The sequence below is a fragment of the Diabrotica undecimpunctata genome, chromosome 7 (assembly GCF_040954645.1).
Source record: "Diabrotica undecimpunctata isolate CICGRU chromosome 7, icDiaUnde3, whole genome shotgun sequence".
NCBI classification, from domain to species: domain Eukaryota; kingdom Metazoa; phylum Arthropoda; class Insecta; order Coleoptera; family Chrysomelidae; genus Diabrotica; species Diabrotica undecimpunctata.
In genome coordinates this window covers 140,229,748-140,301,836 of record NC_092809.1, presented here as the reverse complement: position 1 = coordinate 140,301,836, position 72,089 = coordinate 140,229,748, and the positions used below count along the sequence as shown (strand labels likewise).

Sequence of the window (72,089 nt, the reverse complement as noted above, 5' to 3'; positions counted from 1 at the left end):
GAACGAGTTTTTCTCAATAGGCTTCATAAAAAATACTGGCCAACACAATGCTAAATCCATTTCATATAATATGACCTATTTGTCACCTTCTAACCTATACTTTTTTACTTAAAATATTACTTCATTCTACTTATATTATACTTTTATTGTATATTATTGTAATATGTATAATATGTTAATCTTACGCTATATTATATTTAATAATAATCAATAAATATATAATAATAATAAACTAATAAATAAATATAATAATTAATAGAATAAAATGGTTTTATTAAAAATTGGATTTTATTTATATTGATATTGATGTTCTTCCGATAGTACCTTCTAATTTTGATCATATTGATATCGAGTCGAATGAAGTATCGCAAAGTAAAGTGCATTGTAAATGTAACTTTGTAACCTATTGGATTAAAAAAACCGAAAACCGGTTTTTGGAAAAACCGGTTTTTGTGGCCGGTTATAACCGCTAGGTTAAACCGTAAGCAGAAAAAAAACCGGTATAACCGAAAACCGGTGTTTTGTCAAAAACCGCCATCCCTACTAAAGATACAAGTACATGCAGCAATGTAAAAAAATGTCAACAATAATCAAATTAAATAATTCGTTTTTTTTTTTTAAATTCTATTGGTTTATACGACATAGATAGATACACCACTGGCCAGCTGAAGTATGATATACTCGATCCGTAATACATATTATATTTAAATAAATACAATGAAAATAAACAAATGACTCATGTGTAATTTGTACTTGTAGGAAAATGCCTCAGTGTAAAAAATCTAAAACTAAAAAATATTTAAATAGGACAACTAATTAATCGTCTGACCTTTATTAATCTCTTTAACTACATTGTTTATGTTTTTAGGAAACAATTTCACAATAGGAAATCTGCTAATCGCCGCGATAATATCTTTCATATTTATAAAAACTATACAGTTTTGGTAATTATTTGATTTCGTAAAGGTTGTTGCCACAGCAGTAAATGCCTATTGTTTTCGTAGTCATTGTGTCTGTTTCAAAGTCTTATTCAAATATATACGAATGTGAATCTCCCTAGAAATTAGTAAATCTGAAATACAGAGAAAAGTGAAAAACAATAATAAAGCATAAAGACTATATCCGTTATTAATTTACTTCAAACTTAATTTAATCAAATAGCCAATGGAAAGACGAGTTGGAATTCAAAACTATAAACGGTGATAGATCACACATGAAAACTGCCGCTCTTTAACACTTCTTAAGTATGTTCTGAACAAATTTCTCAATAAAATATTAACCACTAGCCCGACTGTAATAATTGATGGATATATGTGAAGATAATTAGCTGTTTAAAGAAATATTATTAGCCAGAATTTGTTAATCATTTGTTACTAAGTGCATTATACAAAATAGTGGAACTGAGTATAGATATAAAATTATACAAATCTTATAGGTATGGAGTACATTGTATACATATAATATGTATAAATATCGCAACTATATAAATGAAGAGAACATATTTAGGCAACCAACAATAATAGTCGGTGTATATGCAATTAATGATAATGCGATCATTAAAATGAAAAAACATTTTTTTAATACACTAATCGGACAATGCAAATTGATTGGGGATTGACAATCGAAGTAGACTGCTACAAATATTCCGGGAATACGATATGATCACAACTAACACAATATTCTAACACAAAAATATACATTAGATACACATGGGAAGAACTCAGTAGAAACCAAAGATCGATTATTGATGTAATATTAGTGAAAAGAAGTAATAAAGCCATAACACAAGATCTCAGAGTAAATAGACAGGCAGAATGTGCAAGTAATCATCGTTTGCTATTGGTAAAATTTGTATAAACGTGAAAACACCAAAAAGGCAATATCCAAAGTGATAAAAAATTGGAAAGCCTGATAAATATGACATTTAAAGTAGACTTTCTATTAGTACTAGGAAAATTCATATACACGGGAAGACAACAAAAAAACAATTTCCAGAGAGATCAGGAGATGCAAAAAATCGCAAATACGAGGCATATAGTAGAACTTCTACAACAATTTAGTATTTAAACGAACGTAATAAACGAATGATGGACCCCACAGAAATGTATCAACACCTAAAGCAAAAATAAAAAAAGCGGCAAACGAACTGCTAGATATTGAACAACATAAGAACAAATATTTGAAGAAATACAGTAACGACCTAGAAGAGATGACTAAAAGAAAAAAAAGTACGTTTTATAAATGGCTAAAAGACAGAAGCCCAGGAACACAAGCAAAATATGCTACCCTCAGACAACAAGTGAAGCAAAGAATAAGGCTGGAGAAGAACGAATACTTGGAGAACATGTACAGAGACATAGACAATACGATAGGATATAACAGATCAACGAAAGCAAAAATTAAAAAACATCTGAACTAATAAACGAAATTATTATACAGATAATTACAACAAAGAAGTGAATAGCGCATTACACAAAGTTATTGCAGAAGAATAGACCGGAGCATATCTCACAAAACTATGTAACAACAATAACAGAGGAAGCCGAAATCACAGAGGAAGGTATAACTAAAGCACCAAAGAAAGCCAAAAACAACAAAGCGCCAGAACCAGGGAACATAAATATAATATTTGTAAAGATATTGAACAACATACGAGTGTTGTCCAATAAAATCGAAGCAGGAGAGGAGATTCCACAGGAGTGGAATCTATCATATATGTTCTCCATTTTTAAAAAAGGTGACAAAGAGTCACCAAATAACTATAGAGGGATCAGTGTAATGCCTTCAATAGCAACAATCTCTTCCACAGTAATAAAAGAAAAAATAGAACAACACATGGAACATTATGGCGAAGAACAAGCAGGATTCTGGAAAGTCAGATCGTGTCTAGACAATATATTTATCATGAGACAGGTGATAGAAAAGAACAAAGAGAAAAACATTATATGACCTTTCAGAGCATGGTGATGAATATTACGCTATATGCAGCGGAAATATGGCCAATGACAATATCAATACAAAATAAAATAAGAACAGTTGAACTGGAGTTTATGAAGATGTCTACAAATTGCCAGAGCAGATAAAATAAGAACAGAGGAAATATGGAACAGAATGGAAGTAGACTACTCAATTACAAAAAAGTTGGAAAACGGACCACTGCAGTCGGAAACAGGAATCTGTAACTAAAGTGGCAGAAGGAGCACTTGGTATGGAACAACATAAATGTCTGGAGAAATATAGTGAAGACTTAGAAGAGATGATCAAAAGGAAAAAAAGGATGTAATAATGTGAGCGATTGAAGAATAAAATCTCCAAGAACACGAGATAAATACATTACCCGTAGGCAATAAGTGAAGCAAACCGTAGAACTGGAGAAAAACGAATACTGGGAGAAAATTTGTATATATATATCGGTTTCAAAACGTCTTGCGTCGTTGTCCGATGCCTAATTTCCACGAATTTGCACGACCAATTCTTTTTGGTCTTCCTCGTTTCTTACGATTTGGTGGTATCCATTTCATGGCGATTTTGGTAGTCTTGTTTCTGGCATTCTTTGAACATGGCCATACCATATAAGTTGTTTCCTTTCTATGTCTGTTGCCAGTGATCCATCTACCCCCATCCGATTCCTTATTTCATCGTTTCTAATTCTGTCTGCCCTAGATATTCGAAGTGATCGTCTAAATACATCCAATTCTGTTGCTTCGAGTTTTCTTTTATTGCTTTCTGTTAGTCTCCATGTCTCTGTACCATAGGTTAAGCTGGTTTTTATGAGAGATTCATATCAGAAAATTTGTAAAGACATAAATAACACGATTGGCTATAATAGTATTTATGTATAGTTTGCTTATATATTCATTACCAAAAGGCTGTTGCACAATATGAATAGTTTTCGCCTTTAAAACATTCGAGTTTTCAAGTTTAAAACAATACTTAATACATACACTTTGCGTTGATTAATGATGGAGACAAGTTACTGCGTTATACAGCAACTTGGGAAAGAGTTATTGATTACGCTCATACTCCACAGAAAACGCTGGAAGGTTTAGTGTGAAAATCGGATACGTCTGGGATATATCTCGTATATGTACCACAAAGATTCTTCTAATTTACCGAATAATTAAAAAATATACTACAACAATCGTTTGAGGTATTATAAGGACGAAATGTATAATATATACAAAAATGAATAAAATACTTACAGTTTTGAGAATTATTGTAGACGGAACTTACCTGTAAAAGAAAACAAAGAATTAATCATCTCAACATAACAAAGCGTTTTATTACTTGGGGCTTTATATCAAAAATACATAAAAGTTTAATTTGTTTCACGCTTGAATGACCAAGCGCAATAAAATGGATATACAATGCTTTAACAATAGGATACAAAAAGGCTATTGTATCCTTATACTTCCTTTTAATTGTGGATGACTATAAAATTATAAAAAGGTATAAATTTAGCATCCTCGGGCGCGTGTCTCTTGTGTTACTTTGAGGACGAAATAAACTAGCTTATAGTACAATTATTATTATATATCTTTATCTCAGTTATATTACAGTAGACATTGTGCCTTCTAAGGTAATGGAATACCTTCCATTTTGTTGTGTGACATTATCTGTAAAATTTTGCATAAAAAGTCTACGTTTCTTTATTTCTGCTACTTTCTTTCTTTCTTAAGACCAGAAATTGATTTTGTTAAATCCCCATAGTAAAATATTATTAGTAGATTATATTACGAGTCAATAATGTTCAATATATTTTTCAAGTTTCAATCTATTATTCTCCAGGAATATTGACGAATCGAGCCGCGTCAACAGCAAGGGAATATTATTCTGAGACAACAATAGTGATTTTTGCGAGCAATATAATCTACTCTACGACTCCATTTCTATGCAACTTTAATTGTTAAGATTAAAATTAGTAATATTAGAATTACTAAATTAAATTGGTCGTAAATAATCATTAACCGAGAGGTTTTAAATTCAAATATTTGGAATTTCGGTTGTTGTAGAAGAGAAACTTGCTTCATTTATCCGTTGAGCAACGGATTAGCTGTCTACGAGAAAGTATAACAAGATAGTAGATTTCTCTTAATATAGTGGCGCCATGGGGCGGTAAGGCTAAGTACTTATCGGATTGCATACGTACAAATACAGTACAGATCAATAATTTGTATAATATTTCTTAAATGTACAAGATATTTCTTGCATGGCCTTTTTAACCTAATTTGTTTAATTTACCCTTAACACCTGTTAGAATTTGAGAGAAAGAGGTAGAAGAAAACCGAGTAGAAGATAGAAGGACTGTCTGGCAGAGGACTTGAGAGAGAAAGGTTTAAATGAAGGAAAAAGAACGAATTTATTCCTAACACCAACAATCTGTGGAAGCCATATGCTACGAGTCATGTAGTTGGAATTAAGAGTAATCATATGAACCAGAACATAACAGATGATGTACAAAGGATAGCACCCATGAAGTGAAACAACGCGTAGCGAAAATTAATGAGGTTAGGTGGACTAAACATATAGTCGAACGATGTCCTAGAATTCATACATATATAAGTTCTGGTTGAATACCAAAACCATGGCCTCCAGTGGCGGCTGGTGTGGTAAAATTTTGTGTAGGCCAAGCCAGCAAATTACATATAGCTATGTGTAATCAGTGGCGCATCCAGAGGGATGGGTCACGGGATCATGACCCCCACCCCTAAAAATATTTGAAAACCCACTTATTCTATTAGTGGTAAGACTAAAAGTGACCTTGAATCAGAGAAAAGTAATCACCCTCAAGATCCATGACCTCCCCAAAAAAAAAATTCTGTAGCCGCCAGTGTGTGTAATACATTTTTTTTTTGTGTGAGAGTGGGAATCTTTTTTTTTTCGAATTTTACGATTTTTTTTAAATTTGTTTGGGCCAATGTGCACTTGTTTGCAATTGTGTTGTTTGTTTAAAAATATGTTGCAATTATAGATTATGTTACATATTTTTTTTATCATAATTTAAAAGAAAATTTATATTACAATTCGATAATTACGTTACAAGTGACAACAATGATCGGCGTAGGCCCGATCGTCTGGTGCCTAAACAGCAAGCATAAACACGACAATATAAATCGTTGTCTGGCAAGCTGAAACTTCAAACGCTTTTTGTACAGGGATCTTATGTGAGCTGGGTCGGCCCGTTTCGATCGAGCCTATTAATAATATTTAAAATGCCTGAATACGATTCGATGCTTTCTGTGGTAATATAATAACATAGTTGTTTTAACGGACGCTAATGTATTGAGTAATTTAGTACATTTAAAAGTTATTTACATGCATTAACATAATTTTTGAATATACGTTTTTCAATTTTAAAGCTCTTAAAATTATTGGGTAGGCCCGGCCTATCCTGCCTACCCCCAAAAGCCGCCACTGATGACCTCAGATCATTATGATACTGGCAATAAACTAAACTGAGAGCAGATAGTACTAGCCACGATGATGGGAATGTCTATATCATGACCACTACTAAAGGCTGCGTAATTTTGTGATGTTTTGTGAAATTTGTTATTATGTACATTAGATATTATATTCGGTATTTTATTTTCTCTTAATTTATTTCGATACAAACTTTCTTAACAACCTCTTCCGAGTTTTATCAAATTCACGTTCAGTTCAACTAACTATGATTTGAGTTGTCATCAAGCACCACCACAATCACCAACAATTGCTGCTGATTTTAATATTTTAAAAATGAAATAATTTGGTAGAGTCTTTTTAAAAAATTCCACAACGAACAAGTATTGTTTACATCCTCGACAACGAGTTTTTGTTGTAATACTCCAGTGAATGTATTTTCGTCACAGTCTCGTAAATTCTGAAAATCTTTTTTAACAAGCAAATTCTTTCCATTTTTAAGTGTAATACTACTCAATTTTAATCCGAAATTTCAACGAATTCACGATTAACCAAGTAGACTAAAAACAATACTAAAAAACTCCAAGAGCATTAAAAACTGATTTTACAATTACGCATTACAATGGTGAATTTTCAGGAAAATTTCATAATACCTGTTGGTAATTTTGGATGTTGAAACTCATGTACGTATGGAGTTGATTTCTGTTTTGATAGTTTTATTTTGAAGCGCAAATCAAAATATGCTGAAATTATTTACGTTCAGGATGTTTTCAGGAATAATATTGGAATAATCGGAACATGAAATACATTTTTATTCTTGGAATTGATAAAAGTATAGATATAGAAATATAATTCAAGCCAATTTGTTGTGCAGGGTGTTTCAATAGGAAATGAATATTATTTATTTGAATTAACTTTCTTTGTTTAGCTGTATTACCTGGAAATTAGACAATAATCCTTAATGCCGAAATAACTTTACGAGCATAAAGAAAAATCTTAATTTCCTATATCAGTCATCTGAATCTATAAGACTCCTTTCACTACATATACATAGTTCTTCTTCTTCTTCCTTTACCCTATCCGTTTCGGACGTTGGCTATTAACAAGGCTATTTTGACTTTGTTTACGGCACCTCTGAACAGTTCGGTCGATGTTAGTCCGAACCATTGTCGCAGGTTATGCATCCATGAGTGTCGTCTTCTTCCCGGTCCTCTCCTACTGTCGATTCTTCCTTGGACTATTAACTGTATATAGTTACATAGTTAAGATAACATACATAGTTAAGATAACAAAATTTACTTTATTGGAATTTTTATCTATTTTGCTTATCAGAGAAAAGTTAAAAAAATTAAATTTTATAAATTAATCTCTCAGGATTATTGGTGGTTCATATCTTACTTCTGTATTGCAGTTAGATTCATAGAATCCAATTGAAAATAAAACCCAATTATATAAAAAAACACAATTGATTGACATTTTATTGACAAAACACACAAAAATGACAAAAACAGAAATATGGAAAACACCAAAACCAAAAATTACACAACTTAAAGTAATGCTTTGTAAATGAAACAAGAAAAGAGAAACTTGCCCAAACCCGGGCCCTATTCCTAAAGGAGGCCGCTAGGTTGATATATATGGTGGAAAAGGGCACGATCGTGGACGTGACGGCCGCGGTACCGCAGGGATCTGTCTTGGGCACGACGCTATGGAACCTGGCATATGACGGGTTATGCACTGTGAATACGGAGAGTGGACAACCCCCTTCGCAATCGCGGATGACCTCGCTGTACTGGTAGTGGCCCGGGATGAGCCAGATCTCAAATACCTGGTTCGGATAGCAGGCCGCATCGTAAAGAAATGGATGACGCAGCATATACTGAAACTTGCGGCAGCGAAATTCGAAGCCATCATTCTGAAGGGGACAAGGAACAGGCAAAGTGTTGAATTAAAATGTGCATGAACATGTCTAACACTCAAGAAACAAGTAAAGTACCTAGGAGTGACATTGCACCAGAATGGAAAATGGGGGGAGCACGTGCAGGAGGTGGTCCGGAAGGCTGCGAATAGTGCGGCTGCGTTGGGGAGGGTGATGCTCAACATTGGGGGACTCAAATCCGAAAGGAGGAGGGTCTTACACGGTGTTGTACAGTCGATCGTCCTCTACGCGGCACCAGTCTGGAGCGAGGCGTTAGAGATAACGGTCTATAGGAGGCTCATGACACAAGTGGACAGAACAAGTCTGTTGCGAGTGGCATGCGCCTACAGGACTGTGTCTGCGGCAGCCTTGTGGACCATCACTGGATGTGTTCCGTTGCATGGTTCACAGACGTGGACACTCACCAAGTCCAATATGGATAAAATGAGCACAAAGAGCGATGGAAAGATCAATGCTCGGGGTGAGACTTATAGACAAAAAAACCAACAAATGGATTAGAAGCAAAACCAAAGTAAAAGACGCAGGAGAACATGCTGCAAAATTAAAATGGAGCTTCGCAGGACACAATGCCCGACTGAAGGATAAGAGATGGAACCACGAAATACAACAGTGGAGGTCATGGTTGGGAAAGAGAAGCAGAGGAAGACCACAAATGAGATGGACTGATGACATTAAGAAGATCGGAGGACACAACTGGAAGCAAGTGGCGCAAAATAGAAGACACTGGATTGATTTGGGGGAGGCCTATGTCCAAAGTTGGATTACTTAAGGCTGAAGAAGAAGAAGAAGAAAGATATTTTTTATCCAAGTTCTTGTTTCCTATTGAAATCCATGTTTCCTGTTTCTGTCAATATTTCAGTAAATTTCTCTATATACTATTTGTTAGATATGCTACTTCAAAGCTTTTATTTCCTCCAATGTGGTTACCCATATATTTAGCCCATATAATTTGGCCAAGCACTGTTCTTTTTTTGGAGTACTTCTTGTTTAACTCTTTATTTTTTTATTCATTTGCTTGTACTCTTCTATTGTTCACTTGTATCTGTTTTGAATTAACTCTTTGTATTTTTTTTTTGTATTGCTTAATCATTTCTTCAATGTTTTTGTCCGGCCAGTATGGTTTACCAACCTTTTTGTCTTTTCTTCGTAAGGCTTCTTCAGCTTCTTCTTTAATGCAGGTTTTTATGTGGTGATATTCTTCTTCGGTAGATATGTTTTCTTTAACAAGCTTTTGTTTTGTTTCATATACCAGGTATATTTGTTAATATCTTTATGTTAGAAAAAACCGTTCATTATTTTTAGTTTATATTATTCGCATATATCTACCAGTCTTTCTCCATTACTGTTTATAACGTTTTCTCAATGTTTTCCTACTACTTGACTGTTTATCTTTTTACCCAGTCTAGCATTAATGTCATCTCCAATTTTCAGCTCATGTGTATTTTGATTTCATCTAGCTCGTTCCTCAAGGCTTCTTTAAAATAATTCTTTTCCAGGATATTCGGCATAGTTACGGCGTATATACCAAGAATCGTCATATTTTTGCCTTTTAAACAAATTGTCGCTTTTATAAAGCGTTCATTACATATCTCTCAAGATTTTATATACTTCATAATATACATTTTGTGAAGTAAAATAGATATCGGCTTGAGCTCTTTGGTCTTTCTACTCCAGAGTAGAAAAGCACATAATGCTTAACATCTTTATTACCTTTTTTCTGTCCGTCTGTTACTTTCTGTCTGATTTTTTGTTGTTTTTTTCTAATAGCTTGTATGTTTCAAATACCATAACTCATAGTCCGTTTACTACATGTATGGATAAGTCGACAACGAGTGTATCAAAAAATGGTTCTACAAGATAAAGATTTTTCCAAATTTGTGCCTTCCCTGTATTATTAAAAAATCCGCATATAACTGGGAAAAGAAGGTTAAATCTTTTAGACAGACTTTATAACCCTATTTATAAATCTATTAAGGAAGAAATTTGTCATGGTATGTAACCAAAGTCAGTGAAACACACCAAATCGCATTTGCGCGTACCCCAAGATTGATTGATTCATACATAAACGCGTCAAGACACGCCGAAGAAAAAGCGTGTTCATAAACATTGCTTTGCTAGCTAATATATTACCGTATGTCACCTGGTGAGAGCGAGGATTAATATTTTTCTAAATATTCCAACAAAAATTTTGTGTAACTATTCCAGTTGAATGTAGTTATTCAGTTAATAATTTGTCTTCTCGTGGGAAAACAACTGCTATTTTTTCTTTCCATAGTAGTATTAATAATATGAAGTTATGAAAACCGTTATATGATTATGAAATAATGAATATTAAACCTTAGGAACAAGATATTGATATACAGAGTGTGACTGTTGACAGTCACACTCATAAACATCAACAAAATTTGTTTAATTTACCAATGTTTGTATTTTTAAAACGATTTCCGAAGTGGAAATTGAAACGTCAATAAACGTACTTTAACCTTTAATTGTGGCTTATTCCCATTTAACTAGTAATTAAAGAAATAATAATAAAAACAATCACTTATATAAAGTTATAGAATGGTGCCAGTCTAAAATAAACGCTTATGAAAACAAAAATGCAGGGTTAAGAAATCGCATTGACGTTTTGAAAGAAAAAATACCAGAAAAAGTGAGAAATAGATGCAAAGTTAAAATTAAAAGGTATCAACTGGAACAAAATAACGACTTCGTAAGACAATTTAAAAAACTTTCAGAAGAAAATAAAAAATTAATAGATTCTAAAACAGAAGTAAAGCCACATTCAAAAGATGAAGTAACGTTGAGATTTATTGGAAAGTACAAAAGAAATGAGGAAATTTATAAAACCACAGTTAATCAGTTAGAAGCAAACAATAGGCAGCTCGTTAGGGAAATTATTTTTATCATTCTTACACTTTTATATTTATACTATTCTTATTTTGGAGAAAAAGCGAAAATAAAAAAATAACATGTTTCTTTAATAATTTTTCCCAATGAGATTATTTGACCATATCATTTAAATATGCATCACACTAATGTTCTGGCATTAAACTCAACGACCGACCCCTAAAACATTTAAAAGCCATTGTACCAACAGTGACAATCGAAAATAACCCATCGACTTCCAGTATCATGAACGCAGTAACATTTCCTGGGAAAGCACATGGGTGGGCACGTTTATGCACCAAACTAATTCTTCATTCAGACGGCGTAAAGTTGACAAGTCAATTGATGAGTCATTATGTCGGGGTGTTAAAGATGAATATCAACGTCGAAAATACAAAATGATACGAAATGGAAATGATACGATATGAATAAACAAAGAATACACCAACATTTGCATACACGTTCACGAAATGTGGTCTATTGAATTTAAATTTTCGAGGCACATCCTTTGTTGATCGACGATAATAATATAATACCTGACCATAATTGCCAATATTACCATTTCAGTATTTAGTTATGAGAACTGTATCGTTTATATTCTGGGAAAATAAAGGCATCCATTATTATTCCACGTGTCAAGACGATTGCTATCAAAACATATATTTAAATTAAAATAACTTTGAAAACAATTCAATCGTTCTTATCTCCTTGAAATATTGGTTATGTGCGAAGTATATGAAGAAGACACTTAAGTTAATGATAGCACACTCTGTGGCAAAAATGTAAAACATCAGGACTGTCAACATTTGTATTATTTTATAAATTATATATTAAATACTGAAATTGAAAACCAATTTTCATAACAAAATTCTTCAAGTTAGCATTTATCAAAAACAGAAATATTGCAGATTTCATTCGTGAATCTTCCATTTAATACGTTTTAGGAACTATTTCGATTCTTAAATCTGCCAGAACTCTTCTGGGCATGCTCCAAACCTATATTTGTATGAAAAGTTGATCCAAAACTTCTATTATAACATCACAAAGATTAAAGTGTCTCCGGTGGGGTATCACGAAGATAATCTTACGTTAAAGACTTTCTGTTCGATCGGATTATAGTCTGCGAACGAAGAGACCACTCTATATGAGTCCTAGCGAAGTATTCCAGAGCTAAATTCACAATAATTGCTCGGGAAGCTCGAGAATTATCATCTACAAGAACGGTTACTACTACAGTCCAGTAACTATTCTTGTAAACGAAGCGTTTATCGAACGAAATACCAAGCATTCTACTAACCCCACTAATAGAAGACTGTCCAGTGAAAGACCAGATAATCTTCCTTAAATTCATTAACCTTAAATATGCAGATATTCAATTTTCTCGCACTTTATAATAAGTATACCATACTATATCTTCTTCTTCTTAAAGTGCCTATCCGTTCCGGATGTTGGCGATCATCACGGCTATCTTTACTTTGTTAATTGCAGCGCGGAACAGTTCAGTGGTAGTCGTGTTATACCACTTTCGTAAATTTTGAAGCCAGGAAATGCGTCTTCTTCCCGGTCCTCCCTTACCATTTACCTTCCTTTGGAGAATTAGCTGGAGAAGGCCGTAACGTTCTTGATTTCTCATTACATGTCCTAGATATTCCAACTTTTTAGTTTTGACGGTCATGAGAATTTCACATTCTTTGCCCATTCTACGCAGGACCTCCACATTAGTAACTCTGTCAACCCAGGATATACGTAAGATGCGCCTATAACACCACATTTCGAAAGCTTCGAGCCGATTCATAGATGCAACAGTCAGTGTCCACGCTTCCATTCCGTAGATCAGAACTGTGAATATGTAGCAGTTCAATAGACGGCATTTTGTTTTTAATGATATGTCTCGACTGTTGAAAATGGTTCTCATTCTAACGAATGCTGCTTTTGCTTCTATTATTCGCTGTTTAATTTCTGTTGAGTGGTCCCATTGGCTATTTAAATTGGTGCCTAGATATGTATATTGCTCGACTCTTTCGATATTCTGTTGGTTGATTGTAAGTTGAGCGTTTAGTATTGGTTTTTTACTAATTGTCATAAATTTGGTTTTCTTTATGTTAAGAGCTAGTCCGTATCTGTTGCTGACTTCTGTTATGCGATTTGTTTATATCTGTAAGTCATTCAGATTATCGGCAAAAACTATAGTGTCATCTGCATATCTAATGTTATTCAACCATTCACCGTTTATTAGTATTCCTTTCGCACAACTGTCTAAAGCTTCCTTAAATACCCATTCAGAATAAATATTGAACAACAATGGAGACAAAATACAGCCCTGTCGTACTCCACATCAGTTAACTGGTCTTTTATTTTGATTTTGGCCGTTTGATTGTAGTAAATTTTTCTGATAATTCTAAGATCTTTGTTGTCAATTCCAATTTCTTGCATTAGAGTCATTTAATTTGTCATGTTTTACTATGTCAAATGCCTTCTGGTAATCTATAAAGTATACGTATATGTCACAATTCTCATCCCTGCATCTCTGAAATAGCACCTGTACAGCAAAAAGGGCCTCCCGTGTTCCCAGAGCATCACGAAATCCGAATTGTGTTCTTGTTAGTTGTTCCTCACATTTTGTATATATTCTTTTGTGAATTGCCTTTAGAAATGTTTTCAGTAAATGGCTCATAAGGCTTATAATTCTATAGTCTTTGCACTTTCTCGCATTGGTTTTTTTTTTGGAAGATTTATAAAAGTTGACACTAACCATTTTTGGGGAATTATGCCTGTATCATATATATTGTTAAATATATTTGTCAACCATTTTATGCCATCATAGTCCATAAGTTTTAAGAATTCTAAGTGAAAATTATCAGGGCCTACTGCTTTATACCATACTATATACTGTCGCTAATAAGCTGTTGGTAGATGCGATACCTCATTTTTTTTAAACGAAACAAAAAAAATTACATTGCTATCACTATAGATCTTCCTCTCACTTTTTTTGGTAACAAGTTCAGCGTTTATTTTTTTATGGGCTTCCGACACTATGTGTAAAACCATTACTTACATGCTAGTATTTTGCTTTTCAAATAATTTTGTTTACAGAAATTATAGAACAACTTATGTATCTTATTTCAATTTTTCGTATAATATTTTTCATCCAATGACCTAGTGTTGCATATAGTCTGAAAGCAGTAAACGCATGCTTAGCCGAAGAAACCTTTGTGTGGACGTCGTTGTTTAGAATTTCCAAAACAAAATCTCATTATTTATCAGCCAAAAGGATCCATGCGAATCATTTAGTTATGGTGATTCCCTTTTAAGGTTTTCCCTATAAATTTCCGACCCGATGTGAAAGCTAAAACCCTTTCTTGTACAAGGAATATATTCTCTAAATACGAACGAATTTCTATTGCATCCTATTCTTTGTCTTCTCGCCCATTTCATTAAAAGGCATACCATAACTCTAAAACCAAATAAAAGCAGAGTCCCCCAAAAGTTTGGAAATTAAGAGAACAATGGCGGCTTAAAATGTTATAATTCAAGGAAGCTTAAGTACATTCCGTTTTAAATTGATATTACTGTTGTCGTTTTTAACGTTTAACTTTAATTATTGGGTATCTCGTTTACTTGTTTTACAGGCGACCGGGGGAAATCGGGAAAACTTTGTAATATAATGTAAACGTTTTAGTGAAAGGGGTTATTTGATGACAATAGTTAGTTCCTTATATTGTTCTGAAGTAGGTTTCTTGTGAAATCGTAGGTTTTCTACAATAACGATTAAGATACTTTATAATCGCGAAAGGCTTAAACTTTGATTTTACCCAAACATTTATTTTAAAATCCGAAATGGATTTGGTATGTAAATGAAAGGAAGTCATAATACAATTTAGAGAAGTATGGCCAGTATAATTAAAAATACTGAAATCTATACGATCAATTTTAAAACAGAGAAGGTGAAATAAAAATATACAGTGATGAGTGTCTTACCACCCGGCAAAATAGCGGAAAGGATAGAAAACAGACTAAGTTGTGAGATAGTACGAGCTAAAGCTAGTTCTTAGACGTGGCTATTTTACTTCAGTCATAATTATACGGATAACATCGAAAATATTTTATTTTAATAATTTCTAATGTTAGAATAAATGATTAAATATATTTTATAGTAAAAAACATTAATTAGTAGCGATTTTAAATTATAAATCTTTAAGTTTATTTAATAATAAAAATAACTCAACTGAAATATTTGACTAAACTAAAGGTAGGTATGTTCTGTCCGAAAACAATTATTGTATGAGGAATTGGTGTAATAGTTAGAGACGTGGTCTATTGACAAGAAGATTGGGGTTCAATTCACACCAAGGATAAAATTTTTGTTTTACTCAATTAAAAAATAATAGAAAGTATGATACATATTAGGTAACAAGTTTTCGAACAACTCATTATTTACAATTTATTCTTATTCCAATGTTATAAAATAGAAATACAAAATAATTCAAATTCAATTCCAGTTCTACAGTTTTCAGTTGTGAATGCAAAATAATCCGGTGAAGACTGTTTAATGTCAAATCCATAACTAAATTCTCAGTGTTAATATCAATTACTCTGTACAGGTCATGATTTTCAAAACAATTGACAACATTGAAATGGATGCGCGCGAACAGCTGCCTGCTTTACAGCCAACCAAATCATCAAGCCTTCAAGCTATCAAATATCACATATCGAAAAGTGTTTTTGCACGGTAAACAGAAACTTTTTATTGAAAAACCAATTCGTGAAAATGGTTTTAACGGTCGAGGAAAAAGTGCAAATTGTTGTCTGGCATGTGAATGGATTATCAGACAACATGATTAGACAACAATTTGCAAATATGTTTCCAAATAGGCCGGCTCCAGCACGATCAACAAGTCAGTCTATTATACGTAATTTTTTTACTTATGGATCCGTGTTCGCTCCAAGAGGAGTTCGTAGAGGAAGGGAGGTAAATGCAGATTTGGAACTAAGGGACACTTTGATTTATGCAGGTATTGAGCAAAATCCTAACCAATCAACATCTGGTCTCGGAGAACAATATAGAAATTCAAGACTTAGAGTAGGTAAAATTTTTAAAAGACATGGATACCGTCCCTATAAACTTCATAAATCCAACGAACAATTTCCTGGGGATCAATATAGACGTTTAGAATTTTGTCAAACTGCAATGGAAATGTCACAAATTGAACTCTGATTCATCTGACATTTATAATTCTTTAGTGACAGTTTTGCTTATTGTTCTGTTGTTCTGCTGCTAATGAAGGCTTATTTGAACATATTGTAAATACGTTTATTTACAATATTTTTTTTATTTTTGTAGAATTTTTACTTATTTAAACATTGTTTAAACGTTCTTTTAATTTTGAAGAATTTTTACTTTATTTTTGAAAGTACGACAATACTTTTTTTTTCAGTACGATATTATGTTTAACTTTAAACACTTCTAATACTAGTAACGACTGACATAAATGTTTAGTGATGCAAAGCAAAACGATCTGTGCATAATTTCAAATTATTAAAAAAAAAAGAAAACCACATGTGGGTTTTGAACTCTAATCGTCTGCTACGTCTGTGTCGCAGTGTCGAATTCTTACCACTAATCCACGAAGGATTGAAAATTATTCCGTGACAAGAGTGTATGAAACTCCTCAAATCATAATAGAAATTATTCTTGGTTAATAATTTAAAACTTTAGATTATTAATTAAATTATTTTATTCACATTTTTGCTTTATTGTGGTCAATCAGTTTTTACTTTATGCGAAATTAAAAAATGGAAATACGTCACACATACGACGTTACTCATAATAATTATGACCGAGGTGATTTAGCTCAAAGCTAACGTCTAAAGGTGTGAGAATATTGATAGTGGTAATATAATGTAATGTAAATTATAGGTTTCTATCGATTATTTCTCACCTCTACGAGTTTCATCTCTTTTTATTTCACAAGGTAACTGTGTTTTCTATCTCTTACGTTAAAAAGCCGGGTGGTAAGACACTCATCGCTGTATACAATAGCCAAACATAGAACAAAAAAGCAAAAGATTTTAATTAGATTAGTTGTGTCCGAGATAGTTTACGAAAAGACGTCAAAATGCGACGAAAAAACTACTTTGAGAGTTTATTAAATGAAAGTCACAAGAAAGAATAAACTAGGAATGAGTATATTGGGCGAAGTCTAGGGATGGCATCAATTATTGATACCAAACTGAGAGGGCATAATTAAGATGGTTTAGTTACGTTCAACGCCGAGACGTTAATCACCCAATATGAAGAACTGCGGATCTGCGGATTTCTGGAAGGAGTAGGAGTGATAGAGCCAATATAGGAATAAATGCAAAGAGCATGAGGATGATTTATTTTAAAATTAGTCAAAATTAATTAGTCTGAATGTGAATTAAAAAAAAAATGAAATTAAAATGATATAATACAGAAACGTCAGTCTAAGAACAAAAGTTACAAGCTCCAGTTACTGATTAAATAGGAATTATAAATCAAGGTCAGATTTGACTCCCTATATAACAAAATCAGAAACCACAGATTCTTTAAAGGTAAAACCATAATATTGGATATTCCAGTTGATGATCAAATATAAGCAGACTCAATAAAGCATCAAAAACAAAAGCTAATTGGATAACTAGAACTACTATGTAAGTACTGTCTTCACAACGCCAATCTTCCAACAGAATGGAATAACGTCATAATGATTTTAAAATCCACAAGGAAAATAAAATTCCTGTAGTTGGCTGTATACCATAAATCACAAAATTTTATTTAAAAATCCTAGTGCATTTAACAGGCATACATGAGTAAAGCCACTAAATATGTTGGTAAAAACCTTAAAAATGGTACAAAATTTAAAATAATACAACATGCAGTATTGAGAAGACTAAAAACGTATTTAAAAAAATGCACCAAAGACAACGAACACACCAGAACAAAACAGAACGATTCATCTGATATATTTAAGCACGTTATTCTTTAACATAAATAAGAAGCATCGCATTTATTAAAATGCCCCACTCACCCTTGAACATATTTTTGTATAAGATCACGTCTCTAATTATTAGACATTCTCCCACTCTTAAAAGGTCTTTCGATACTGTTTCACCCTTTCCAACGATACGATAATGATGGCGACAATGAAAACGCGTTAATTGATTCTTCCTGTACAAATATTTAGGTATGTTTAAACGATTTCCTTATTTGTTGACGGCTTATTTACTTTCAGGATTTGCCGCTGGCTATAAATCAAGTGAGTAGTGTCAACAAATGCCAATTAATTTAAAATCATAAATAAAATCGAGAGGAATTTAAGATTTGTCTAATTAGTTAATTGATACAGAATAAAATAAACGGTATCGTGAGTGGAGGTAATTTTGTGACAGCTTATAAAGGATTTCCCGAACGACAAATGAGAAGTGGCTTGTTGATCAAACTTCATAGTACCACATACTTCATTTCTTTTTTAACCATAGTACATAAAATTTTTTTGACCATTCCACTCGTACGCATGGTACAATGAATACACAAGGTATGATACATAATGATACATAGTGGTTCGCTTTCGCGCATGACGTAGTCAAGAACGCTTATTCCCGCAACATTTGAATGTAGTATAGGAAAGACTTTTAATTTTAAGTTTTTTATATAATTTGGCTAATTTAATTATAGTAATTATAAAGAGATGATAAAATTATGCTATTATAATATTTTAATCATAAATAAAATTTTGAAGAAGTTAATTTAAATTTATTGATTTTTGATACAGTTATTTTGTTAACATAGATATCCTTTATAAAACAAGTTTTAATTATCTTTTATTACACGTAGGTGCAGGTTAATTAACTTATACTCCAGAGTTCGATATTTCAGATGTTTAAAAAGATACAAAAAACTGGTAATGAAGGTACACAAAATTTGTACTTATATACCTACTGAACAAAACACAAAATCAAAATAAATAATGATAAAGTCAACTTTATTTAGATTGGATGAGCTAGCTGGTCATCGAATATTGTAGTGTAGTGAGGTCACACAATATTGCACAACATTTTAAATGACATCTTTTGTAATATTCAAACATAAAATTATCTTGATATTGTTTATAATAATGATAACATTATATATTTTAATAATGATAACATGATTTAACAAAGAAAAATATCTTATTCTGGAAGATGCTAAATTGATTTCTTCCGAAACAGTTCTTATTGCAAATTGCATAGCAGGCTGAGGCTAATTTCTTACTTAACAAATCGATATGAAAGAACCATTAAGGTTGCTGGCTAAAAAAATAACAACAATTTTGCAGTAACATGTTAGAAAGCTTTAAACTGATATATTCATATGAATTCTGGGTCTTCGTTAATCTATAAAATGAAAGATATTATAATGGAGTTTTTTCTAGTTGCATAACTATGCACATCACTCAGTTTATCCAAATGTTTTTAAAAGCACCTATTTTTAACAGCGATAGTTCATAAAGATGTGGAATATTCACTTGCGACGTGTATATATTTGTATAAAGAGACATATGTAAGCATATATCTAAATTATTTTTCTATTATAAAATAGATGACTCAGTCAGTATTGAGTTACTTTAAAATATATTTATTATCTTATAACTTGCAATTTGCAGATAACCGATATTATCGTCGAACTTTTGTTTTTATACAAGCCTTCTGTCTTGCCGGTGTAAAGTCGTCTGAAGTCGATATTTATTGTGTTTTGCGTTTGAACTTATTTGTGCCTTATTTTTATATTATTATATTGTTTGATAAGTAAATTTTACATATAATAATCGGTAGGTTATAGTAATGTGTATATTTTTTATTTTACTAAATTTCATTATAACTTATCTAAAATACCATATTGAATTGTAAAACAGATTTTTCTTTATTGTAATCTATTTTGTTTTTATTTCAGTAAAACTGCTGAGAAATGAGTGACAGTGAAACAGAATACGCAAATCTACTACTATTTCCCTATTCACAGTATTTCCTCTGCAGAAAATTTTTAAATTTTAAAGGATTTGTATACAGAAAAAAAGCTTATATTATTAGTATATGTATGAAAACAAAAATAAATATTTCGCCTGAATCCCTAGGAAAAGTAAAGGTTTTATGCTACTGAAAATATATTTTTTATTCAATTATAACCAAAACAAAACATTTAAAAAAAAATTGATCATTTTTTGACCATACTTCCAAATAGCTAGTACAAAATAGATAGTACGTTAAGCTGTAATAATGGGTTCGAGGTGGTTCGAGCGGTCTTGACTACGTCACACTCATGGGCCAGCTGTCAAATGTCATGCGCAATATCATACCTTCTGTATTCATTGTACCATGACTCGTACGTAATGGCGGCGGCGGTACAGTCACTCTAGGTGGGGATATGACATAGCGGGAGACGAGAGACGCATGTGCCGTAGAAGAATGATTGAAGTGTGAAGATATGAAGATGCAAATTCAATTTTGTTTTGTCTTTATTGTAATCATCTTGAATTACAAAAAAAGTTTTAAACATTATTCCACGATCGTTAAAATGGAACAAAATAAAAAAGTACTAGTGTAATAAGACGGAAATATGTAAATTTATAGGACTTTCTCTGTATATGTGGTGTAAAAGTGTCAATGCAATTGTAAATGGCAGAGACCAGAAATTTATTAACTTCCTTAAAAGTAAACCAGAATGCACTAGGATAGATCCTATGAAATTAATTGCTGATAGAAAATATGAAAGTAGGAGAAAACAATTTTGTAAGTACAGGTGATAAATGTAATTAAATTATTTCCAGTGTAAAACTGTACAATTTGTATGTTATAGTTCTCTTCAATCCATTTTGAAAAGCTTCATCGTTAATAATACCCTATGCTTTTTATTTTTATGTTTACAATCTGATATTTCCATATTGTTGTAAACAAATAAAATTGTGTTTTCTATTTACTGGGCTCATATGGAATCTTTAAAATTCTTTTGATTGTTTTACGTATATCTTCATCATCAAACATTTTCCATCTGCTCCTGAATGTAGGTCTCTCACAATTGCTTCTATCTGTATCTACCTTGTGTTGTTAAGTTTATAGAAGTGATGTTTATACCCTTGTTGTTCCATTGTAATTTCTTAAAAATGTCTTATAGAACAAGGGTGAACAGTTTGGGAGAAATGGTGTGTCCTTGTCTCATTCCCCATTGTAGTATATAGTTACATATTTCACTTTAATTAGACATAGTCACATATTTTCCTTTTATTGTACATAGTTACATATTTTATTTTATTTTACACATAAACATAGTTTATTTTTTATTTATATATGTTTGTGTATAAAATACATTAGATAAATAATAAAGCTCTAATATATACACACATGCGCACACTCACATGCGCACACACATACACACACACACACACACACACACACACACACACAGACATGAACACACACATACAAGTAGCATAGCAGGACTAAGCGCCTCATGCTGCTCTGCATTATTCAGTAAATATTTCATAAGAGGGTTTTTGTAAATGGGTTCCTCATATGGCAATCTTTTTGACAAAAGTAGCCTCCCATAGCACATCAGCGTGGAATAGGGAGGGGGTGGAGGAAAGCCTAGGAAGCATTGGGGCTCGAAGGAGTGGTCCCTAATTTACTAGGACAAACCCTTCTCACCTCAATGAATTGTATGCCTAAATGTCCATATGGGTATGCAAGTCTCCGCAGGTAGGGCTTACTTATTTTGGTTGCTTGCTTGGATGTAATTCCATATATCATTTTGTAGGTTGCAGTGAATAGATGGTTAAATTCAGAATGGAACCTAGTTTCGTGGACACAGATTCCTATACAGGGATACAGGTGAAGACCACAATGGCAGTAATGACTTAGATCTATATAATATATATTATACCTCTGTGATTCCTCAAATTTTATAAATTACAGAAATAAATAAATTTTTAAGAATATCTGTTTTTTATGTTGATGTTTTAATGTAATGGAAAACAGATATAGTCATAAAATAATAAATAAAAACTTATTATGTAACAAAACATATGTCTCTATCTGATATGTTATACATTTATGGTATATAAAATTGCATAAGTGTATACTATATTTTTGGACAGAGAATATATTTTGGCATATAATAAGTTTTTATTTATTATTTTATGACTATATTTGGCGGGTGTTGGGGAAAAGTGATATAAGTCGAAAAATGTAAAAAATGAGTTAAACATAGATACCACTTTCAAATGCATGTATCTTTGATAGGGTGAAGTGATATAAGTCAATTTAATAGGCAAGCAGGTGTTATTTGTTTGCGTTACATGATATAAGTATTTTTAATATCATTTAATATAGTGAAAAATGTTATAAATATTCTAGTACTATTTGTTTTGCCTCCATTTGCCAGACGGAAAAAAAAATTATAGAGAAAACTGAAATAAGTCTAGTTATAATAGTGTTCCCTATATAATTTTATGATTAATATTTGTGAATAGTGATACAAGTGCAAATATATCAAAAGTTATTGGTAAAATATGATTGTGAATAAAGGTATATGTAAAAATATATCACTATTCTCATTAAAAAATATGGGGAAAAACATTATATGTTGACATATCACAAATGTTTTAACTCCAAAATTGAAAACTGATGTTGAGATATATTAGTAGTTACGGCAATAGAAATTCAAACTGTGCAGTTTTAGGTCGACTTACCTCGCTTTTCCCATTATTAAAATAATGACCGCTTTGTTCCCGCTCAATCGACTTGTCTGTCATTTGTGGTTTAGTACTACACGTGTGTTACTGTTGGTTTTATCCACTTTTGTTTTGATCTTTTAAATGAGCTTTAAATATTCGAGAGAAATGTAATAAGTAGTGTAGTGATAGTATACCTCACCTAGTTGTAATATAACATCAATTCCTGTTCGAGATTATTTAGTAATAGCCGTGAGAAATAAAAATTAGAGGTTATGGCATCTCAAAGAAGCAAATTGATTTTTAAACTGTTGGAAGAAGATAATGTAATTACTGGAGACCTCCAAGGTAATAAGTGTTTATTTATCTGTACAATAATAATTAAAACAATAATATCATTATTTTTTATACGACATACTAGATTAACAACATTTATTTTTGCGTAAAAGTTTTCTAGATGCAACTCAACTATAACTTGGTGAATATGCCTATTGTTTTTGGTTAACTTTAACCAGTGGCGTTACTTTAATTTGTATCTCTAAAAATTTTAAAAATTAATGTATGTAAAAGTTGATGCTTAACTTACATACTCAATTCCAATTTCAGATTTCTTATCATTTTATACATAAAATAATATATTTTAGGTTTTCTCTAGAGGGGACCGAATTTCCATAAAAAGTAAAAACCAATTTTGGCGTGACAATTTCATTTTTCTGGAAAAAAAAATTACAAAATTTATTAGTTTTTCAAAAATTTGATATTAATCTGGGTTTTTAGATGAAAATTCCATGATGGGCAATGCGGTTGTTTTCCTTGAAGAACCTGTCTTAGCAGATGAAGATAATAGATCAAGTCCTGCACCTTCACTGTCCTTCTGTGAACCGAATGTTCGAAAGACTTTGGAAGAAGTTATTGATCAAGTATGTGGGATTGATGACGACAACAAAGGTTATCTGGAATATCCAGGTAATGAGGAGGATCAAGCTCAGGCTGATAACTCTATGGTCGGAACACACGCTCTTTTTTCTTTTTTTTAGGGACTCAAGTCCCGACTTAAAGTAGAGTAAAATTAATAGAGTCAGTAAAGTAAATAGGGAAAAAAGCCTAGATGTGGCTACCCCTACAGTTAGGTGGCATAACCACATTCACTAAAAACCGAGGATGTCCTATTACCCAGGACATCTTAAGTAAATTTCAGATCATAAGCCTCCTCATGTAAGTCACACGATGAGGAGGGGTGGTGGAAAAGCCTGGGGGTCAGATAGGTACCACTTCGACTAGCGAAGTGTGACCGGTTTGATCTTCAGACGTGTGGATCCCATTCTTACATTGGTATACACATGTTCCTAGGAGCAGGGTTGATCACTGCGTGTGTGTGTGTGTCGGAAGAGATCGAGCTCCTAACATTAAATTCACTGCAGTGTTGTGTGTGTGTGTGGAGAGAGAGAGAGAGAGAGAAATTACATTAGACAAAGAATATTTTTGCCACAGAAAATACTGCAGTGTCATCAAGTATTTTTGAAGCGAAGCGTGTACATTCTGGAATTAAAATGGAAAGTTCAGTGATAAGTAAATGTTCAGAATTCAAAGTACAAGAAATTATTTTTAATATGTTCAAATTTACTACAGAAGAAGCTAATTCAGATAGCTATTGATTTCGTTGGTCCACAAGAAGTAAACGAAGGGGAGTTGGAAGTTTTTGTCTAAATTATTAGGGTTTCTTTATTTCTGGTTTATCTCTTGTTATCTCTTGTTACAATAAAACATGCCGAACTGAAACTTTCCATGTCAGTGATTCATGAACACACTGAAACCAATTCCATGGTTTTCTATGACAACTTTAGGTGGAACCTCTGGAAAACAGTTCATCGATATATTCGTCATTAAATGAACCCGTATAAACTACAATCAAAGTTTATGGTAAAAACAACCATAGTTTACTGTAAGTAATTTTTATTTGTGTTCTTGGCTAAAGAAGATTATTATAGGATGAAATTTTCTTAATGTACCTTTCAAAACATCCAGGGATCAGTGAAGTGTTAAAAAGAACTACCAATGTATATTACCTGGTTATTTCTGTGTTTAATCGCTTCATCCAAATTGCCGTCATTGGTTATGTGTATGCCTAAATATTTCTACATTTTACAGTCATTTATTTGTTGGTATTGTTCTTCCAAAATTAGATTTTGTTGTTCTCCTCCTATACACATGTATTGTTTTTTGATATTTACTGTTAAGCCCTTTTTCTGATATTCCTAATATCCCTTCGTAGTCCTGAGCCAAGGCTATTAGATCATCTGCAAAGCACAGTGTGTAAAATGTGATGTCTTTTATTGATTCCGATACCACTACTTTTCCTTTTCCACCTCTTCAGCGCTTGCTATAAAAGATCTTAAAGACAGTCAGGGACAGACAGCATCCTTGTTTAAGTCCTTTGTATATTACAAACCATTTAGATATCTCTTGGGCTATTTTTTTTTTCTTTATTTTACTCGTGTTCTTTTTATAGAGTTCTTGCACTACCTTGATTAAAGTTATAATGCTGTTAGTTTTTTCTAAAGCTTCCTATAGTTTTGGTTGTAGTACACTGACGTAAGATTTTCGAAGATCTACATATAGTTGCTGTATTGCTTGGTTCCGTGCTGTTTTTTTTTCTATAAGTTAAGTAATTCTAAAGATATGATAAATAACCCATCTACCTGCTGTGAAGCCAAGCTATTCTTGGGCCTCCATATCACTGCATTCTCCTTTTATTTGTTTTATTAAGATTCCGTAAACTTACGAGATAGTACCTAATACAGCTATTCCTTGGTAGTTGTCACATATGTCTTTAAATCTCTTTTTATGTATGATTAATATAACCGAAGTTCTCCACTCGTCCGGTATATTCCCTCTATTTATGTATTTTTTATACATGCTGGTTAGCTGCCTGTATAGTTTGTCGGTGACGTAATTTAGTAGTTCTGGTATGATATTACCTGCATCTGATAATTTTCCGTTTTTAGACATTTAACATACTTATTTTACTGTCAACACTAAGAAGGATGCTATTGTATTTATTTGTACACAAGAGGAATTTACTTGTACATAAGTGTTTGTGGTTTCTATAGGTATTCTGTCCTTTCCTCCGTCAGTACCTTTCCAAAGTATTCATCCCATTCACGTAGGCTTATGGGAGAGATGATATCGTAAGTCTTTTCGTTTTAAAGTGCTTTAAGTACTAAACGATCATATTACGAATGATCATATGAATTATAAAAAAGACCATATTACAATTATTGTTGACGTTAATGCTTCAGAAAAAGATAAAAAGAAAGGAACAATACATCTACACAAATTATTTAAAAACATAAGAAGCAAATGCAATAAAACTGACCATGTGATTACAGGAGGTGAGGCCACATGCTAGGGTAGAAAAGCAATGAAGTTGATGAAGAAGAATTAAACATAAATACCTAGGATTACATCTTTAATGTTCTCACATCAGTACCTAATAATACTCATTATTAAAATTTCTAAAAGACAAAAAATATGGAATTTGTTTTAAAGCATTGATCATTTTAATTTACAATATAAGCCCTTGTTTTTTTCTGACATTTTCAATGTTACACAGTACATTAATACTTTCACTCTTTTTTTGGAATTTTTTTTTACTGATCCGTCAAAAATAACTGTGCCAACCAGGCGCACTACTGGAACGGAGCCAACTTTGACGTTTTGTTCCCGATTTTTGCACAGAATATGGAGAAAAGTACTAACCAGTCTTGTTGTTACACGAAGCACCTGGTATTTATGAAAACGCAAAGGTAATTATTCAGCAGCCGAAGAATTTCCGGATAAAGGACAAAATTCCAAGGAGCGGTGGCGAGAGAACGGTAACATATTACATTACAGGTCGTTGCATCCTGCGACATTTTCGCCTTTCACGATAAAGTATTATCGCGTGCTCCAGAAAGCGAGTTATGCCCTTTCGAACATTCACAATGCCACCCTTTGGGCCTGCGTACACATAGTCGAGTAGCTTGTTTAATCCGGTCGGTCTATGAGATCCCAGATAAATAGTTTTTTTTTAACCAGCAAGGCTTTTCTTTCTGAATTATTTTTAAATTATTAGAGAGCTGCACTTTACGGTTACGGTTTTTCAACATTCTTGAGTTTTCAGCTTAAATTTTGCATGGCTGAATTTTTACCGAAGGTAATGGCTGTATGTGATTGCAGCTTTTAAAGACCATTTATAAAGGGTGCTTAAACTCTAGAAAATCTTTTAACTGTACAATTTTTCTGCTTTAAAAATATATAATTTCTACGTAAATGCCATAAGAGAGTGTGAATTCTTTTTTTTTTGTCTTTTGACTCTTGGAAGACTATAGTGATATCACGTGTCGATCGCTCGGATAGTGGTTGTCCATGTTTCTCTGTGCCTGTGTACGATATTCGTATGACTTTTTTTTGTACGCTTAGTTCTGTATGTGGCAATATGTGGCTAAAAATTTGGTTTCAACGTTGCTCTATGTAAATATTTTCTTCTTCATTTTTTGATTTATAGTTCCAGATATAGTGCTCCAGAAACCGAGTTATGCTCTTTCGAACATTCACAATGCCACCCTTTGGGCCTGCGTACATATAGTCGAGTAGCTTGTTTAATCCGGTCGGTCTATGAAATCCCAGATAAATAGTTTTTTTTTTAACGAGCAAGGCTTTTCTTTCTGAATTATTTTTAAATTATTAGAGAGCTGCGCTTTAAAGTTACGGTTTTTCAATATTTTTGAGTTTTCAGCTAACGAATTTTGCATAGCTGAATGTTTACCGAAGGTAATGGCTGTATGTGATTGCAGCTTTTAAAGACCATTTATAAAGGGTGCTTAAACTCTAGAAAATCTTTTAACTGTACAATTTTTCTTCTTTAAAAATATATAATTTCTACGTAAATGCTATAAGAGAGTGTGTATTCTTTTTTTTTTGTCTTTTGACTCTTGGAAGACTATAGTGATATTACGTGTCGATCGCTCGGATAGTGGTTGTTAATGTTTCTCTGTGTCTGTAGATATTCGTATGAATTTTTTGTAAGCTTAGTTCTGTATGTGGCAATATGTAGCTAAAAATTGGGTTTCAACGTTGCTCTATGTAAATATTTTCTTCTTCATTTTTTGATTTATAGTTCGTTGGTATTTTCCTAAATAACTTTATTATTATTTATTTATTTCCGCTAGTTCTTCTTCTTCTGTGATCTGCTTAACGTGTTTGTTTTTATTATTAAATATTTTACTTGGAATGAAAATATATATAAAATATGTCATAGCAGGTAAAAAAGTATTAAAAATATAAAAAAATATGTTAATATTGTCCTGAAGCTACTGTCTTGTGGCATTTTAAAGTATATATATATATATATATATATATATATATATATACAGGCTATTAAATTACGAGACTGCGCGCGCATAAGGCGTCCTAGAGGGGAAGAGTGGGAAACGAATGCAGCATTGGATAGGTGGAAGTGCCTACTCTTTCAGTATCTTTTAGTACTAAAACACGTTTTTGTATTTTTTCTGTAGAGGTTAGAAAAGAACGTATTTTTTTGTGACGATTTTTTTATAATGTGTGACGAAAAACATGAGCAACAGATTAATGTGAAATTTCTCGTTAAATTAATAAAAACTCCCACTGAGTACTATAATTTGTTGAAAAAGGCCTATGGTGAGAATTCTCTATCTCGTGGGTGTGTTTTTGAATGGTATAAACGGTTTTCTGAAGGCCGAGAGAGCGCCGAAGATGACCAACGTCCAGGTCGACCTGTCTCTGTTTCAACTTCGCAAACAGTGACCAAAATAAATGAAATTGTGCGCGGAGATCGTCGTATAAGCATTAGGATGATTGCTAAAACTGTAAAAGCCGATAAAGAAACTGTCAGAAAAATTTTACATGACGAATTGAACATGAAGAAAGTCTGTGCGAAGTTGGTCCCAAAAATTTGACCCCTGACTACAAGCTCGTTCGTCAACCGATCTGCTCAGATTTTCTGAAGAGGTTGCATGAAGAGCCTAAATTAATAGCCTAAACATCATCACTTGTCATGAAACCCTCTATATTCAAATACGATGTTGAAACTAAGCGACAATCCATGCACTGGAAAACTCCTGCATCGCCAAGAATGAAAAAAGCAAAGATGTCGAAATCAAAATTTAAAGCCATGCTAATTTTTTTTTTCGACATTAACGGCATCATGATGACTGAATGGTTTCCAGAGGGTGAAACTGTAAACCAAACTTACTACTTGAAAGTTTTGGCAACGATGCGAGAGCGAGTTTGTAAGAAATGGCCGGAGTTGTGGAAAAACAAGCAGTGGATCTTGCACCAGGACAACGCACCTGCCCATAATGCGCTGTCTGTGAAGCGTTATTTAGCCGGTAGAGGCATTCCAGTGCTCTAACGCCCGCCGTACTCTCCTGATTTAGCACCCTTTGACTTTTTTCTGTTTCCGAATCAAGTCTGCCTTAAAAGAAATCCGGTTTGAGTCGATGGAAGAGGTGAAGCGAAAAACGGCGTAGCTCCTAAAAGCTTTAACAAAAGAAGACTTCCAGCATTGCTTTGACCAATGGAAAAAACGAATGGAACGGTGTGTGGTAAGGGAAGGGGAATATATTTAAGAAGAGCATTCGATTATAGAATAATTTTTAAAATAAACTTCTTTTTCATAAGCGGTCTCGTTATTTAGTAGCCAGACCTCGTATATATATATATATATATATATATATATATATATATATATATATATATATATATATGTGTGTATATACCAACCAAAGTTATATTTTGTATTTAGAATAATATCAAAACAATATTATCATTTTACTAGCCTATACATTTCATCACAGCATTACTTTGTAATTTATACTATTATCTATGCCGACAAAGCCTTTGTACCAGTAAGTTGAATTTTGCGCAAACAGCTTTTAAAATGGCATCTAGTTCCGAGTACACCGACACTCTCCTCAACGCCGCCTCAACCCTCCCGTATATGTTGAAAAACAAAAAGCTGCCTCACTAAAGGTGCCGTCCCTTTGCGTGTGTCCCACAGAAGCGTTTCCGCAATATTTCTCGGCGATCACGACACTTATCAGTTTTCTTATCAAGAAATCCGCCGGCTCTATCTGTTTCTTTCCGGCCATCCAAAGACGGTCGCCATCTTGGTAATATCACCCCCTTTCACGCGATATACTCGAATACATACATACACACAACACACACAAAACACGACGTGCATAATCTGGCTTTTTCTAGTCAAAATCTACGCCAGGAAATCAGAGCAAATCTGAGCCGGACTTACGTGTAAAGATAATCACGTAGGTATTTCTGATCTATTTATTCTATTTTAGTTTTAATTAAAGTGGATTTTTAAAGTTAAAATTTACTAACTTTTTAATCAGTTTCCTAAAAAAAAACAAATTTTATGATTATAAGAAACCATTATTGAGTTTAAGATAAGAAGTACTATGCATAGTGTAAACAGAAAATCTTTATTAAGAATCACCTTTTTAAGCAAGATATGAAAATTAAAAACAAAATATAGCAAAAAAAAAAAATTAAAAATAGCCAAAAAGTGGCAAAAAGAAAATTGACAAAAATATTCTTCTTCTTTAAGTACCGTCTCCTTTACGGAGGTTTGCCATTATCATGACCTTTTTAATTTTCGAAATAACTGTTCTAAAGAAATGCTAAAGAGTTTTAATCACATCTTAGGATTTTCATCCAAGACATTCGCCTTCTTCCAAGACTACTTTGCCTTCAATTTTATGAATTTTGTTTTTTTGTAATAATGGACAATGAAATGCAATCCTATGGCAGTTCGAATTGGGCTCTATACATTTCTATTTGCGTACGACTGGGTTGTTGTTATTTAAGATAAGGACGAAGCAAACTGGATGATAAGGAAATTAGTTTAAGAGTGATCAAAATGGGGTCTGAAAATTGATGCTAAGAAAACTGAGTATCTGAGGATGAAAAGAACAATCTAGATATATAAAACAAAATCTTCTTCTTCTTCTTCACGTGCCATCTCCGCGACAGAGGTTGGCAATCATCATGGCTATTCTGATCTTAGATGCTGCTGCTCTGAATAGTTCAATTGATGTGCATCAGTACCATTCCCTCAAGTTACGCAACCATGAGATTCTTCTTCTTCCTACACTTCTCTTGCCCTGGATTTTCCCTTGTATAATCAATTGAAGTAGGTTGTATCTTTCATTACGCATAACATGCCCCAGGTATTGCAGCTTTCGTGTCTTGATGGTTTCCAATACTTCCATTCTTTTGTTGATTCTTCTCATGACTTCGTTGTTTGTTACATGCTCGGTCCATGATATCTTCAGGATTCTTCTATACACCCACATTTCAAATGCTTCCAACTTTTTAGCAGTCGACGCGTTAAGTGTCCATGCTTCTATCCCATAAAGCAGAGTCGAGAAAATATAGCACCTTGCCAGCCTAACTCTCAAGTCCAATTTTAGTTCTCTTGCACAAAGTACCTTTCTCATTTTATTGAAGTTTGTACGTGCTTTCTCTATTCGAACTTTGATTTCTTTGGAGTAATCGTTTGTGTAATTAATTATTGTGCCAAGATAGTTGTAGTTTTCAACTTGTTCTGAAGCACTACCGTTAATTGTCAGGCTTTCACCATTATTTTGGGTTTTTGATATCCTCATAAATTTGGTTTTCTTGGTGTTTATTGATAGTCCATATTCCTCTCCATACTAACTATCTTGTTCATTAGCTTTTGGAGGTCTCGGAGGTTGTCTGTTATTATGATAGTATCGTTCGCATATCTAATGTTGTTAATTAGTGTTCCATTGACCTTGATTCCTGCTGTTTCTCCCTTAAGAGCTCTTTTCATAATTTCTTCAGAGTATGCATTGAATAGTAGTGGTGACAATACACACCCCTGTCGCACTCCTCTTTTAACTTCGAACTCTTCTGATGTGTGTTCATTAATGCGTACGTGTGCCTGCTGTTTATAATATAGATTTGTTATAATTCGAAGGTCATTGTGTTGTATTTGTTTTGCTTTGAGGATGTCCATTAGCTCTTTGTGGCGGACTTTGTCAAAAGCTTTGTTGTAGTCTATGAAACAGAGGTACATATCTTGGTTCACATCCAAGCATCTCTGGATTAGTACGTTGAATGCAAATAGAGCTTCACGGGTACCTACGCCATTACGGAATCCAAATTGAGTTTCTTCAATATCCACAAATAAAACAAAATAGGAAAGGTAAAGTTATAACAAGAAAGTTACATTTCCTACCATAGAATAAAAGTTTGTCAAATCTATAACTAAAAAACAATTGACTTCTGAGTCCTGTTGCTCGATGCGGAATAAGAACTTTAAATCAGCATGACCCAAAGCTACCTCTATGAAAAGTTTTAGCTAATTTACCTGAATCCACTTTTACTTAAGAAAAGTGCCGGGTCCTTTCTATATTTTCAAATTTAACTAATTGTTTGACAAGGATTAGATTCTGCTTTTTGTATTTATCTCTTATCTGCAAAAGCATAATATTAAGTTTCTTTTATTTATAAAAAAATGTTTAAAAATTATTTTAATATTTAGTGATGCCACCTTTTGCTTTATCCAGATCATGTCGTCATGCCTTCTATTTTGCAATATTTTTTAGTTCTTTATCCTATTTCTCCTGCCTAATAGTTTTGTCAACGATATACATATAGGCGCCCCGTACCTTTTACCGAGATAAAAGACCAAACTATGAGATTAATGGCTTTCTACGAGGTAACCTGGATGGAACTACTAACTCCCCTTAGCGTCATCGGATGTCTGCACTTTTGTCTACCAAAAACAGAAAAGTTGATCGGAAAAGCACACCTATAAAAATTAAAATAACTGTTATATATCAATTACAATGTTTTAAAAAATTTACTTGCCTGACTCCAGTCCTCAACAGTTATATGCCGGTGTTGTTTTGATCATTGCAGTCTCTTTGCTTTTCGTGATTTCGGTGAGGAGTTTATGTGCTAGACTCTTTTTACCTTTCTTCATCTGTCTTTTCAGAAGAAAATTAGAGATATGAAAAGGAATCAAGAAAAAAAAATGAACATAGGCAGAACAGATATAAAATATATTCAAGAATATACTTGTATGTAAACTAATATCTAACACTGAAAATTTTGTTTTCAAAACTTCCATAAAATTTATTGTAATTCATTATCACTGCAGCTGTTTCTCACGTGATTTTTAGTAAATTGGCAGCCTACCATAGCATGTTATATATATTTCCATGTCAAAAAACAACTTTGAGATACAATTGAATATCATTAGATATATAGCAGTAAACAATGGGTGCAACTAACAACGTGAGCCAAAGAAAAAAACACTTACACAGGGGTGTATACCACTGAGTAAGTGTGTTAAACACAAAATGAAATGAGGCGACTGTCCAAAAACTTACATCAGTCAAACTAGTAGAACTTTTCATCACAAACGGATAGTAGAACACAACAGGGCTTTCCATAATAGAAAAGGTAGGCTTCTAGGTACGCACTTCACCTAGACCATAATCATTATTTTAATGACCAATTTTCACATTCAAAATAAAAGCCTTAAACTATCTTTATTAAAATCTTGAGAAGTAAACAAATTAAACAATACAGACATGACAATTCTGAATGACAACTTGAAACAAACAGTTCTCCCCTCCTCAACTCTCTCTAAAGGCACTCTGCCGAAACAGCTATAGTGATAATAAATAACAAACTTTGTGGAAGTTTTGAAAATAACAGTTTTCAGCGTTTTTTGTTAGATAATGAATGAAGAAGAGATATAGAGATAGGAGATAAAAATTTCCCTCAGGTAACGGTCGAATCCATCACTTATAAACTAATATATAATCATTTTATTTTATTTGTCTTCTTACCTGTTTTAAGATAGACTGTACTTAAAAATTAACGTCTGTCTTTTCTTTGTGCCGTTCTCAGCAAATATATATGTTATTTTCTTTATCTCCTTTTTTATTTCCTCAAATATTGGCCGTTTTACATATTTGTCAATCAGTTAAAAATGTGAGATAACAAGTTTTGTGCAACTATTTGTGCAAAAAGAAGACCAGAATAAAAGGCAACAAAGGAGCAAATCATATATCATGAATATGAAACTATAACATCGACACTAACAAGGAAACTTGTTATTATCAAAAACCACGATTTTCCAACAAGTACGTTCCTGTAAAATCAAGTGAGTTGGTCGTTGAGGAAATTGGATGACAAACAGTGGCGTTGATCCACGTGGCTGAGCATAATGTAGAGCTTATATCTTGCAAATTTTATTCTAGTTCAAGAGCACTAGGATTTTGAAGGTGTTAACAAGTAACCTACATATCAACTTTTATTACCTCAGCTGTTTTCAGTGACTCTCATCTCGAGGGAAGAATGGATGAGGTACAATGACCCATTTTAGAATCTGAATATTATAAAATATTCTTTGTTGTGCAAGAAACATAAAGCGTTGAATTTGTATCTAACAAAGATCATTAGAGAAAACCCAAAAAACCCCAAGTTAGAAAAATAATCTTTGAAAACCGCTCCTTAAATTCTAATCGAATGGAAAGATTTTTTAATCATACATGAAATGTATTTCCAGGGCTAATACATACTAAATACATACTATGACGTTTCTTTTTCTGCAATACTTGTAACATAATGTAATAAAGTTTTATTTAGCATATGGTATGACATATGCATTTACAATAAAACATTAAAAACATTAAAACAACATTAAAATTTACTGGAACGTTAAAAAAAAAGTTAAAAATTTAATATATCCATCGCGGATTCGATATTACTGATTCAGCCGTTCATTACAGCACCACGTTCAGATTCTGCAGCGATTTTAGCCAATGGGGTTACCTTAAAAAGGTCGCCCTCGGTGCCAGTGAAAGCTCTAAGCAGGCACTTCTTAACATTATGGTGGATGGTTTGGTTTTTTGGCACCGCAGTCGAAGCTGAGGTTGGATCTTATGTTCCATCCAAACAGATAGAATTAGGCCGTGGCCTGTATGTATTCTGTTTAATGTTGCACATGTTTTTCTTGGGAGGTGAAAGCCCGATGGATGATTGGGATAATTAAATAGGTTGTTCCATCTGAAATTAGCTCTATTTGTCTAGTTTAAAGTCTCTTATATGTTGTTGTACGGCCTTCGCTGAGGGGTTTTTGAATTTAAGTCTTCTGAAATCAATTAGGTCTTGGTGGACGGGTAATCCTGGATTGTTGACGATGTTTTTAAACTGTTTTATAAGTATGTTACATCTTTGTACTTTAGGCGGCTCGATGTTGCTCAGGAGCGACAACCAGAAGTGCGGGGTCATTTTGAGAGTCCCAGAGATTATCATCAACGTTTGATTTAATACTCTGTTGACTTTCTTTACATGGGGCTTGTTTAGCTAAACTGATGAGCAGTACTCGGCCGTTGAGTTCTGCTTTATGTTGTTCCCGCTAGTTTGCACAGGATGTTGTTTTGGGAATTTAGTTTTGCAGCCAGAGTTGACAAGTGTTTATAAAAGGAAAAAATGCGATTTGGTATCACGCTTAGGTATTTTGGATATAGATTGAAAGGTATCGTTTAGCGATTTCTGTGAAAGTGTGTTAGCCAGCCTGTTATTCAAGTGGAAGCACGAACTGTTTGTTTTAAGAACGCTTGTGGTAAGTCGTGTTGTCTCCAACTTTGTTTAACGTGTACTCGGAAATATAATATTTATCGAACCCTTGGAAGGGCAATGTGGAGTTCGAATTGGGGGAGAAACTATTAACATCAATATGTAGATGAGACAGCATTCATGGCTGGAAGTATCAAAGATCTTTAATTCCTTATCGATCGAGTTGGCCTTATTCAACTAATTGTCAATAATGAGCCGATTACAAAAGTTAACCATTTTAAATACCTAGGAAGTTGCAAGAGGAGCATTTATGAAACTTGGATCTATACTGTGCGAAACTAAATTCCTGTAGCTGGCTGTATACCATGTATCACAAGAAATTTATTTAAAAAATCCTTTATAAAAGGTATAAATTAAAACATCCTTTCGGGCTACATCACAGAGCGTTTTTATAATTATTCATCATCAGTGCTATCCTAAAAGTATATCCACTTTAATTAAAGAAAACATGAAATTTAAAATTTTGATCAAGGTTAATACAAAAATATGGTTAATACTTACTGTTTGAGCCACTAAATACTTGGGTAAAAGCCCTGTAGATGTTGTTAAATTAGAGTTTGACTAATTATTAACAACAATTATATATAAATTATATAACTAATTTATATATGAATATATAAATATACAGCTATATATGAATTATACAACTCTAATTTAACAACAACTGAAGGGACTTTACCCAAGTATTTAGTGGCTCAAGACATGTACTTCCAATAAGTATTAACCACATTTTTGTATTAACTTTGGTCAAAATTTCAAATTTTATGTTTTCTTTAATTAAAGTGGTTATACTTTTAGGATAGCACTGATGATGGAATGTTAATATCGAAAACCTTCTGTGATGTAGGGTGTTTTAATATATACCTTTTGTAAAGGAATTTTTAAGAACATTTATTAGTGAAAAACTTATAAATGAGCTCTTTTACTTTTTTTTAACAATTAATGGGAACGATTTATTTCAAAACTATATTTTGTTAGTGCAAACTCTTATTGCAGGTTTAAAACTAATAATCAATTTGCTAAAAAGTTTGTTTGTTGTGCTCTTTTACGAGATCAAATAATCGTACTGCATTTTCACATTATGAAATGTGACTTAAATGTTTTTATTGTTTATTTTAATAATTATAAACAATTGAGAAACATGCTTACCGTCGGGTTTAATTTGCAATAACTTTTTTGTTTATAAACATATTTTAATTTAGAAAATCTCGTTCTAAAGAGAAAGTATTTTTAAGAAAATCATTTCAATATTTTCACAATATTGAAATAATTAAAACAAGTTTATTTTTTTTTTGATTAAATGTCATGGCGCAGTAAAAGGTTCGATAACCAGGAGATAATAAAACTTTCCCCAGATATTCCAGTTAAAAAATAACGCTTAGCAATTTCTCGATTTTTTAAGTGATTTTCGGCTTCGCTTCATGGGGTAATAAATAAACTAGAAACAACTTACATATTTAATGTAATTTAATTATATATTTTGTAACATTTTTTTATAATTAGATCAGTAAATAATTATTATATATTACTTTTAGATTAATTTTAAAAATCTTTTACAACTACCGCAGCTCTGCCAATGGCCGTATCCAAAAATTTCCCTTTTGCACATCTCCTTATCTCTTTTCGTTTCTAAGGTTTCTTAATGTTTCCCTTGTAACCCCAAAAAGTGGCGCCCTTTTCCTTATCTTCTCTTATCTTTGGTAATTTTACCTATCTCTCTTGTTATCTATTTCTCTGTCTTTTCTAATCCATCTTAACTTGTCTTATCTTTATTATTTCTTCTGTTGGATCCATTCCTGATTTCAAAAGCTAGTTTAGAACCCCCGACTCTCCACCAACCATCTAGCTGCCGTTCGCAGTGTCTCCATTGGTGACCTTTCTAGCACCATCCAAAAAAGGTTTCCGAGGTTACAATTTCTTTGAGTAAAAAACAAACAAAATTAGTGTTACTAAAATAAGTCACTCACTAGATTATTGGCGTAAACGTAATTTTCCTTTTGTTATGTACTAGCTAATTTTGTTTGTATTGCACATCACAAATTAGTGAAATTTCAATATCTACATTTTAACAGTAGTAGTTATCCTTATATTTTTTTGATAAACTAAAAATTAAAGAATGTTGTGCACGCCAATGAAAAATGTTTCAGTTGCAGAGTTGGCAACATTTGGACGTCGCCATGGCTGCAACCGAATACTGAATGCATAAAATGTTAACCCCCTAATTTGTCTACCGCGCCTATTATGTCAGTTGTCTGTCATAAAGACATCTTTCACTTAAGGTCAATAACTCACACCTAACATAACAAAGCATCCACCCCTGAACCGAAGAGAACACAGAAAGCGTCCAATTAAAAGGAAAAACAAAACGTGGGAGTTTTTGTGTGCAGAATGGGACTGAGCTGTGTATAATAGAATCGATGTTTGTGCGACATAAATTATTGCCGAGGATACGAAAACGATTTTTAAGATCTTTGTAGGATTATTACTGTGATAGACATAGACGCTCCTTTCAGGCCAATTAATTGAATAATCCACTTAACTAAGTGAACGTATACACTAAGAAATAAAAAACTCTAATTTTCAATACGTTACTGGAGATGAAAAAAGAATAAACAATATAAAAAGGCAATGGATGACAATGGTCTTACTAAATAAATGATAAACAACATACTGAGATAAAGAAAAGTATCCCATCGCAAATATGGAACAAACTTTGATATCTGAAGACGTAAACTATGATTAAACCCTGGAACGAAGAAGAAAATTTCTTCCATTGGTATCTATTTTCCTGCTGGGCCAAACATTTAGTAGAATGAATACAGAAATCAGGCCAGTATGTGATCACAGTTTTTCGAAGGACACCTGAAGGTCTAAAAATGCTGTGGAACCAAACCTTTGATTTTCTGGTTTTTCTTCTTCCGTGGCTTTTACCTTTTCAGGTGTCACTGTTACTTACTCTTCTTCGTCACTTATTTCTCTCTTAAGTCCTTTGTCACACTGTCTATATTGATATATATGAAAGAGATAAGAAGCAAAAAGAAACCATATTGATGGAATTAGAATATCCTCGAAATATCTGAATACAAAACAAATTGACAACACGGTCGTTTACACAGTGGTCTAAACAAGAGTCAGTTTTCTCTTTTAAGCAAATATCTTTAAATTCTGATTAGAGGCAATCAAGAATAGCATATTAATCAGCTTCTTGTATGGAGTACTTTTGCTTTGTAATAGTCAGTGTTCTCAACGGATAGATAGTCTCCAATATAGACTGAATAATAAATAAACCAGCATGGTCATTTAATCTTTTCACTGGACACGATCCTGCAAAAGTTTTAGTTTATCACCAAAGCAGCCAATAGTGTCAGGATATCTAAGGGATGTAACAAAGAACAACAGATGCATTAGATCTAGTATGGCATACATGTAGCATAAAACTAAGCGAAGCCCACATGTAAAACTAATTGATATCCTAAAATCATTAGGAATCGATGGTGAGGATATAAGACTAATCGCAAACTTATGTCCATTTGAAATATTTTTCACTTCTTCATTAGAACAATATAAAGTTTTCTTATGCTATACTGGGTATTTACAAAGTTAAAACTCAATTTTCTACGAAAATCGTAACAAGTTCAACTCCCTGTATAATTAAAAAGAAGCACAATAACAATGATCTATAGGTGTCATATTTTTTACTTATTGTCAAAATTTTTAAAAATGATTGATATTACCAATTTTCTCTGTATCAAACACAGGGTGAATCAAAACGCAAGTACATTATTTTCTCAGTAATTTTGATAGAACACCCTGTATTCCTTATGTCTAAATTTATTAGTTTTTGAGATATTTTTATTGTTCAAAGCAAATTATAAACTAGGTGTCCAATTTTTACATATTTCAAGTAAGCCATGACTGAATTGTCCAACTCACAGTTCACAATTACTGATTATATAACATATAATACAACGTTTATGAACAAATTAAAAACTACTTTTAATGAATTATTTTTAATAATTAATTTTATAATGTGTTCAAAATGAAATTACAACATTTATGCACGCCTGAAAACGCTCATTGAACAAGTCACTTACATTCCGAAACATTTGTACACTAACACTTCGAAATACATTTCTTATTCTATCTTTCATCTTATCCCTTATTGTTGGAGGTATTTTATAAACTTCATTGTTTAACGTCTTCTTCTTCTTCTAATGGCGCTACAACCCTTTGTGAGTCTTGGCCTGCTTAACAATGTTCTTCCATTCTGCCCTGTCGGATACCTTCCTTCGCCCCTGCCTGATGTTCATAGTTTTCAGATCCCTCTCTACGTCGTCTATCCATCTTTTACGGGGCTTTTCGTTTTCTTGTTCTGTTTCTTTGGGGCTTTCATCTCTGGACTACTTTTACAGCTCGATTATCTGGCATTCTTTCTACTTGACCAAGCCAGTTTAGTCTTTGTGACTTTACAAATCTTAAAATATCTGCGCTCTGCATTAGTTCATCCAGCTCGTGGTTTATTTTAATTCTTCACGAACCATCGCTGCATTGGGTTGGTCCAAATATCTTCCTTAGTATTTTGTCATTCTTTAACGTAAACCCAAAAAAATGAGTCCATTTTATTAAATTCTGGTGATCTGGGTACGGGGAATCTTGAACCAATGCATTATGGTGAACAGGATCATCGTATTTCAAAAACCACATTTGTACAAGTGGAACGTCTTCCAATAATATGGGCAATTGATTTAATGAAAAATCTAAATACATCTCACCATTTAGATTTTCTTCAAAAAAATATTGTCCCACGACATGGTTACCAACAATACCTTCCCAAATGTTCAGCGTTTATCTAGTTTGAGTGTGTGTAACTATTTGGTATGGATTAGTTGTGACATAATGATGAAAGTTAGGCCTACGAGGCCTACGAGCCTCGTATTAACAGAACAGTTTTTATGAAACGCAGCTTTATCTCCAAATAGTACATTATCAAAGAAACCTCTTTATTGATTGATTTTATTTAAGGCTCATTCGCAAAATACGATTCTCTTTTTAAGAGTCTTGGTACTCTTACCTGGTCGTGGTAAAAACAAACTCTGAACGGCTGTTCTCTTACTGCCTGTATGTCCAACTTTGATTATATCCTCCTCTTTAAAATGACTAGCGCATTGTAATAAATAGTTTCTGTTGCAGCATTGTCTTATTTACGGTTCTTAATAGCATTCACCCATTTTTCAAACACATCCATATAATGTTGTGGAATTGGAAAATGGTATTGCTTGCTAGTAGCAAAGAATATAGACGCATATGTGTCTATATTCTTTGCTACTAATATCCTTGCAATCTGAAACCCAACATCTTCTTTTTTGTTTAGTTTTTTTCGTAATTTTTTTGCAATTTCGTAATTAAAAATCGTCTTAAATTGTACCGTTTTGAAAAAAATTTTGATTTACGAAAAAATAAATTATGGCTCGTATTCTTCTCAAAGAAAGGAAGATTTTGACTTTATTGAGATAAAGTGACAACAAACAAAGCGCAGGAAACGAGACTAGCAGTGCCACCAAAGGAAGGGTGCACAAATAAAATGTGCGTTGACCTTGGGTATCCTTGTTACCAATCTAGGTTTAATTTATCTAGGTCTAATGTCAACTAATATATTTTGAGCTGCAGTGATTATAATAGGATAGGTTATAATGTGTCCGCCTATATGATAGTCGCCTGTAAAAGAATAAGGGTAGGAACACGTAGAACGCGTGTTGCCGGAGCTGGCGAGCAAGCGCTGACAAGCGCCAACAAGCGCATGTGTATATTAGCATACTTTCATATGGAACGGTACACAAAGAACGCTTGATCAATTGATCAGTCTGGTATACGAAAGACGGGCTATATGGGATAAACGAATCAAACAAGATTCCAACAGGAATTATGTGGAAAAGTGCTGGAAGGACGTGAATGTTCAAATGAAAATTGAAAGTAAACAAATGATTTTATTATTTTATTATATTACAGTATCTATTAAATTTTTGTTGTTACATACGGCCTGTCGGTCCTAATACATATTTTAGAAACTCTTAATTAAACAATGTGGTTTCTATCATGTATAACATTTAGAGCAAAAATAAATAAGTCAAATAGATTTTGCACTATTACAAAAATATGTTTACACATCATAAACTAAAGGATTATTGGCAAAGTACGTGGTGAATAAATCTCTAACACTTTTTGCCTCATTTGTCGATCTTCCGAGAAGTTTTTTTTTATTGTTTGAGACAGGAATTGCTGCTGCAGCAGCTGAATGATGTGTTATGCCTTCCGTATCAATAAGGGTATTGTTCAAAATATATATACACTTAATAATACTATCTACTATTTCAATATCTGTTTCAATGCTCTTCGAAAGCAAACGCTATTTTGCATATAAAATTCCAAATGCGCATTCAATTGACTTTCTCATTCGAGACAACCGTTTATTATAATTTTCCTCATCAATGCCCAAAGCATCTCTTGCATATGGTTTAAGGAGGTAAGGGAGCAGTGGATATGCCTCGTCTTCAACAAACGGGGTAAGAATGGGGTTTCCGGAATGTCAAAAGACTTGCATTTTTTCAAAAGCATTCTTCCGCACGTAAAAAAAATAATGCCAGAAAGAATTTTAGAATTTCGCGGGAGAATCCAACAATAAGTTCAAGAATTTGCGTACCCAAGTAATTTGCTTAGAATTCAGCCATTACTAACCGTGCAATCTCCTTCCGCACCACAGTCCCATGCTTCAACACCATCAACAACTCACAGTATTGCATCGGAAGAAGACTCACAGTTTTATATTAGTACATAGGGATTTATGGAGGACAGCAACCAATAAATACTATATGTAGTTTTTATCCTTTGCATTATTTTGTAAAAAAAAGCAATTTCAATAAAGTTATACTAACCTCAAACAAATGACTAATCGTTCTTCTGGAAGTATGGGTTGATGATGCCAGTTACACCACTTTTTTGATAAACTTTCTTCTACTTTACTCAGGATGTAATTAAATGTGTCCAACTTCATCCTCATGTATCTAAAGAATCTCTGACTCTCCATTTTTAGCTGCGGAAAGAGGTGGTGGTACTCCCCGAATTCCCGCCGCTCACGATAAATTTCATGCACACCATCCTTCCTTCTATGTAAAATTTTTAAGTGGACATTTTCTAATAAAAATATTTCATCTTCAGTTTGGGAATCCAACGACATCTTTCACTACGAAAAGTTTTAAACAAACTGGTGCTGATATCCAGCTTTTTACTTGTCCACGTAAAATCAGGCAAGCGCTGAAAATAAGCGCTTGTTAGCACCAGCAATAAGCGCGCCGGTTCGCCGGCGTTCTACGTGTTCTTACCCTAAGATAAAATCAAGCAAAGATATTAAAAAACCCGTAAGTGTGCTTAGAGGAGCGAAATAAAATCAATGAAAGGAATGCAGGTAAAAATTATAAGGAAAAGATCGAGCAGTAGTTGACAGTCCGCGTTACAAAAAAAAATGAGTAACAACATCGAAAGATCAAGACAATTAAACAAGTAAAAGAAGAAGGAAAAGTAATCAAAAAGTTGAAAAACAATATATTGCTATGTTCAAGTATTTCAATTTATCAATATATTTTTCAGTCTACGAAATCGAAGCCTACCCTGTAATAGTAACGTTTGTGACTTAACAGGACAAAACAAAAATACCCGCTAAAATGACAAAATGATCTCTGGTTTTTCTGAAACTACTCTTCAGGATGTAGAATATCCATCAGTTTAGAAAGTATCCTGTTTCAAAACAGTGGGTGGTGGTTTTAAATCTGAACTTTGTTTATTTTCCAGTTTTACTTGCTCCGTTTAATCACGTAATCCAAATACCACTAAATTTCCAACAATTTGGTTTACCTACTAAAGTTACCAAGACAGCATTTCAGATTAATGGAACAACTTTGATGCTTTAAGAACTTTTAAAAGTAATTTTAGAATAGTATTTAATGTACACTTTTATTTTTTATTTGAATTTCGTTTTTAGTTTAGTGTTTATAGTGACACTCTTAATTTGGACACGTACATATTCGTTTCAATATACAACGTGAACACAAAAAACATTAAACAATTTTGAACTTATTGTCTTCCAAAATTATACGTAACCCGAATAGCAAATCGTCACTATTGGTGATCACTTGTCATAATAGACAGTCGGATTTCAGACGAAGTTCGTCCACGATTTTAGCCCTTATGCCTTTGGGAGTACTAAAAGATGAAGGATCAATCAGATAAAGGATAAAGGAAGATCAACGAGAGTCAAATATGTGAAAACTTTGTGGTTTTCTAGAGAACTTTTCGTAAAAATTAATATTTTTGTTGCAAATTTTTTTTTGGAAATACCGAAATACTTTTCTTAACCCAGGCCACAGCAATCAAACTCATAAAAGGAAATAAGAAGAAAGGCAGGTGTCATAGAGCGCATAGCGTAAATAAAGTATAACTGGGCGGGCCATGCAGTCAGAATGAATAACAGGCGAAAAAAATTACAGTTTGGAGACCACTAACATATAGAAGAGCAGAGGTAGACACGTACGATGGACACACGATGTCAAAATAATCTCTGGAAATTGACTGCAGGAAGCTCAAGACAGAATTGAAAGAAATTAGTTGAGGCCTATATTCAACCTTGGACGCAGAAGTCTGGATGAAGAAGAACTTGATGAATACGCTTTTCCTTTCTTCTGAGGCATATATAATCTTTTTTTTATCTCCATATGCAACCTGCTTCAAAAATTTTTTGATATACCTGGTTTTTTCTGTTTGTTGCCATCTCGCATTTAGTATCAAACCACTGCCGTATTTTTTCTGCCCTGCTTTTAAATAATATTTCAACCGATTTCTGCAATACATTATCTGGTAATTGTATTCATAGCTGGTTAATTTTTTCTTTTTCTTCTACGTTTTCTGTCCTTGTATCTTCGATTTGCTCTATAAGTCACTTGTATTCTATTATAATTAACATTATTACAATTCTATTGAGATGAAGTTGATGTTTTAATCCTAAACATCGGCCTCCTCTTGAATATTGTACTCTTGTCTATTCTCTACTATTTGGTCTATCTAGTTTGCTTTAATTATATTGACCTACCGTTTCTGCATTGGTTAACAGTTTTCAGGATTTTTTGGGAATTAAAAATAAGACAGCAATAAGTTTAAACAGAAATTGATGACATCAGTATTGAACAAGTAATGGAAATAAAATTATTGGTAATTACACTGTCTAGCGATGGAGACCTAGACAAAGAAGTGAGAGATCAAGTACAAAAAGCAAATAGATTGGCACCGCCTTAATAACACCATATTTTATGACGAAAGAGATACATTAACACTGAGATGAAGTTAAGAAGAATTTATAAAGCCAGTGTAAGACCTGTAATGACATATGCCTCAGAAACAAGACCCGACATAGCCACAATGCAAAGACTACTGGAAACGGCAGAGATGAGAGTATTGAGAAGAATTACAGAAAATACGCTGAGAGATCGAAAGAGAAGTAAATACATTAGAAGAAATGTAACTTACAGTGTATAAATGAATGGACACAAAATAGAAAAAAATAATAGAATAACCACATAAGTATATATAGATGAAGTACATATTGATGTGTCAACACTTACTAGAGATTTGTAGCCCAGTCAAACATAATTTTCTCCCTTTTACGCGTCCAAAATTCTAATTTAAAGCGTTTTATAACACCTAAAGTATATGGACGGATATTGCAATGCCCTTTCATTTATACTCAAAAATTACAATAGATCCTTCAGGAATCGGTACTTGGACTAAATTTTCATGAAAAAATATTATGGCAGCTTCATCTCCCCCATTTGATTTTGTTTAACTATTTTTACGGCAGACATTATTTAACACTGTTCATAGTAGAAAAGTGATATATTATTTTTAACGTGAATTAACCACAATTTCAGATGAAAATCTGTTTATTTTGACGTTTCGAGTTCTACTTCGAAAACTGTTCCCAAAACACAAATTTGTTTTACTTACTATTATCTTCAAACAAGTTATGAGCTCGTATTTATATCTGGGATCATTGATCACATACACAGAGTTACTAGAGAAAGAAATAAAACATAGATTTTTTGATCTAGCAAAAGTCGCCGTAGGAAACATGGCCAAAATATGAAAAGACTCTCAAATTTCACGAGGTTGATCAACTGCTTAATATTCGAAATACTGATATACGGATGTGAATCTTGGACTCTAAGACAAGCGTAAAGAAGAAAGATAGACGCCACTGAAATGTTCTGTTGGATACGATTATTTCAAATTCCGTGGACCGACCGCAGGACAAATATTTTAATTTTAAATGAGCTAAAATTCAGCAAACGGCATTATTCAATAAAAAGGCAGAAGGCCGAAGATCACGAGGTAGATTCCCAACAAGATGGATCGATCAAATTATAGAAATATGCGAAAGACCTATGCATGAGTTAAAAGAAATAACCAGAGACAGAGATCTTTGTCATCACGATGACCACTACACTCTCTTCGGGGGCAGGACTAAAGAGAGACAGAGAGAGATCTTCAAAGAATTTTTCATTGAACACTACTTCGACTACTACTTCCACACCCTTTTTGATTAGGTATTATAAGAAGCCGAATCTTCCAATTTTATTCGAATTTCCTTTTGATTTTATTTATTTGCTTTCTGTTTTGTTTTACCATTTTTCTTCTAAAATAGTTGGCGCTCAACTCTTCTATCAAATTATTTAATCTTTATTATCCAATTTTAATTTGCACCTAGTTTCGATTCTAACTCCGTATCTTCGCCATAGACATATATAAAATATCTATGATGTATGTGCCCTACTCACAATTTGATACAAAATATTGGTTGTTTCCAGTTCTTGACTTCCGTCTGTCAGTCTTCACTTCTAAATAATGAAGATAGCAATGTTTTTTTGCATCTTTTATCTACTTAAGCTGAAGTTTTAGCTTCGAAATTAATTTGTATTATTTAAATCTTCTCTGTAGTGAGTACATATTGATATCTTTTCAATTTGTAATTGATAGTTTTTTATATATCTGTCTTTTTTTTAACTGTGTTTTTGTACATAAGCTAATCTCCAAACCACGTTTTATTTTCAACATTATTTAGATTTATGCAGTCAGAATCTTTAATGTAATTTAACTAATTCGTTTAATAATTATTATATTAATTTAGTTCTTACCTTTCGCTATTGTTTTTTTGGTCTTATTAATTTTTTCTTGTCACAGATCACATGGGTGAAACTTCTTGAGAATCGTAGTACCACACATGGGCTAAAAACTGCAGCAGCATAGTAACTACCATGCAAAACTCGATGACTTATTATTCAGCTACAACCCATCCATCCAGCATCTGAAGCCATCAAAAAGTAATCCTATTAACTACATGAAGCCCCTATTATTTTGTTTATAAAGGCAGGTTATTCTGTATAATAAATATGATTAGTTAATATCCTGTTTTATATGTCCCATCAAAGCTCATTTTTTAGATTTGCATTTAAGATAAGATGAACTTACACCTGAGAGACTAGAGCTAGTCTAGCGCAAAACAATTGGCTCCCAACATTAGTTGGAGTTCTATTGTTACCCATTAGTTCCCAACTTTCAAAGGGTAGTTAATTGTTACAATTGGACAAGTATTGGTTATTGATCTTACTGCGTTGTGCTCATGTTCCCAAAAAGTTTATATTGTGACGTCGTTGTTTATTTTATTTGGCGATATATAAGTTAATATACAAAATCTTCTTGGCAGAATATGTATGTAACCAAAATATCTTTTACACGTAAACTGTTTATCTTTTTCTTTCTATATGTTCTTATAAATTATACATTTATTTCCCTCTTGCCGACGCTGCATACATCTTTCTTAGTCGTATTCAAAAAATCTTTGTCTCCTCTCTAAACTCTTCCGAGCAACGAGATGATCTGATTTATTTTTTTAGCATTGTAAATCTCTCCATTCGGGACACAAAGTAAAAAAGATTTTTCGCTGCCACGTCGTACGATAGCGATCGGTTTCCAAGTTGAGATTAACAGAGCAGAAAAAAGCGTTTTCTTCCCGCCGTATCGTACGCGAGTGGAGAAAGATGCAATAAAACTGTTGGAAGGAAAGAAATTCCAGTTTTTTTCGCACATACACACTACCGAAATGTATGAGCGAGCAGCGAGGCCCTAGGGTTGCTTTTAATAATTGTATGTAGACGTATAGACGGTTTCAGGACCGTATTATTCAGTTTACCGAAAACTTTTAGCATTTAGAAATGTTAAAACCATAGCACATTGATACACTGAAACTAAAGATCCTCTAACAATCAAGGCAAGTTCTGAAGTAGTAAAATGAACAGAAGCGGTTATTTTTAGAAATGACACATATACAGAAAAATAACATATTAAGTAACATTTATTGTTACATATTAACATATCAACAAACAATTGGCATAACATTATAATATCATTTTCTATCGATATCCCAACATTAAAAAATAATATATTCATATATGCTTAAGCTAAAATGACTCGACTAATTTATTTTTCATCGACAATCAAATTAATAATAATAAAAACTATTGTTACTGGTTTTGCTTTCTACAATTTTTTATCCACAAAATTTTAATATATGTGTAATGGTGCGTTTTGTAAAGTACGTCTACTTATTCTGTAATCTCACGACTAGTAAGTAAGAAACACCAGTAAGTAGTATTTTGGTTAATTACTAATTTATTTCAATTCAATAGATTATCTTATACCAATTTGTGGTTTTTTACTTTGTCTGCTTCATCAATTTTATTCATATTAATAATCACAGACATGTAATATTGGCATAATTACTGTGATTGTTATCTTTATTAGACAGCACCCTAATGTGGGCTTTATAATTTTAGTATTTAATTTACCTGGTACCGTTAGACCTGAAGATGCTTAGCAAAGTGTAGTAAGCGGAACCGGTCGTTTTAGTGGTAAAATTAAATTGATTGTGAGAAAGTCTTATTTAATTTATTTTTACCTATTTGAACTGGACTCACACAGGCAACACATTCATGATATTACTTTAAACTTATATTACGTAAAAGGGCCCAATCGTTCTAACTAATCATTTTATACTAGACGATGTTGATTTGTGTATATGTATATTTATCTCAATGTCTAGGAAAAGTATGGAAGGAAAATACGTTACTAAAGTTTGTAATGATAGGTTGTTGGTTTATAGTCCGAATCTGTATCCCGGTAGGACTCTTGCAAGTAATATACCGGGTCGGTTGGGATCGATTAAACAAGTAAGCAATCATTATGTCCACAGGAAAGAACGAGGGGCTCTATCAAAAACTGCGGGTGGCACTCACGCACTACAAATTGCAGACAAGGACACGCACTATCGCCGCTTTCTTTCTAATATTAATAACGTGCTGCAGTTCCACTTGATTTGTTTTGATAAAAGCAAAGATCCCGGGTATCAGATTACGTCGATGATTACATACAGCATGCAGAATAATACATTAGTGTGACAAATGATAAATGGAACAAAATCAGAATCAAAGAAAGGAAACCAGGACAGATAAGAGTATTTTGTATTCAAAGTAATCGTTTTAGAATAGATTAGAACTATTTAAAATAGTGTGAAATATAATATTTCTTTTGCTTCTTTTTGAAGAAACGGTATAAAAGTTTGATTAAATGATTTAATGTTAGTTTATTGCTGATAGTAGAGTATTTTTATTATTGGAAATATATTAATTTTGCAATAATAAACAAATTTTCTATATAGTAAATATATTGGTCAATGTATTTTTAGTATCATGTAGTATGATGCTACATAAAATAAAACAGCGATGAGATGTTACCGAAATAGGCAACTGGAGTGAAAAAGAAGATGCAAAAGCAAATATTCATAAGCATACTTGTTTTTTTAACATACACTAATAATCAGGAAATATGTCTAATGTACTTCCGTTTTCTTTGTACAACATGAACTCAATATCGAAAGTAGGTTACTAGAAACAATGTTTTGATCAGCTTTACATCTTGAAACCGATGACGTACAAAGTTGTAGAAAAAGATGGTAAGGCATCTAGCTTTGAAAACGAACCAAACCCTAGACTTAACTATGAAGGTGTGAAAAAAGATACCTTTTGCTTTTACTGAAAAAATTAAAGTTTTTTTTTTTTACTAAAGACACACAAGTGTACTTACATTAAAATCTGGTCAGTAAGACCAATTATCAATTTGTTTCTAACTTAAATTACTAATGAAATCTTAAAATTAGGTGTCTACTCATTAGTATCTTTCCTATAATTTCTAATAACTAGCATTAAATTTAGCACTTTACTCTGCTTTTCACTAGTTCAAAAGGCTTTGTTCTTTTGAGCCTTCTCTCTAGGTTCGTATTGTCGAGGAGCTGGATAGCCTCGACGTTTACATGATGATGGAGTCGTTGTTCATGGCTCCCTGCAAATGTCTTGATTATCTGATTGACGTCTTCCATCTTGAGGTCCCGGTGAAGGTCGTTGTTCCACGTACCAAGCCGCATCTACGATGTTCCTCAGCACTTTATTCTGGAATATCTGGATTACTTTGATGTTACTAGGCTTGGCACAGCCCCAGAGTTGGCAGCCATAGGTCCATACTGGTCTCAGTATTTGTTTATAGATTAGGAGTTTATTATTTATGGATAGAGAGGAATGTCTTCCCATTAACCAATACATTTTCTTGTAGCGGATGCCTAGTTCTTCTCTTTTCTTCTTCACGTGAGCTTTCCAGCGAAGTTTCGCATCAAGAGTGATCCCCAAGTACTTTGCTGATGTTGCAATAGGCACTTGGACATCATTTATTCTAATTGGAATATTATTAATTCTCTTATTGGTAAAATTTATATGGACTGATTTATTCTCATTCAGCTTAATTTTCCATTTTTTGGTCCATTCATGGATTTTATTTATTGAATTTTGTAGTTTTTCTGTAGCTTCTTCGACGGTGTCACTTACCGCTAAGACAGCAGTGTCATCTGCGAAGGTAGCTATGGTGTCGTCTTCTAGTTCAGGTATATCACACATGTATATTAGTTATAGGACTGGACCCAATACACTCCCTTGTGAAACACCTGCTTCAATATCCTTGAGATCAGTGTATGCATCTTCTTGTTTAACTCTAAAATGTCTGTTCGCTAGATATGATTGTAATATATTTGAATATTGTTTAGGCATGAATGATTTAAGTTTATGTATTAAACCCTTATGCCAGACTTTATCAAACGCCTGTGCCACATCTAGGAAGGTTGCAGAACAGACTTTTCTTTTCTATAATGATCTTTCAATTATAGCAGTTATTCTATGCACCTGGTCAATTGTCGAATGCTTATTTCTAAATCCAAATTGATGATCTGGAATTATTTTCTTTTTTTCAATTATTTGTAGGATTCTTCGCAGGATGAGTTTTTCAAACACCTTGGACATCACAGGTAGGAGTGATACTGGTCTATATGATGTCACCTTATTGGGGGGTTTCCCAGGCTTTGGTATCATGATCACCTCAATTCAAGTTGTGGCCTGAATCAACCTTGTTCTTCTCTAGTTTTTTCTGATTGATAGATACTATTAAGTACCAGTTAATGCCCCTTAAAATGAAATAGTTAGGAGAAAAACTAGTGTTACGGATGCAGATAGAAGAATTAAAACGCTGAAATGGAACTGGGCAGGCCCTCTTGCCGAATATAAGGGCAGCTTGAAAATATCTACTGTATTTAACAACAACAATCCACAATTTATTATTTTATTAAAATTGTATAAATAAGTAACTTAATGTACACAAGTACCTTTTACGTAAACAATAAAAAAAACATCAAAAAGAAAAACCAAAACAATCAAAAATGCCCTTTAAGTATGTAAAATCGTCTATTTTTATATTCGAGGAAATTTAACTAAAGTTAAAGCTACACGTTTTGAATGATAGATACTTATGATTGCACATTAGATGAAACAGATTATTTCCGGTAGAGAAAAACAATCTAATTTAATAATATATATCGGGAATATATTTCCGGAAGCAGTTTATGAGCTCTAAAAACTATATTTAATACTTTAATGTGTTGAAGACATCTATGTTTTCGTGTATTACGAGTGCGGAAGGAAAAGTTTCTAGCCTTTCATGTGTAGCTGACCATTATCAATATTTTCAGATGACTATACGCTAGGTAAACGTTCACAGTATTGTAACGCCAATAATAAATTTGACTGTTTATTAGTTATTCTTCTTCTTATGTGTTTTAGGAATTAAACATTTTTTGCCTGATTCAGCATCAAACTTCGGCCTTCTTGGACTTCATCTTCCTTTCTGAATAAGATAATTATAGGGGCACTGCTTGTCAAGCTCGTTTAGCAAAAAATATGGAAAACTGATAAAACAGAATAGAAAATGAATACAAAGATATGGAAGCTGAAGAACAAGCTGGTTTTAGGGACAAAGATCAATAGTTGATCACCTTTTCTGCATTATACAAGCTATTGAATATCAAATGGCCTTAAAACAAAAGACAAGCAGTTATAACTTTTATATATACGTATAACTTTAATTGAAAATACTTTGTCACCAATTCTGTAATTAAAGAATGGAAATAAGAAAGTGCCAAAGTGCCAAAAACAAAGTTTTGAGATAATCTAAAAAATAGTATAAGGATCCAAAAATATAATTGACAAAACTTTTGTTTGGTATATTTATTTCACATAAAATAGCGAACCTATCCTAAGAAAGCTTATTGCAAAAGTAACTTCTATAACTAAAAAAAAATATTTTAAAGAAGCAAATTAGGAAAGTGCCTTAGCTTTTATAAGATATTGTTACGATAAACAATGACTCATCTAAACTGTAAACATCTTTTTCCAACAAGTATTTTTTAGCAGGTAATATCCAAATGGGTTCCCTCTTATACCTGTGATTGGAACTCTCCAGAAAAGGGACGAATAAATTCATTAAGGAATGGAGAGAACCAACGGACAAACATCAAGTAAGAAGTTTTCTTGGACTATGTACTTACTACCGGAGGTTTATTAAGAAGTTTGCAGATATCGCTAAGCCATTTACGCGACTTACAGAGGAAGCGAGAGATTACCGCTGGGATACAGACTGCCAAAATGCCTTTGAGACCTTAAAAAAGCATTTAATCACAGCACCAATTTTAGGATATATTCTGCAGGAAGAAGAGTTCATCTTAGATACAAATGCAAGTAATGTGGGAATAGAAGTGCTATCTCAGATTCAAGGAGGATATGAACGAGTCCTCGGATATTTTAGTAAAGTTCTTTCAAAGCCTGAGCGGAATTATTGCGTCACGAGAAGACAACTTCTAGCAGTAGTAAAATCAGTAGAGCACTTCTATCAATACCTCTTTGAAAGAAAGTTTTTAATCCGAACCGACCATGCCGCCCTTAAGTGGTTGATGCAGTTTAAGAATCCAGAGGGTCAGATAGCCAGATGGATCGAACGACTCCAAGAATACGATTTCAAGATTGAGCACCGGGTCGGAGTTAGCCACAGAAACGCTGATTCTCTTTACAGAAGGCCATGCCCAGCAGAGTGTTCCCACTGCAACAAAACGGAATCCAAGGAAGTAGCAGTGCTAAGAACAAGGATGGTCAATGACGATTGGACGCCTACTAAGATAAGGTAAGATAAGTAAAGAACAAGAGAGAGATTCAGTAATACAAAAAATTCGAAAATGGAAAGAGGAAAACCGTCGACCACCTTGGCAAGAAATATAAAACCTATGCTCAGTAGTTAAGGCGTATTGGGCCCAGTGGGACTCATTTATCGTGGAAGATAGCTTACTTAAACGAGTATTGGAAAATGATGACGGTTCAGAGAAGAGAAGACAGTTGGTGATCCCAAAGAGTACAATAGCCGAAGTACTTCGTCAGTTACACGACAGTCCATCAGGAGGGCATTTGGGTGTAAAGAAAACCATTCAGCGAATTCGGGAACGGTTTTATTGGATGAACAGTTCCGACGACGTAAAGAACTGGTGTAAACAATGTACTATTTGTGCTACGGAACACTTTCATGGAACATTTTCAGCGAAAAATACAAACACACGTCACGAAAGCACAAAATCATCATCCTCTCAGTGCAGTTGAAAAAACGACATTCCACGGAATTTAGGACGAAAGGAGTTTCCATCTCTGAATTAATCGGACAGCTCGGTTATCTGGCATTCTTTTTAAGTGGCTAAGCCAGTTAAGTTTGTGACTTTACAATCTAACGATATCTGCTCTTTGCATAAATTCATCCAGTTCTGGATGATAAATAATTTTGATACCATAGTAAATATACATAGCTCATCACATCTAAATGTACGAATAAATCTAGAAGAAACGTAACAAGAATATAGTTTAATTTAAAACGTAATGTATACTGCAAGGAAACTAGTCATCTCACCCTTGTAAAGCCCTCACATGTCACTACCACATTCCTTCTCTATCGTCGTATTAGTTTTCAAGTCGTTCGTTACAAAAATCTGTTCTTTATTAAACGAACACTATTAAACGAAGACTATTTAGTTAAGGAATTTCCTAATGTAGCTATTGGTATGCGTGGCTTAAGCTTTTAATATGAAACTCTGTACAGAATGTTATGTAGAGGAAATGACTAGCGAGAATTCTAGGAAAACGGCAGTTCACTTATCTCTTAACGGAAAAGGAATTACCCCAGAACAGATATCTTCAATTCATAAGAACACAAGAACACGCTTTTCGGACGAATTAACAGGTTTTATTTCGACAATATAGGCGCATTAAATTCGAAAGGATAGTCATGTTGTCGGTGAGTTTTTATAGATACATTAATGGTATCAAAATCAGAGGCGTGGCGAAAGAACACTATTTCTTCGGCAGTTTAAAAATATGTTAGGTTAACTCTTTTTGAAGCCCAATGTTCAAATTTGGAGGACATAATTATATACAGTGGAGTAGATCAAAACGAAAGAGCTCACTGCGGTGCAGCTATATTAATAGACGGAAATAGAATAAAAAGCTTAAAAACAATATTACAATTGGATGGATGTCATATCACAATTATTATTTAAACAATACTTGGCAAATTCAATAAAACAGACTATTTAGGTCTTAATCTTAAGGACGGAGAGCGATAACAAACTATACAATAAGGGCTCATTAATTAAGCTCTTAAAACGGAAAAGTGGTCAAACTACTTAAATGAATTACAGATAACGAAAATAAAAGCCCAGATTTGATAACAGTACTATTTAATAAGATATATGACACATGTAAAATACCAGCAGACTGTCTAAAATCAAGATTCATAACATTATAGTGTATTTTTATGTATGAGAGAGCAATAAAACAATAAATTATGTATGCAAATCCCTAAACTGTTGATACGAGTGACTCAATGAAAAACAGATATTTGTCAACAAGTTTACAGAAGTATATAGGAAAACAATTTTAAATTGACTATGACCACCAGGTATAAAGGTTGGAGCAGAATAGAATACAATAGTTGTGAGGGTTACTAATCCCTAAATAAGGTTGCCAGTGTCGGAGTGATGAAGGTTAACAGGTACTAATGAATTTGCAAGAAATGTAAGATGTTTATTTTATTGGTTATATATAACCAATAAAAGTTTAATAAGTACCTACCTATTTGCAAAATAAAGTTTGATTCTTTAGATAAAATAAAACGTTTTATTTTATCTATTTGCAAAATAAAGTTTAATTCTTTAGATAAAATAAAACGTTTTATTTTATCTGAAATGAGTGCATTCCACGAAGTAAGGGTTTCAACAATCAAACATTTAATTCTTTAATTCCAGGAATCTACGACAGTAATTGACTAGATAATTACCTTCTAAACTTATTCCACAGAAAATGTGATAGTGGGTTTTTCCATTTTGTATATAGGAAGGTCCAAGTGGCGTATTCAAAATTCTTACCAGTTCACTAAAAGTAGGTACTTCAGTTGCAAGGTGCAGTTTATTGTGTATACTAGTGTTATGGAAAATTTGGAAGTGCCGTGTAAACGCCGAAAAATTGGTCCTCTAACAGTTAATGAAAAAACATTAATATTTAATTGTTTTAAATCATTTACAGACAAACGTTTATGTGAAAGTGTTGATGAGACCGTTGAGTTAGTTAGCAGTACACTTGGTGTTGGGAAATCTACGATTTACAGAGTTATTAAAGAAGAGAAATGTGGTAGTTTTCAAATGCCACGTAATGCTCCAGGAAAACCAAAATTTCAAATAGAATTTTAATCATTTTAAAGAAGGACTTCGACGGAAAGTGCATGAATTCTTCTTTAGACAAGAATTTCCAACATTGGATAAAGTTCTTGTCTCAGTTTGAGATGATAAGGATTACCCAGAAATGAGTCGAAGTATGTTATGGAAACTTTTAAAAGAAATAGGCTTCCGCTGGAAAAAGAATCCCAGAAAGTCTATTTTATTAGAAAGAAGCGATATTGTCATATGGAGAAGACATTTTCTAAGAACCATAAAGGAAATGAGAAACCAAAAAAGAAAAATATTTTATCTTGATGAAACATGGATCAACGAGGGTCATACACCAAATAAATTTTGGCAGGATGAAACTGTTACAAGTCAAAGGCACGCTTTTGTAAATAACTTATCTACTGGTTTAAACCCACCATCAGGAAAGGGACGCAGGCTGATAATAGTACACATTGGCAGTTCAGACGGTTTTGTTGAAGGTGGTTTATTAACTTTTGAATCAACTCGTACCGGTGACTACCATGAAGACATGAACGCTGATGTCTTTCAAGAATGGTTCGAACAAATGATAGATCTTCTTCCTAAGAACTGTGTAATAGTAATGGATAATGCAAGTTATCACTCCAGACTTATAGAAGGACTGCCCACAACCAAGTGGTTAAAAAAAGACTTGCAGAATTGGCTGAGTTCAAAAAATATTACGTACCATCCCGGATCTATAAGAAAGGAACTTTATTCGTTGTGTGCCCTTCATCAAGAAAAATTTAAAAAATACGAAATTGATGAAATTGCCAAAAATCGTGGAATGACAGTACTTAGATCCCCACCATATCATTGTGAATTAAACCCGATTGAACTGGTATGGGCACAGATAAAGAGTGAAGTTTCAAGAAAAAATACCACTTTTAAAATTCATGATGTTAAACAGTTGTTTTTGGAGGCCGTAAATAATGTAAAACCTGAAAACTGGGAAAAGGCAGTAAATCACACTATGAAAGAAGAGGAAAAAATGTGGAAGCTGGACAATATTACTGATAAAATGATCGAGCCAGTTATTATAAATCTTGGTTCTGAAAGTTCATCTTCTGAATCTGATTTGGATTTGTAACAAGTAGCTGTAAGTTTTATATTAATATTTTTATTCATCTATTTAACATACCTTAGACGGTTTTAAAAACTCTTTTTCTCTTTTGTAATTTTTAAAAATAAAAAAAAATGTGAATTTTTTAAAACCCTTTTTAATGTAGGCCAGTCAGTTCTAATATAGTGTGTGATAAAAGAGGTCACTTTTGTTTACATACACATAACACTTTATAACACTGAAATTATTCATTTATTTTTTACAATTATTCAAAGTAATTTTTCAATTAATCTTGAGCACGCCCATGGAGTGGTCGGAGCTACCAGTTAAAATTATGCTAATTACCCTCTCGTTCATAAAAATAAACTATAACAAAATAACCAAATTTAGAGTGCAACGGGGTTGCGTCTTGTCACTGCTATTATTTAATCTGTATTTGAAATCTACATTCACTTAAACATTCGATGAGGTCCAGGGTTGAATCAAGATTAACGAAACCAGCGTGGACCACCGTCAGGTATGCTGATGACACAGTCGTAATACCAATCAACGCACAAGAACTACAAAATATAATAAATTCGGTAATCCTAAGAATATCTCGGACGGACAAGAGCCAACTAAACCGTACTACGAATCACGAAGAATCAGGATCGAAAGAGAAGTGATATACACGATTAAAGGAAGAAAATTAGAATATGTCCGGCACATAAAGAGAACCGGCACTAAATATAAACCACTAAAAATAATCTTTCAAAGCAAAGTATTCGGAAAGGAGACGAAGAATATCATGCTTAAAAAACTTAAGGAAATTCTTCTCCAAAACAATAACTAATTTTTATAAAGCATCAGTCAATAAAATAATTATAGAGAGAATAATTGCTAATATTCGGCACGAGTAGGCACAAGGAATATCTAGTTTTTAGGGGGCTCTTTTTAGCTTACTATTCTATCTATATATAGAAGGTATCTATTCTTTTTTCTATTTCAGAGTCCATTGTCCAACTTTCACAGCCATACAGTAAGAGAGAAAAAACATAACATCTGATCATTCGGATTCTAAGCTGTAGACTAAAGTCTGATCAGTTGATAATAGCAAAAAAGAAGTAATATTATTATTTGTGTAGGCTGATAGATTTGATTTAAAACACACTTTGTATTTGTTTGTAAATATAAAAGGAAGTTCTGTAATACCGTTAATTTTAATGAGTAGTGACTTTAGGGGATTATTGTACATGATTAACAGGTTTAGAATGTGCATAAAAATAAATCTATAATATATAAACGATTAGAAGTCTCTGTGCGTTTTTTCTTAGATCCAACTAAAGTATGAGGCTTACGTATAGACCTTTCAATCACCCATGTATCCAGATACATTAGATACTTTATCCCTTTTGTTTCATAATGGTCAGAGAAGATGTTGTTGAAATTTACAACGTAATCACAGTCATTAGCAAACGTTGGCACCCTATTTACCCTTCCCGGTAGTTACATTATAAGTAACGCCGAGATATCCTGACTTTAATATTGAGCTAGGCCTTACGGCGGAGAATACACTGTAGTGTGAAATTGTGTTTAATATCACCAACTGCTGCACAAACAGCCATTGAATTATAGAGCGTACATTATCCAGATTAGCCATTACGGTTTGGCATAAGGAGATGTGGTTTACGGTCGAGATCAGCGATGGTATCACCTGCATTCTGCTGCAAGCACTTGATTATGCCATAAACAAAATTTACATGGGCCTGGATGAATGCCAATAATTAACGGTTCATACGACAATAATGTCTAGTTAAATCCTAAGAGCCCTTACTGTTGGGAATTAGTTTTACTTAAAGTTTCTAATTTAGGGCCCATTTTAACTAACTTTGTACAGTACGTGGATTTGGTTATCTCCCCAAATATATAAAACAATACAATCTCAATAGAGTATATATATATATATATATATATATATATATATATATATATATATATATATACATATATATACACAGTGTGGAAACCACTTATGGAATAAAATTGTTTGTGTCCTTATTTTAGAAAATAATAAAAAACATTGAGATACGCTAACTTTTAAATTTAAATGTGCACTTTTTAAACATAAATTTGAATGTAGAGGGTGATCCACGCAAGTCTGGCATAGTCCATAATCTGTATTTTAAATGAAACACCCTGTATATTTTTATGTTTTTAACAGCTCCTTAACGACCTGATCTCAACGAACTATATCATATAGGATCTATTATAAATAATACAAGGTGAAATTTTGAAATTAAGTATAACTTTCTTCAAGACAAATAATTTATAGAATACACGAGGTAATTGATTGAATTACATTAAAATAAATGCTCAAAATGTTCGTCACCTTGTTGTTGGCAATAACACAGTCTAATATAAAACTCGTCCCGAACTTTGTTTAAAGTTTGAGGTGAAATATTCCGTATTTCTGTAGTTATCCTTTCTTTGAGGTCTTCAATGCTAGTTGGTTGTATTGCATATGCTTTGTTCTTGAGATAACCCCACAGAAAAAAATCCAAAGGCGTAAGATCTGGCGACCTAGCTGGCCACTCAAAAGTACCCCTTCGTCCAATCCATTTATTGAAGATGATTTCATTCAAGTTGTTTCTCATCATTAAAGCATAATGGGGTGTTGCACCATCCTGCTGGAACCAGACAGTTTCATGCGGTAGGGTCGAATCTATTGGATTGGGATATAAGTTAGCCAACTAAATCTCAAGACAAGAGTTAGAACATGGTCTCTTAGCATGCTTAAATATTTTTCCGCTGTCAAATTACCATCTACAAATATAGGACCAATAATATGATCTCCTATAATACCTGCCCAAACATTTAACTTTTTAGGATACTGGTGTGTGTCTCACGCATCCAATGAGGATTATCCGCTGATCAACGTCAACTTGACGTTGGATTCTCTGCGACGCTTAACAAAATATCCAGTTTCACCTCATCTTCAATGAAGTTCGGTTTTCTTTTTAATGGTTTGACATGTCCAAGTTCTCTGAATTGTGCTTAAATTTTAGACACAGTACCTTGTGCAATATTAGGCAACTGAGGATATCTCTGATTAAATAAGTTTGCTACTTTAACTTGACTTCTACAATTCTCCCCGTAACTGATCATCGTTAAAATCTCAATTCGGTGGGTTTTAGTTAAATATTTCATTTTTATTTTTGCAAGAAATTAGCTTTTAATTAGGAATTTATTATTTTAATGTAAAATGTCAACACACCAACAACTGATTGATAACAATCCGTATTATTTACCGATTTAGTTTAATTAGCAGACTATCTAGACAGTTTTTACCTATTCATGACAAAAAATGTTAACACGGTTACTAAACAGAAATTTTCTCATTTAACTGGGAATAAGCCACAATTAAAGGTTAAAGTACGTTTATTGACGTTTTAATTTCCACTTCGGAAATCGTTCTCAAAATACGAATAGCTTCAAAATAATATTAAGAAATTTTCCCCAATATACTGACACTTAGAGTAGAAGTGTATTGTCTATATTTAGCTAATTTAAAATAATACCATAACACGTGATAAATTATTAATTTCAAAATTTCACCTTGTATTATTCATTATAGACCCTAAATGATTTAGTTCGTTAAAATCAGGTTGTTAAGAATATTTTAAAAACATAAAAATATACAGGGTATTTCATTAAAAATAAGGATTATGGACTATGCCAGGCTTGCGTTGATCACCCTGTACATTTAAATTTATGTTTAAAAAGTGCACATTTAAATTTAAAAGTTAACGTGTCTCAGAGTTTTTTATTATTTTCTATAATAAGGACACAAACAATTTTATTCCATAAGTGGTTTCCACACTGTATATATAATATCATGGACAAAAATATCGAATATTTTGGAATTTTCCAATTTTTTTTGTAGTCACTATTATTTCAAAATAATTTTAGATTACTAATAATACGCATATAGTAGGCTGACGTACTCAACTGGTTTGAAATATTTTGATGTTTATTTTCACTGGTTAGTGTCATTCGTACATTTTATCATACAAATCCTTCTTCACGTAAAGGAAAAATCATACTAATTCGGTTATTTTTAGTTTAATTTATTAAGTTTACTTAAATATTGTTTTGATTTATTACTAAGTTTAAACAAGTATCCCACCAATTTGGCACTGTGATGAAGTCCAAGTAGCACAGATTGTAATTTTTGTAAGGAAGGATGTGCACAAAAAGATATCGCACGACGTCTCAGCAGAACTGAATCTATAGTTTCAAATACTCTAAAAAGGTACCGCGAAACATGAAATTTTGTACGAAGGCCTGATCAAGGACGCCCAAGGTGCACAACCGGAATTAATGACCGTTTTTTGGTTCTTAATTCTACACGAAAAGGTTCAGGGAATATCGACAACTGGAAAAACGTTCTTTTTACTAATGAGAGCAGAATCCTATTATGGAAGCCAGATGGTCAAAACTACGTCTACAGAAGAGTTGGAGAACACTTCCCCAGCTGCAGTCTCGCCCAGATCGTTAGTTTTGGAGTTGATGGCATAATACTTTGGGAAGGTATTAATTGGGAGGTACGTACCGCACTTGTGGAAGTGATTGGACGGATGACTGGTAATTCTTACATTTAAAACATCCTGTAAGATCATGTTTTGTCAGATGTTGGTTACCTTGGATATGAAAGATTCACGTTAATGCACGACCACATACCACTGCCATAGTGGGTAATTATCTTGATGAGGCCCAAATTCGAATATTGGATTGGCCACCGTCTAGCCCGAATTTAAATCCAATAGAGCACATGTGAGATCACTTAAAACGCAGCATACGACAAAGAAATTCCGTTCTAAATACGCTAGAGCAGCTTGGGCTCGCTGCACAGGATGAATGAAATGCAATTTTCCAAGGATATGTCCAAAATTGACTTGCAAGCATGCTGAGAAAGATGCAAGCAGTAATAAGAGCTAGAGGGGGAAATACTCGTTACTGATCATGCACTTCTTTCAGTTTAAGCCAGTTGTTTAAGCAATTTAAATTATCATTTAAGTTTAGAGTAAAATAACCTTATTTACCTAATACAATAAACCTTAACTTCTGCCCGCAATAAACTTCTTTACAATAAATTCAACTGTTTCACATCTTTAGAAAATATGATAGATATAATGATACTGGTCAATTTAAAGCAGTCAAAAATGACAGACTTCTTCCAATTGAAGAAGCAATAATTTATGTTATCCTTGAAAATACGCTTTATACATTATGTAGTTGGAAAAAAATGTAATAACAGATTTTTTGTTTTAACGTATATCACTGACAATAAAAGTAAACAACTCTTTTTTGTTTTAATGTAATTTCATTGCCAATAACAGTACAATTTTTTTTTTCAAAAACGCCATTCAAACAATATTTATTAGCATCTTATATTGCTCCGAATGGCTTCACTATAGGAAGTTAATGTTTTAGAAAACTACATATTAATATGTATGCTCAGTATTATTGTTGTCTGATATAACGAGATCGGCTTATAACGAGGTAATTAGTCTGCCATTTCAGTTCTCGTTATAGAGGGAGTCTACTGTATTAAACATTTTTTTTTCACAATTTTCTCAGCATAAAAACTTAAAATTGTTCATTAAACATTGTTAAAATAAACTCTATTTTACAATAAACGACACTTGCTTGACCAGAACAAAAATTTTAAAATTCCAAAATATTCGATATTGTTGTCCATGAGTGTATATATATATATATATATATATATATATATATATATATATATAAGAAAAAAGAAGTACTTGTTAGTCCTTTGGAAAAAAACGGGTGTGGCAGTCCAGTGGGACTAGCGGTAGAAGTTATACTTCTATACACGCGTTCGCCGTTACAAATTTTTATGAGAGTCAATCTGCACAATCATTACATATGTAATGCTATAGGTAAGAGAGAGCAGAAAGAGAAACAGAATTAGTTATATAGGTATATGGTGCATCGTTTGCTGTATATAAACAACATTTGACTTGTAATAGGAGGATTTCATCAAAATATAATAATATATTGATGAAAATGTATATTTTTATTTTTTTTATTTAATATACATAACTTACTTACGCACATGTTTAATATACGCATATAACTTCAAGAACTGAGCAATGAATCGCTGTTGTAAAATTTTTATTCTAAACTCCATTAAAAATTTGTAAAATCGTTATTTTTATATAGATAAACAAAAGTATCATTTTTAATCCTACCTTATTATCGAATTTTTAGTTTCCAACAATAATTTTTTCAAAACAAATTTTTTTTTGAGCAGGTTAGAGTATTTTTTATATACACCTGTTTGTAAAAATTTGTTCAAAATACATTTTATTGTTTTAAACACAGTAATTAATATTTGTAAATATTTTTTAACAAAAAAAAAACAGTTTAGTTGAGTATAGTTCACTGAACTATATCAGAACCCACTATTTAATAAATAAACTATTGTGATATTTTAATACCATATCTATGGCACTTCTATCTGGTTAATATTAACTGTTTCTAGACATAAAGTGATACAGTCATCTGGAACCGTTGATATTAGTAATAATTGTCAATTTGGTTTCATTGATAAGCACGCTTTTTATGGAGGAGTCTAGGAGTAAGCCATAAAATTTGTTTATCTAGCTGTAAAAACCAACTAACTTCATTCATATCATGGTTAACTAGCAGTAAAAACTTGATTCTAAGTAGGGCTTTCAAAACGTTTTTATTTTATCATTTTAAGGCGTCGTTAATTTCAGTAACGGACGAAAGGGAACTGGGCGTATTTTTAAATTTATTGGATTGGGTCGGTGTAATATGATTTTAAATATAAATTAATTAATTAGTCTGTATGTATGTATGTACGTATGTACCTATATAGGTGTTTATGCGACATAATACATGCATTTGTTACTGACATTCGAAATATTTTCATAATATAAAGTATTGAAAACTATTGTAACAATATTTGGTGACTCAAATTCAAATAATTAATCTATTGCAAATTCTTTGACCAATGTTTTTTTGTACATTGGTCCATTCTGCTTGGATCCGTTTTCTTTTTTAAATGTTGTATGTGCGAATTGTATTCCATGATTTATCTATATGCTTAAGAAACATAAGTAATACGTTAATATAAGCATATTTATAGTCTAGTGGTAAATTCTAGTACACTATACTACACGTACATCAGTTTATTTTGATTGCAACAGTGGTAATGTCATAAATCAAATGCCGTAGGATGGCTTTAAACAAATTGTATGTCAATGATATTATAAAGGAACAAGGCATCAAATATCATGACAAACTATAACATCATATTAATAATCTACTTTAACCATTTATTGAACCAGACGTAGATAAGAGACGAAAGATATGCTGGCTAGTATAACTGCAATTTTAATGTTTGCTAGAGCTTTAAAATTTGAAGCAATATATCTTTGAAATGTAAAGCAATTATCTAATTTCAGGCACTGTCAGATTTGCCTCAATAAAAAAAGTGCAGTCTAAGGATTAATTTTGATGACATATGAAGACATGAAATAAATAATGTGGTAAGTGCCAAAAAATCTTAGTCTTAATCTAATAATAAAAAGGTTCCTGCCAAACAGCCTCCTGAAAATAAGGTTAGTCGAATATTGTTTTTATTTTTGGGCAGTAGTTATTCTGAAATTAAGGTTAGTCGAATATTGTTTTTATTTTTGGGCAGTAGTTATTCTGAAATTTTGTTTTAGATATTGTGCAAATGCAACTGCAACTGTAAAGAGAAACAGTATGAACAAAAATTGAGGCTTATTCACGAATTTTATGGTTTGAATGACAATGTACGGCAAAATACGTACTTATGCTATGAATTTTATCCATGTGTGTGCTATTAAGAGGAGAGGGCATGGAAATTACAAGAGACCAGAAGAGAGTAAGAGACAGGTTACACTTTCCTTCACATTGCCCAACGGAGAAGGCAACATTTTACAGGTGTGTCGAAAGACATTTTGTGCGGTGTTTGGAATAACTCCAAGACACACTAAAACATTAGCTAAGTTGAAAAAAAAGGAGATTCAGTTTATAAGGGAAGGAAAGGTAATAAATTGCAGTTTAGAAAAATGATGCCGGAATATGGAGCATTGGTTATCGAGCACATAAACAAATTTTCCAGAGACGTGGGACATTACAACCATTTAAAAAGCGAGAAACTCATAAGGAAGCTCATCCTGATTCAGCAGTAAGCTATTGTTTTTACTTTCAAATTTTCAAAAAGAATTTTCCTGGTGTACAAACAAAAGATCCCACATAGAAAGATGATCAATTTAAGTTAGAACTTCACCAACGAAAAGCTGAAGCAGCTGTAGAGGCAATGAGAAAAGACCATCAGAATTGTCAGCAACTCACGAGTGACACCACGACAGTTTCTATGGATCTACAGCAGGTCTTATCATTGCCAACTCTAACTTATAGTCAAATGTATTATATGCGACAGCTTTCCAACTACAACCTTTGTGTTCACCTAGGGGACAATAAAACTTTCTTCATGTTTTTGTGGCATGAGGGTATAACAAGACGTGGAGGGAATGAAATGTAAATTTATGTAAAAAGCTTCTTCAGTGTAAAACATATGTTTGCAGAACTCTTAGATCTAACAAAAATAATCTCAAAACTATATGTCAAAAAAAAAAATTGAAGAAAGGGCAAATATGTGGAAAACAAAATGATGAGGGCATAACAGTTGCCAAATAGATGGACAAACGTCCTGCATTAATGATTAGTACCTACAGTTCCCAGCCATACAGTAAACCTCCAACCGACATGCGACAGGAAAAAAATAGACAAGACATTCTAAAACCACCTGAGGTTATTGTGTATAATAAGGCAAAGACTGTGGACTTGTCAGATCAAATGTCTTCATATTATACCCCGTTAAGAAAAAACATTAAGTGGTACAAGAAAGTGTTTCTTAAGATTTGTCTTGGGACATGCATAGTAAATACGTAGGTTATTTTTAATAATTATGGTAAAACATGCAATATGTCATCTATTCGCGAAAAAAATTATTGAAGGACTATTACAAAGTAAAGTTACAGAAAGTCCTCGTGAACCAGATATTGTTCCAGTGAAAAAAACCAAAATTATGTTTGGTAAAGCATAAGATACAAAAATATGAAGGTAGCGCTAGACAAACAAGAAGACGCTGTTTTTCATATTATAAGAAAATTCAGGATACACAAGGATCAAAAGCAGTCCGAACAAAAATAAAAAGAGTGTGTACATACTGCGATACATGTGAAAATAGACCAACTATGTGCCTTCCTTGCTTTAATGAAATTCACAAACCCACCTAGTTTTGTATAATGTTTAAATTATATCTTAAGTTTTGTACAATATCGATGTTATATTACGATGTTTACTCAATATAAACAATATATCAATTAACTTTAAGGTTTTAGTTAAGAAATAGAAAGGTGCCGTGTACCACCGGTGGCCACAAGCGGCTGAATCAAAAGTTAGGCATGTACCTACCACCGGTGGTACATGTCGTCGCGAACGTGTTAAAATTATTTGTAGTGTTCCATACACACTTTGGAGGTTTTTACTTTTTTCTCGGTATCAATGATTTATTTCTAAATCAATACTGTAATACTAAACTAACTTAAGTATCAAATTATGAGAAATATTAGTGTATTGTGTACATACATAATATGTATGTATACAATATATACCAAAGTTTCTAGCCCGCTTATTTTATCTCTACTTTCTTTTTGTAGAAACCCACAAGTATTTCCTGCTAATGAAACAAAATAAGGAAACCGATACCGGTGTTACTCTTCCGTCTAATCCACGACAAGACAATAAAAAACGACATAAAAAAGATTTTGAAGAACACAACCTGCTTGATATTCAATACCGTCTCGCCACGATAAGCCAAAGGGTGCCCACTGAACACTACAGACTACATACTAGACACTACACACGGTGCTTTTCATTGTCTTTCTCTCTATATTATCCACGCCCTCGATGGAATTTTAAATTGAGTGTTCAACTGTCTGGTTTTAAGTTTCCGAACTGTTTATTTGAGAAATGGCTAACGATAATGAAGGGAGACATTTGTTTTACAATAGGGAGGTAATTTAGTAAAGTTGGAAATAATACTTAAATCTCAACAAAACAAGTAATATATTGAAACAATTGTATTCGCCTGAATAAATGTACAATATGCAACATAAATATGCTTTTGAAAATGTTAGACGACACCGATTTATGATAAACTATATTAAATACAGGGTTGTCCATCCCAAAAAGTCCACACTGATATTTGGCAACATTCATAGGATTTTGTGAAAATGCTAAAACAGGTCGATTTTTATTCTAAAGAGGTCATCTATAGATATCTGTTAATTGTCAACCCCCTTCCTTTCAGTATTCCAAGCCTTGTGTGTCTCATTGTTAGACAGGTATTTTGCTGGAGAATTCAGACATCCATATTTTTAGATATTAACTTTATTCTTGTGAAAAAGTAACAGTTTATTGAAAGTGTTACACCTGTGTCAATTTTCGGTCATGTCAAAAACTACATTAAAACGGAATTGGCAACATTTATAGGAAACTTCATTAAATGTAAATTCATAATATATAGGTTGCGTTAATAAAAAACAAACCAAAATTAAAATCAAACAAAATTCAATTAAAGTAGTACCTTAAGTTATTAAACAATGCTCAAAATCTCTCAAATAATTTCTTAAATGTTGCTGTAGATATTCCAAATAACTATTGCTGTGCTCATTGGCAGTTCGTAAAATTCTTGTAATGGGTTTATTTTGGCCATAATTCGTAGTGTGGAATGGAATGTTGAAAATCTCAGTGATACGAGTTCTTCTAGTATTAACATTAAAATTTATTAAACTTAGTAACTCTGGATCTTGAACATATCCATTTATAATTTTAAAAAGGAAACATAAATCCGCTTGACATCTTCTATCATGTAGTGATTTGATATTTAGTATTGACAGTATATCATCATATGTGTATTGATGTCTAATAAAACCAATTTTGTAAGCACATACCCTCAAGAATTTATTTTGAACTCTCTCGATACTGTAGATGTCACTGTTATATGAAGGAGACCAAATGAGAGAACCATACTCCAAAACTGATCGAACTAAACTACAGTATAACATTTTTAAAGTTTGTACTGAAAACTGATTACAGTTTCTAAGAATAAATCCCAACATTTTTAAAGCTTTAGCTGAAGATTCGTTAATGTGATATTTAAAAGTTAGTTTAGAATCAAAATTTATACCTAAATCTTTAATATTATGACGTGCCTCTAAAGGTACATTATTTATACAATAATCATAATTTACAAACTTTCTTGTTCTTCCAAAAGTAATTTTAAAACATTTTTGTATACTTAAGTATAGCATGTTTACCTCACACCAACTGGCTAAGCTTTTAATGTCATTCTGTAACAAAGAGGCATCAACTCGGTCATTAACTATTCGAAATATTTTAAGGTCATCGGCAAACATTAGAAATTTACTATTTTTAATCACTGAGGATATATCATTAACAAATATATTAAATAAGAGAGGTCCAATATGAGACCCATGAGGAACTCCTGAGGTTACAGATATTCGTTGAGATAAACAATTTCCATATTTAACATACTGACATCTACCAGATATATAACTACCTATCCACTCAATTATTCTACCTCCAAATCCATAGCCATTTAGTTTAGCAATAAGCAGATCATGGTTAACTCTATCGAAGGCTTTTGAGAAGTCTGTGTAGATAGCGTCAACCTGACCCTTCTGTTCCACTGAATTAGCTATAAAATTCGTATACAATATTAAGTTCGTGTATGTAGACTTACCTTTAGAAAAGCCATGTTGTCCAACATCAATTAAATCTTTACAATTCCATGTCAAAAAGTTATTTACAAGACACTCAAAAAGTTTGGGTAATACAGATTGGTTACAAACCGCTCGATAATTTTCAACATCATTTTTATTACCAGATTTAAAAATTGGTGTTAGATAACTAGTCTTCCAAAGATCAGGAAAGATGCCGGTACTCAATGAGGAATTAAATAAGAAGCAGATAGGTTTTACAAGAGTGAAAATGCAATGCTTGAGAACATAAGCTGGCAAATAATCAGGTCCAAGCCATAATTTCCAAGGCATCTTTAAAACACTATCAATTATGTCAGAGACCTTAATACTATAATTATTCACATTTACACTCTGCTGATAGTTAAAAATTGGGGTCTGATTAATTTTAGAATTAGAATATGTAGTTGAGAAAAACTTACCAAATAGATTAACTACGTCTTGAGCATTATCACTTGTACTATCACCGTAGAACATATTAGATGGCAGATTATAACTTTTACGTTTATTATTGATATACTTCCAAAAATGTCGAGGATTAGATATAATCCCATTCTCAATATTATTCAAATAGTTACTATAACATTGAGAGGAGACTTGCTTACATTCATTTCTTAACTGAGAAAATCTTAAATAATCATCCCTTCTGCCAAACAATTTATACTGCTTATGTATTTTCTTTTTTAAATATATCAACTTCCTTAATTTACCATTAAACCAAATCGGAAACGAACTTGTTTTAAATTGTTTGATCGGAACAAAGAAGTCAAAACCTATAAACATAAAATCATAAAATACTGCTAAGCTGTAATTCACATCATCTGATAAAAGTAAGTCCCAATTTAAATTTGCAAAGTAATCATTTAGTCCAATATAATTTGCATTTTTAAAATCATAATAAAATTCCTCGTAGTTCAGTTGATCATGCTTTTCAAAACCAGTTAATTCTACAATTATAGGTGAATGGTGGATACTATTATCAAATAGTGAATCAAGTGGAATAACTACATCAACATTATTTAAATTAGTAAATACTAAATCTAGAAAGACATTACGACTATTAGGTAAATTGTTTATTTGAAACATATTAAAATAACCAAAAGAATTAGCCAAATACACAGCAGGATAGTCTTCAGGGCATTCAACATTTAATCCAAAGTTGTCATTACTCCAAGAAGCATTTGGCAAATTATAATCACCACACAGTAACAAGTTTTCACACTTCTCCATCACATATTCAACTGAACTGCAGTGCAACATGTATACATTTAGGTCGGATGCAGGAGGGATATAAACTCCACCCAAAACTATGCACTTATTATTAACTTTCAGTGATACAAAAATTTGTTCTACTTCACAATCGGGGATTATCACTTTCTGCGCACTTATGTCGTTTTTAACAGCAAATTAATAAATTTATAATTCCAGTCTACTCATCAGCTATAACTATTTATTTAAATATTTAACATAATATTTACCAACGTTTATACAATTATAAAGTCGCTTTTCGAAATTACGAAGAACATTTTGGAGCATTTGAGGGGTTACTACACTTTATCCATGCTCTATTCGTTATTATCTATCTTATTTTTTGCAAAGAAGCTGGAATGGTATTATAAATCTTGCTTTTTAATTAACCCTATATGAAAAAGTCCAGGAGACTTAAATCGGTGATCTTACTCTCCATTCAATCAGCCACCGATTAAACTGACCTGGACTTCTTCATATAGGATTATTTAAAAGCAAGACTTGTAATACCATTACAGCTTTGTTAGAAGAACTAAGATAACGAATAGGACAATAATGTAGTGTCTTCTTCTTCTTGTGACACTCCTATCGGAGATTGAAAATCATCAAGGCTATCCTGACCTTGTTTACAGCTGACCCAAAGAGTTCATTAGTGGTACAGCCAAACCACTCTCTTCTGTAGTGTAGTAACCCTAAAATACTCCGAAATGTTCTTGTCAATTTCGAATAGCAACTTTATAATTGCATAGACGTTGGTAGATATCCTGTTGAAAATTTAAGTTAATGGTTATAGCTGATGAGTAAACTGTTTGGAGTTATAAATTTATTAATTTAAAGTTTATTTCATTTACGTTACATTTAATAAACTTTCACATTAATGTTTCAAATTTCGTTTTAATGTAGTTTTTGATATGACCGAAAATTGACACTAGCCAAACATAGGCGTTACGTTTGGTTGTTAAGAGGTGTAGCACTTTCAATAAACTGATATTTCTTCACAAGAATAGAGTTCGAATATAAAAAAATGATGTCTAAATTTTCTAGCAAATAACCTATGTATCAATGTGTTACAAATGATATATTCTCTATTTATAATTGAAGGTTTGGGGTACTTGGCAGATATCTATATTGTTAAAAGAGTACAACTTTAGAATCAATCTGTTTTAGCATTTTAACAAAATCTAATGAATATTGCCATATAATGAGGATATGCAACCAAAGTTTACAGAAAACCAACCCACACCAACAGATATTTAAATTATCACCCAAACTACAACGTAAATACTAAAAAGGAAATTATCAAATCATTATATGATAGAGCCCAAAACACCTGCTCTAATAAAATGCATTTCAGGGAGAAAAAACCTGCTAACAAAGGTTTTAACTAAAAATGATTACCTATTATCATTTATAAATAACAAATTTAACAAAATTGAAATAAAGAAACAACAAAACACCACAAGAAATACCGAAACACCCACAAGAAGAAATTCAAACAATACCACATGTAAATGGCTTATCGAAAAATTAAAAAGGATATATGTACATCACAAAAACATTCAAAACAACCATAGCATTGAGATCTATCCTGTCTAAAACCAAACCTAATAAGACACAAAAGAGATAAAAAAACTGCATCTATAAAATACCCTTTGAAGGCAACAATTTCTGTCTGGGAGAAACCGCAAGACCACTAAGTATCAGGATAAACGACCATGAAACATACATAGAAAACAGAGACTTCGACAAACCACAGATATACAAACATGACTGGGATAATGAGCACAGAACACAATCGAAAGATGCATTAATAATCATTAAAGAAATATACATGAAAAACAAAAAAATCAAACAAGCAGCTCTTATCCTACAACCTATTCATGCCCGGCGTTGCGTTTTTGCA

General features: G+C 32.7%; 1 long non-coding RNA gene across 1 annotated transcript; it reads left to right on the top strand.

Annotated features, from left to right (window-relative positions):
- The first annotated feature begins 23,242 nt into the window (after nt 1–23,242).
- LOC140446998 (uncharacterized) lies at nt 23,243–47,050 on the top strand. The gene is made up of 3 exons (XR_011951552.1): nt 23,243–23,298; nt 23,728–23,916; nt 46,948–47,050. It is a non-coding gene; the product is annotated as an uncharacterized lncRNA (long non-coding RNA).
- Nucleotides 47,051–72,089: the final 25,039 nt, after the last annotated feature.